We start from the raw sequence: 72,089 nt of genomic DNA on the forward strand, positions 1-72,089 counted from the left end.
CAACATATATCCAAGAAGAATACTCTCAGGAAACTAGAAATAGAAGGAACTTCTGATAAAGCATATCTGCAAGTAAAATCTACAGTAAATCATGGTAAAATGTTGAATATTTTCCATTTCTTATCAGGAATAAGATGAGGGTGTCCACTATCACCAGTTCAATTCCACATTGTACTGGATGAGTCTGTCCAATGTCATAAAATGAATTAAGGAAATGAAGAGTAACATACTTTAAAAGGCAGACTGAAAAGTATTATTACTCACAGATGGCATGATTGTATATGTTGACAATCAAAAAGGACCTAGAGAGAAACTTTTGGAATTAATAAGCATATTTAGCAAGGTTTCTGGAGAGAAAAATCAATACATAAAATTATATCTCTATATACCAGCTCAAACAAAATATAAATTTTCAAAAAAGATACAATTTTCAATAGCATGAAACACCTAATTATTCCTAGTTTGACATAAGTTGCACAAGACTTCTTTGCAGACAATTGTGAAACTTTATTGAGAGAATTTTACTGGTGAAGTTTCCAACATAAAGACTGCATGTATGGTTTCAGCTTGTCTTCATTTAAACCGATGGTTGCCCTTCACCTATAAGATAAACATAATAGTTGAGAGTATTTTTTAGCAGAACTTTTTATGATGACACTACGGGTTGAAAAAAGGCATAGTTTTGGTTTTATGAAATGAACTATAACAAGGTAACCCTCTGGCTTATATCCAGTTAAACCGCTATAGAGACTTTGAAGGTAGGCTTTCAGGTATATTAACAATATTTTAAAATCCCACTCATTTTTCTAGTGTATAAGAAAGAGTTTGAGTTCGAAATGATTTGATCAAATGAACCTATTTAAAGAAAGTTTTAACTAGAAACTAAAAACTGCATGTAATTTTAGAAAAAAAAAATCCAACTAACCAAACATAAGCAAACATAAAACTTAGGAAACAAAAGAAATTTGAAATAATGTTTTGAATATAGGATAGCTCAAACAGTAATGACACATTTGAAAGTGCTTAAGTGGCATAAATAGAAAGGCTAGTATTATATTTGTTTTGTTTCTGTTATGGGAAAATGCTAAAATGTTTTTGATTAGTTTACTCTTTATATGGTTGTTTTAAGTAGGTTAACCATTTGTCTCTGTTTTCACCTGTGGTTCTAGTATAATTATCAATAATGCCTCTTTGCACAGTTAAAAATATTCCAGTTTGTCCAATAAATTATATCGTCACACTGGTTGCAAGCCATTATTATTATAGATGAAGTGTTAAAAAGAAATAGTAATGATTCTCACAATTTGGCAAAACGGGGATCAGAAGGAGAGGGAGAGGAGGAGAGAGAGAAAGAGAAGAGACTGAGGAATCTAGAAAAGCCAAATACAAATAAACAAACAATAGCTTTTTTTTTTGTTTCTAAATGATAAATACTTTTGATGGAAAATTCTGGCAAGTTTTAAAAGTTCATCCATGTTATGATGTTTAAATATTCATTTACTACTGTGGTATAGTAAATGATTTTATGTTTTGCTAGCATATCAAACATTGCATCAAATTTTGAAAATTGTTTAGAGCTCAAGAATGTATCCACTTTTAATTATATTACACATTCAATATCTGTCCTGTCTTGTTCCTATTTTTTATTGTGTATACTTGAGCTTTGCCCATTTTCTTCAACATTATGTAAACTAGGGGATCCTCTATTCATAGATATGTTGAAAATCTCTTTTATTTACTAGTTGAATTATTTCCCTTAAATAAAGACTTATACCTGTCTTTTATTAAGTATATTTTTCCTTCTCCCTTATGTTTATCTTGTGCCTTTTTCTTATTTTTTATATTGAATGCTCATATAATTTTATATTTTTATTTTTTAATAACATGTATTTAAAGCAATGATCTTCCTATGAGTATATGTTGAATAGGTTCCTGAACATAGCCTGAAAAATATTTTTAATCTAAATATTCTAATGGAATGGATCAGGAATGTAGAGCAAAAGCAGTAGACTAATGCAAGATAATTTCTTTCCTAAACACTAAGTGTTTATATTAAATTCAGAAGCTCATATAACTAATGCCTAGAAGTTTGGAAAAAACATGTGTAAAACGTACTTAAGTTGATTACTCAAATTTTAATATATTTGATTTTGACCCATTTTTATAAGAGCAAATATGGGTTTAGAAGATAAGGAATTTGCCCAAAGTCAGTGAAATTTTGTTAGAGCTTGGATTAGAGCCTACTTAATTGCCTCAGCATGTTTCATACAGTGAATATCTGTTACAAATTCATTAGGTATTTATTAAAAGCAGACCTTTATAAAAGTATCTGATATTACTAGCTGTTGGTTTAGGAACTGATACTAAAAAGTAAGAAAATACCTTCACATTTTATAATTGAATGTGGCTTTGACCCAATGTGGTAGGATCTATGATGGTGCTTGTTTATTAGTCAGGCTTTTGGGGACTGAACTATCTTTCAAAGAATCTTTATATATGAACTCTGTTAAATTATATTAGCAGTAGTGGTACCTCTATATTATAAAATATATAGTATTTTTGAAAACAGAAACCCCATAATTTGCATTTTTAATGAATAACTTACCTGCTTCTGGTATTTTAACAGGCTCCAGATTTGGCAGAAATTCTCCCTTGACATTAGGACCATCTCCACGTTCACCCCCAGTCTTTGACCGAGTCAGTTCCCAGAGATAGGCTGCCAGGCCTAGCACTTAAAAATAAAAAACATTACCAATTTAAGTTGTAAAACATAAAATATAAATAAAAGAATGATAATATTCACTCCCTCAATGTTATGAAATAAAAGCCTATAGGCTAGTGTGGTAATACACGCAATGCATAAGAATTTCAAGAACATTATTTCAGGACTCTTACCAGAAAAAGAAAACAAAATTTTCCAAATATTATCACCCTTTTCTTTTCCCACAACTGCCCCAGACAGATTAGTTGAACCCTCTGTAGGTATATGTTATTGTACTTATCATTTCAAATTAGTGATTCATTTGAGTCTGTCTAACTAGATTGTGAGCTCAAGGCTGAAATCATCTCTTTCATTAGTATTTACATCCCTAAAGCCTACATATTGCATGGCATGAGTCACTGTGAATAAGTGTTGAGTGAAAAAAAAGTATTTAAAAATACAGCCTATACTGATGAACGCTCTGCAAAACAACTGGTCCATTCTCTTAAAAAATACCAGTGTCATGAAAGACGAAGAAAGAGTGAAGAACTGGTCCAGATTAAAAAAGATTAAATAGGATTGACAACTATATGTAATGCATGATCCTGGAATCAGAAAAAAAACTATAAGGGAAATTATTAGGACAACTGGGGAAATTTGAATATAAGCTATATATTAAACAACTGCATTTTTCATTGTTGAATTCCCCAAATTTAATAAACATACAGGGGTTATCCAAGAGAATATGGCTATATAATAGAATAGTGGGTATGAAATCAATGTGGCAAAACTCTAAACATTAGTTAATCTAGGTGAAAAGCATATGAGTTGATTATAATAATCTTGCAACTTTTCTGTAAATTTTATATTTTTACAAAACATAAATTAAAAATAAAAAAGAATAAATGACAACTATGTTGGAGTTCAGGAAGACAAGAGTTATTTTTGACAACATTAACAGCAACTAGGATTGGACTTCAGACAAGACTGGGTGCATTCAGGGTGGTATGGCTGTAGATGGATTGGACTTCATGTATTTGTTTTCCTGCATTACAAAAACCTCCATTTTAAATGACATTATAAGGACAAACCACAAAACATGTGCCGTCCTTATATTTTACCATAGTGCTGTAAGGGGAATAAACATCAGCCATCCAGGAAATCAGAACTTTACACCATGGATAAGATTTAAATTACATTTAAAATATAATTTTATGAAGAATTAGCTGAATGGATTTGTAAGCGTATGACATATCTTATAGTCATGACACCCATAACCTATTGGGGTAACAAGAAACTTATTTTGTTAAAATAAAGTTACTTTTAGGTCCAAAGGTCTTATATGTTACTTTCCATAAATGAATTCCATATATAATGAAGTTGTAAAAACAACAGCAAAATTATTTGTGAATACAGCAAAATCGTTGACTTCCAGCAAGAATAATGGGAAGTGGAATGGAAAGAATTTAATGGGTATTATTGTCATCATAATTCTGGGACTCTTTCAATAGTGAATTGCTAAAATAATCTATGGCTTGAGCTATGTAAATATTTTGCTCCAAAATGCCATACCTGGAAGAACTAATTGTTTCATGATAATCGTAGGTACATAACCTTTTGATGTTTCTAGCCATAAGAGGATTTAACCACCTTTTAAAACCACTTAAAAATTATACTGAACCAGCTACCTATATGCCAATATCCTGAATTGTTCAGCTATTAACTAAACTTTCCATACACAAATTTCAATCAAAGTAAACAGTGGCTATCATTCATTGAGTCATTCTCTGGAATCACATTCTGTTCCACTGAATTGGGTCTATTCCAATGCCAGTACTGAGCTATCTCACAGTATAGACATTTTAGTATTAAACAGTTTAAGCAAAATCATTCACTTTTTCTTACAGCAATCTAGATGGTAAGAAGAATACATACTTTGGAATAATATACAAATTATTTCTCCACCAGTGAAGTGCCCTTTGGTAAGACACAATCTCTGAGTCTCAGTTTTCTTACTTATCAAGTGGGATTTATATTTCTATGCAAGCTCATTTAATCCAAGGTGTTACATATGATATATATATATATATATATATATATATATGTAATATATATATCACATACCATATATAGATTTATATCTCGATGCAAGCTAGTTTAATCCAAAGTGTGAATTAGTGTGGATATGAGATATATATACATATATATAATATATATATGTGATCTATAATATATGTATAATGCCTTAGCACTCTACGCATGCTATTAAAAGTTGCTTAAACTTTTAATATAATTACTAAGAAGGACAGACAATATTCTAAGATCAAGTTTAACTAGTGAAATAGTATACAATTTGGAGTAAAATTAAACATAGTTTCCCTGGATTTGCTAATGAAATGCTCTGGCAAGCATAACAAGTAAGTCTTGAAGGTCGAATGCATTATACTAAGGGACTGCCCTTGGCTGTAAACTATGCCTTCTTCACTTTTCCAGCCAATTTTCAGGAAATGTTTGAGATCTCTTTCTATTGCTTTTTTCCTCCTTTTACTTCCATATCATAATACATGATATATACATACACCCCCTCCATTCATAGGCATTCTTCCTCTCCCACGCTTCACCTTGGAAGTCCAGTGCTCCCTCGTCTCTCTCTTGACCAGGTGTATAATCCTGACTTTCAATTGGTGGTTCCTCTTGTTGAAGCTGGTCATTACTGGGCAGCTCCTGGGCCTAGGAATATGAGTGCGTGTGCAAATAAAAAGGTCTGTTATTAATAATGCATGTCAATAATATACATATACTCAATATACAAATATATCTTACCATAAATAAGTCTAAAGACATTTTTTTCCTACACAATTCTACATATACTTATTCTTAATAGTTACTACAAGAGAAAGTTACCCTTAAAAACTTGGGAAGCTATTTGAATCCAGGCTGGAATTGATGTATACAATGTGTTATGAATAAGCAGGAGAAGGAAGCCATAGAGAATATTTCTGGGGAATATAAAAACATAGCCATCCAGGCAACATTAGAATGCAAACATCCAAATCTATGTTTACTTCACGAGATTCAATTATTACCATTTACAAGCATGGAAAACCTTATTAATATATCAATATTAGTTCAACAACATTTTCACAAAAATAAGTTTCTAATAGAAAATATCAAATGTTAAAATACTCACAACCACAGCCCCTACTGGATGATTAGAGTCTTGATCATCTCTTCTTTCTCTAGATCTGGATCTTGTTCTTTGATGTCCACTCATGTTTCACTCTGAAAGTGGCATACTGTGATTCAGAAAATGTACATAAGAGTGTATCATTTGACCTTTTCCATGGCTAAATTGGAAAGCATGCAAGCTCACGATTACCCTGGGACTTAATTTTAAGATGTTTTCAAAAATTTTTAGGTATCATCTAATTTAGCCAAATATGGCTGCTTGCAAAGTCATTAATGTTATGGCTATGGTAGCAGGCAAGGCTCATGGCAAGATAGAGGACTTCTCTGTGAGTTTTGGTTTCACAATTAGACTCTCCATCATGAAGATATCTAGGAAAATATAGGTAGAGAATTGGAACCGGAGTGACTACTGCTTTTGCCCCACTCTCATTTACTCAGCCCATTTACCCCCTAAAATCAAGTTTTATTGGAACGCACAGCCTCTCCCATTCCTGCCCGAGATGTCAGTGGCGGAGGTGTGAAGTTGCAAAGCCGAGTGAAGGGCATGCTCCTCACTCTCTGCCACCGTGGAGCGCTCTACAGACCTCGGGGCAGCGGTTATCAGCCCGCAGTGTTCCTAGTTTCCAGGCCCCTTCCTTACTGCCCACCTCGCCCTGCCACTGCCCGGTTAAGAACTGGGGAATCTGTCCTCCCTCTCAGGGTTCCAGGCCTTTCGGCACTCAGATACCTCCAACAGCACGCCCAGCACTCGCCCCATCTTCACGTGATTCCTCCCCTCTACGGTCCACCTTCCTCCGTCGTCCTGGCCCAGAAACGACGACAAAGGCCCATGGGGCGTCGCGACCTGGGAGGAGCCGGACGTCGACGGCGAGGCCCTTTTCTCTCAGAAGCCACGGACTGTGGTTTCTGTGCCGCAGGACCTGTCCAAAGCCCGCTGGCTCCCCTTCACATTCACTCACAACTAAATTCCCAGGAGGACTGATCTGCGGACCTACCAGCTGAGTCCCAGTCAGTGAGAAAGAATGAAGAGGACAGGAGGACCACCTCTCAGGGCAGAGCTCTGAGCGCAGACAGCAGACAGCAGACAGCAGACAGCAAGGCACATGCGCAATAATGGACATGCCCAGCAACGGACATGCATAGGGATGCAGCTTGTGTTACGTAGGCTGAGGTTTTCTTGCCTCTGTTGACTAGGAGCCACAAGGTTTCTTGAGTATTGAAAGGGGCTTGCACAGCTCTTTTACTTTTCCTTCCTAAACTTTTTGACATCTAAAGTAAGGGTCCCTGAGGCTCGAGGTCAAATTAACTATCATGCCCAATACAACTCTCACACTTCCCTCATAAATAGAGGGAAGAGGGATCATAAATACATGACATTTAACTGCACCCCAGGCCCAGCCCAAGGACAGCCTTACACAGGATGGCAAGTGAACAAGAGGGCACCTGTACCTGTTGATCCTTTTTCCTGAGGTCTAGTTTGTATTAACTAACTCTTGCCTTTTGAAAAACAAACACTGTTATCTGAAGTTTAATGTGAACCTTTAAAGATGCATTGTTTTTAGACAAAAAGGACATATTTGATATGGGCCACTAGGGTTACCACAAAATACATAGTTGTTGATGAAATGTAATTTGCATCTTTAATGTAATGAGCAACGAACAGCATTTTAAAGAAACACAATAAAATAAAATAGAAATCATCAGAACTGCATTTAGGATATACACATAGCCTACACACACACACGTACAAACATACATGTTTACACACATATATTTATGTTCAGTCCACATCTCCTGCCCTCAAGCTGGGATTTACACCATCTGCTTCCCTAGTTCTCAGGCCTTCGGATCTGAATTGAAGTACATCACTGGTTTCTGGTCTCCTGCTAGCTTGTAAATGGCAGACTGTGGGACCCAGTCTTCATAATTGTGTGAATCAATTTTTCACACAATGTTATATATATATATAATACACACACACACACACACACACACACACACAGATAAGGAAAAGGGCCAGGATATCAGCCCTACTCACTTCTCTTCAGCACTGTCCTGGTGAATCTAGTTAGTGCAATGAGACAAGAAATGAAATAAAAGGCATCCAGATTGAAAAGGAAGAAGTAAAACTGTATGACTCATAGATAACATAATCTTTCGTGTAGAAAATCTGATAGAATCTATAAAACAGTTACTAGAAACAAGTGAGTTGCAGAATTAAAAATCGATATACAAAATTTAATTGTATTTTTGTGCATCAGCAATACAAACTTGGATTGGCATTTTTAATAGTATGCATTATAGTATCGAAGAATATTAACTGCTAAGGGATGAATCTGAATAAGGAAATTCAAGACCTATAACATATTGAAAAGTACAAAAGATGGCTGAGTGAAAATTTCAGACCCAAATAAAATTAAGAGATATATCTTGTTCATGAATCAAAAGAGTCAATATGCTTAAGATACAGTTTCCCCAAATTGAGCTATAGATTCAAAGCAATTCCAATCAAAATCCCAGAGGGTGTTCTTTTTGGAGAAATTGATAAACTGATCTTCTAAAGTAAAGAGAAAGTTTTTAGGCAGAATCAGACAAGTGCAGAAACATATATACATGAGTACAACCACTAATCAGACAAGTGCAGCTGCTCTGTCTATGGTGTAGCCATTATTTTATTCCTTTACTTTCTTAGTAAACTTGCTTTCACTTTGCACTGCGGACTCGCCCTGAAATTCTTTCTTGTGTGAGATCCAAGAACCCTCTCTTGGGACATGGGGTCGGGTCCCCTTTCCTGGGACATATTTCTGGCCACCACAGAAGGGACTATAGTGAAGAAACCCTGACCCAATGGCTACCTTTGGGTAAGTGTTGGGGTCCTGTAACATCTCTCTGGTGACCACCGAAGTGATTATACTGCGGAAACCCCCAACCCAAAGGCTAACTTTGGGTAAGTGGTGGGGTCCGGTAACATCTTTCTCGTGAACCACAAAAAGGACAATACTGAAGAAACCTCCCCAATCCAAAGGAAATAGACTGCAGCACTGATTGGATGACTTTGGGTAAGTGGCAGGGGAGCAGGCTAAAGGATGGGATTGGGTTAGAGGCCCAACTTAGGGGAGTTATAGTCTCTCCTAAGACAGAGTGGATTAGAGGCCCCTCTTAATAAAAGGCAAGGACACTTGACTGACCTTGGGTTACAGGCCCAACTTAGGAGGGTTAGAGTCCCTTCTAAGATTTAGGGAGTTAGAGGCCCCTCTTGGTAAAGTCCCTCTCAGCTAAGAACAGGTTCGGCACTATAGGATGTTAACTGCTATTCTCTTTGGATTAATCTGCCTTGCACTCTTTGCTGATGGCTGTAGATGACAGGATTAGGCATGTGCAGGATTAAGGGACATGGGGAGCTTTTTCCTCCTCCAAAAGGGGAAACTTGAGAGCTGATGGGACTGCTTGAAAAAGATCCCTGCCTGACTGACAGTAGCCGCCTGAACTTTTCAATGTCGCTGCAATGGGTGGGTCTTTCTCTGGCCTCCCTGATCATTTTGCCTTCCCCACCCTACCACAGGCAATACTTTCCTTCTCTACTTTTCCTTTCCCTTTCCCTTTCTTATTATTTATTTATTTATTTGACGGAGTCTCACTCTGTCGCTAGGCTGGAGTGCAGTGGCATGATCTTGGCTCATTGCAACCTCTGCCTCCCGGGTTCAAGTGATTCTTCTGCCTCAGCCTCCCTAGTAGCTGGGACTACAGGTGCGTGCCACCATGCCCAGCTAAGTTTTTTTTTTTTTTTTTTAGTAGAGACGGGGCTTTCACCATGTTGGCCAGGATGGTCTCCATCTCTTGACCTTGTGATCTGCCCACCTCGGCCTCCCAAAGTGCTGGGATTACTGGCATGAGCCACTGCACCCGGCCCCCTTTCTTATCTTTTCTATTATTCAGGGTGACCATCTTGCCCAGAGACCACGTGTTGAAACTCCAAGTCAGAGGTTGGATTAAAGATGATGGAGCCCATCTGGGGGCAAATTTAAGCCTTGCCAGTTTGATATTGGGTGCTAAGCAGAGTGGCTAATGTCTATGTTCTATCACATGTAGTTTGCTCCAGCCAGAATGAAAAAAAATAATTTTCCTTTATGATGCAGCTTGGCCCCCAGGGCGATGGTGCCACAAGCCGGATCACTAGGGCCGCTCAGGGAAAGGGAACCCAGAAGCCTGGCATGCCGACAAAAGGGTAAGAATTTCTTACCAGTCAGATTTCTGGCTTCTCTTTCTCTGTGTAAATGGTTGAATGAATTAAAGAAACAAGCTAGTGTTTATCTCCTCTGTAAAGTTTTGATTAATGTGAAAAAGAATTCTAAGACTAGTCTTAAGCTGGTGTGTTTTGTGCTATGAATTCGTTTTTCTGTGTCGAGGGATACTTCAGGATAAAACATGGGCTTAGAACACCTGTAAACCTGTTTTTCAAGATGATCCAGAAAGCTGGTCAGTAACTACCTTGGCTGCGGGTCCCTGAAACAAACAAACAAAAAACCCAGATTAAGTATTCACGTTGTTTTATGTCCTTGGGAGCTTGACCTTTTAACCACGTGGCCATACTTTTGTTTGGTCTCCACATTCAGGGACCAGGAATTTTAGGTTCATGTCATAGTTAGCTCTAAAAACCATATTGAATAGTTAAAAGCCTTTGCAAGCTCAAAATTAACTGCTCTAGACTCCTTCTGGGAAAGAAGCTGAAGACTACTGTGAGCTGTAGCTCACTAGCTAAGGTATGGGACTTTCGCAGTGGTGGTCCGAGTTCGTATTCCTCACCTAGGAAGTAAGTCGTTTCTGGTTTAATGTTGTGTAAGTTTGTCAATTATGTTCTCCTCCATGGACTGTCTTAAATTTTCCTTTCTCTAAGCACCTGGGAGAAATTCAAAAACCAGAAATATTGGCGGTTTGGCATAAGAAATACTAAAAGGACTTTATCAAAACGTGCTAAAAGCAGATGTTCAAGCTCTAACAGCCAAGACTCCTTGGGAAAAACAGGAGGCACCAGAGACCCCTTTCCTGGCCCTGTTCTTCCAAGGGCTACACGCTAAAGCCAGTAATCCAATTAAGAAACTTAAAAACTGGCAAATGAAAAACCTTACAACTACTGTAGTAATCGTCTTCTGTCTTTCTGTGTAGCTATATAAGTGTTGTGTGTAATGTTTATATAAAAGAGCTCTAACTAATTGACTTAAACAAAAATAAGCACTTAAATAAAATATTTTAAAAGCAAAATAGAAAGTGTAATGCCACGGGGAGGAACCAAGATGGCCGAATAGGAACAGCTCCAGTCTACAGCTCCCAGCGTGAGCGACACAGAAGACAGGTGATTTCTGCATTTCCAACTGAGGTACCGGGTTCATCTCACTGGGGAGTGTCGGACAGTGGGTGCAGGACAGTGGGTGCAGTGCACTGAGCGTGAGCTGAAGCAGGGTGAGGCATTGCCTCACCCGGAAAGTACAAGGGGTCAGGTAATTCCCTTTCCTAGTCAAAGAAAGGGGAGACAGACAGCACCTGGAAAATCGGGTCACTTCCACCCTAATACTGCACTTTTCCAATAGTCTTAGCAAATGGCACACCAGGAGATTATATCCCGTGCATGGCTTGGAGGGTCCTACCCCCACGGAGCCTCGCTCATTGCTAGCACAGCAATCTGAGATCAAACTGCAAGGTGGCAGTGAGGCTGGGGGAGGGGCACCAGCCATTGCCAAGGCTTGAGTAGGTAAATAAAGCTGCCGGGAAGCTCGAACTGGGTGGAGCCCACAGGACCTCAAGGAGGTCTGCCTGCCTCTGTAGACTCCACCTCTGGGGCCAGGGCATAGCTAAACAAAAGGCAGCAGAAACCTCTACAGACTTAAATGTCCCTGTCTGACAGCTTTGAAGAGAGTACTGGTTCTCCCAGCATGCAGCTGGAGATCTCAGAATGGACAGACTGCCTCCTCAAGTGGGTCCCTGACCCCCGCGTAGCCTAACTGGGAGGCACCGTAGAGTAGGGGCAGACGGACACCTCACATGGCTGGGTACTCCTCTGAGACTAAACTTCCAGAGGAACGAACAGGCAGCAACATTTGCTGTTCACCAATATCTGCTGTTCTGCAGCCTCCGCTGCTGATACCTAGGCAAACAGGGTCTGGAGTGGACCTCCAGCAAACTCCAACAGACCTGCAGCTGAGGGTCCTGACTGTTTGAAGGAAAACTAACAAACAGAAAGGACATCCACACCAAGACCCCATCTGTATGTCACCATCATCAAAGACCAAAGGTAGATAAAACCACAAAGGTGGGGAAAAAAACAGAGCAGAAAAACCGGAAACTCTAAAAATCAGAGCGCCTCTCCTCCTCCAAAGGAAGGCAGCTCCTCACCAGCAACGGAACAAAGCTGGATGGAGAATGACTTTGATGAGTTGAGAGAAGAAGGCTTCAGAAGATCAAACTACTCTGAGCTAAAGGAGGAAGTTTGAACCCATGGCAAAGAAGTTAAAAACCTTGAAAAAAAATTAGACAAATGGCTAACTAGAATAACCAATGCAGAGAAGTACTTAAAGGACCTGATGGAGCTGAAAACCACGGCACAAGAACTATGTGATGAATGCACAAGCCTCAGTAGCCGAGTCAATCAACTGGAAGAAAGGGTATCAGCGATGGAAGATCAAATGAGTGAAATGAAGTGAGAAGAGAAGTGTAGCATTGATGCAAAAATCCTCAATAAAATACTGGCAAACCGAATCCAGCAGCACATCAAAAAGCTTATCTACCATGATCAAGTGGGCTTCATCCCTGGGATGCAAGGCTGGTTCAACATATGCAAATCAATAAATGTAATCCAGCCTATAAACAGAACCAAGGACAAAAACCATATGATTATCTCAATAGATGCAGAAAAGGCCTTTGACAAAATTCAACAACACTTCATGCTAAAAACTCTCAATGAATTAGGTAGTGATGTGACATATCTCAAAATAATAAGAGCTATCTATGACAAACCTACAGCCAATATCATACTGAAAGGGCAAAAACTGGAAGCATTCCCTTTGAAAACTGGCACAAGACAGGGATGCCCTCTCTCACCACTCCTATTCAACATAGTGTTGGAAATTCTGGCCAGGGCAATCAGGCAGGAGAAGGAAATAAAGGGTATTCAATTAGGAAATCATGTCCCTGTTTGCAGATGACATGATTGTATATCTAGAAAACCCCATCATCTCAGCCCAAAATCTCCTTAAGCTGATAGGCAACTTCAGCAAAGTCTCAGGATACAAAATCAATGTGCAAAAATCAGAAGCACTCCTGTACACCAATAACAGACAAACAGAGAGCCAAATCATGAGTGAACTCCCATTCATCATTGCTTCAAAGAGAATAAAATACCTAGGAATCCAACTTACAAGGGATGTGAAGGACCTCTTCAAGGAGAACTACAAACCACTGCTCAATGAAATAAAAGAGGCTACAAACAAATGGAGGAACATTCCATGCTGACAGGTAGGAAGAATCAATATCATGAAAATGGCCATACTGCCCAAGGTAATTTTTAGATTCAATACCATCCCCATCAAGCTACCAATGACTTTCTTCACAGAATTGGAAAAAACTACTTTAAAGTTCATATGGAACCAAAAAAGAGCCCACATTGCCAAGTCAATCCTAAGCCAAAAGAACAAAGCTGGAGGCATCATGCTACTTGACTTCAAGCTATACTACAAGGCTACAGTAACCAAAACAGCATGGTACTGGTACCAAAACAGAGATATGGACCAATGGAACAGAACAGAGCCCTCAGAAATAATTCTGCATATCTGCAACTATCTGATCTTTGACAAACCTGAGAAAAACAAGCAATGGGGAAAGGATTCCCTATTTAATAAATGGTGCTGGGAAAACTGGCTAGCCATATGTAGAAAGCTGAAACTGGATCCCTTCCTTACACCTTATACAAAAATTAATTCAAGATGGATTAAAGACTTAAATGTTAGACCTAAAACCATAAAAACCCTAGAAGAAAACCTAGGCAATACCATTCAGGACATAGGCATGGGCAAGGACTTCATGACTAAAACACCAAAAGCAATGGCAACAAAAGCCAAAATTGACAAATGGGATCTAATTAAACTCAGGAGCTTCTGCGCAGCAAAAGAAACTACCATCAGAGTGAACAGGCAACCTACAGAATGGGAGAAAATTTTTGCAATCTACTCATCTGACAAAGGGCTAATATCCAGAATCTACAATAAACTCAAACAAATTTATAAGAAAAAAACGACCTCATCAAAAAGTGGGTGAGGGATATGAACAGACACTTCTCAAAAGAAGACATTTATGCAGCCAGAAGACACATGAAAAAATGGCCATCAGAGAAATGCAAATCAAAACCACAATGAGATACCATCTCACACCAGTTAGAATGGCAATCATTAAAAAGTCAGGAAACAACAGGTGCTGGAGAGGATGTGGAGAAATAGGAACACTTTTACACTGTTGGTGGGACTGGAAACTAGTGCAACCATTGTGGAAGTCAGTGTGGTGATTCCTCAGGGATCTAGAACTAGAAATACCATTTGACCGAGCCATCCCATTACTGGGTATATACCCAAAGGATTATAAAACATGCTGCTATAAAGACACATGCACACGTATGTTTATTGCGGTACTATTCACAATAGCAAAGACTTGGAACCAACCCAAATGTCCAACAATGATAGACTGGATTAAGAAAATGTGGCACATATACACCATGGAATACCATGCAGCCATAAAAAGTGATGAGTTCATGTCCTTTGTAGGGACATGGATGAAGCTGGAAATCATCATTCTCAGCAAACTATCGCAAGGACAAAAAACCAAACACCGCATGTTCTCACTCATATGTGGGAATTGAACAATGAGGACACATGGACACAGGGAGGGGAACATCACAGACTGGGGCCTGTTGTGGGGTGGGGGGAAGGGGGAGGGATAGCATTAGGAGATATACCTAATGTTAAATGACGAGTTAATGGGTGCAGCACAGCAGCATGGCACATGTATACATATGTAACTAACCTGCACATTGTGCACATGTACTCTAAAACTTAAAGTATAATAAAAAAAGTGTAATGCCTTTTAGTTTATGTAACTTTAGTAATCTTCGGGAAATAAAAGCAGCTTTAAAAATTATTGGTAAAATAAAAACCTTTAATGTAAATTATGCATGTCAGATATTAAGTTCGTTAAATGCTTTAAGGTCCTAAACTGCTTCTTTAACTTTTAATAATTGTTCAACTTACCTACCTGAAAGCCATTAGATTCTAGATAAGGCCTCGGGGCATGTGGAATTAGCCATGCCCTCTAGCTATACAAAGAAGATTATAAAGAAAGTTATTTTATGTGAGAAAAGATCTTGTATGGTAAATTCTTGTCCTAAAGTAAAATGACTGGTTGTTTAAAAGGAGGGATGTTTGGAGCAAGTCAGAATGTCCGAAAATGTCTCAGATGGTCTATGTAAGTCGTGAAAGGATTTGTGAAAGGGAATTTATGCAGAAATGTAAAATTCAAAGGTTGTTAGGCCTCGTAAATGCTTCAAAAAATGCCACTGTGGCTCCTTTTTTTTTGAGAGGGAGTTTTGCTCTCGTCACCCAGGCTAGAATGCAATGGCATGATCTTGGCTGACTGTGGCCTCCACCTCCCGAGTTCAGGCAATTCTCCTGCCTCAGCCTCCCAAGTAGCTAGGATTAAAGGCTCACTGTGGCCTCCGCCTCCTGGGTTTGGGCGATTCTCCTACCTCAGCCTCCCAAGTAGCTGGGATTACAGGCACTGGCCACCACACCAGGCTAATTTTTGTATTTTTAGTAGAGACGGGGTTTCAGCATGTTGGCCAGGCTGATCTTGAGCTCCTGACCTCAGGTGATCAGCCTGCCTCAGCCTCCCAAAGTGCTGAGATTACAGCTGTGAGCCACTGCACCAGGCAGACTCTTACTCTAGGACTTGCCAGCTTAAGTAGGGTAAGGCCTGGGGACATGTGGATTTAGCCACATCCCCTAGCTATGCTGGAGACCCAGCTTTTATCTGCTCTTCTGCCTGGTGTGTCCTAGGCTAGGCTCCACACCTAGTACATAATTAAAATGTCAAATTGACCAAGGTTTTTACCAAAAATAGAAGTTGCTAAGAGTTAACATTGTAACATATAGTTGAGACTACTGAAGAAACAATTTTACATGCAAGGTGTGTAAAGAAAGTAAAATGTGATTTTGGTGAAAGATTGTAAGAAGTCATGGGAATGTGGAATTTTTTCTGCCTAAAGTGTTAAAGGATTGTTTTAAGTAAGAAAAAAGTCTAAAGATTTAAACAAGTTGTGGAAGGTTTATAAAAATTAATTTTAAGGGATTCTGTGTGTGAATATATTGGCTAAAGTTAAAGGGGTATTATTCAGTTTTTCTGTAAATTAAACATTGCAATAAAAGTACAACAGGTTTTTCTTAGAGTACTGATCTGCTCTTTCACAAAAAAATGTAAAGGGTTATAAAAAGGTTTATAAGAATCTTACCTTATGGTTAAACATTGAAATTGGGAAAATATGTCTATAAGGTTTTATTAAAAATTGAATTTAACGTTACTAGTACATTAACGTAAAGGTGAAATTTGGCTTATTTGGTATATATCAATTTACCCACCTCAAAGCCATTAGATTCTAGATAAGGTCTCGGGACATGTGGAATTAGCCATGCCCTCTAGCTATACAAAGAAGATTATAAAGAAAGTTATTTTATATGAGAAAGGATCTTGTATGGTAAATTCTTGTCCTAAAGTAAAATGACTGGTTGTTTAAAAGGAGGGATGTTTTTATTTTATATTTTATACAAATGTTTTTATTTTATATTCATACATGAAGCATTATCAAATGTGAAATAGTGTTTTGCTTTCTTTGGACTAAATTTGTATAAATGTGTTATTGGTATATGTTCCAAAGTTATGGGAAACCCCTATAATTCTAATATGACTTAGTGTATGTTATTAATAATTACAGTTGTTACATAAAATCACTGTATGCCACAGAGGTAACAAATTCCCTTATCAATTGTGGCTTTACTAGTGGCTGTCCTAAAACTTTTTATTAGCCACAGAAAATTGTTGTCTTGTTTTAATTTTCTTTAGAAGGTGGTTTATAATCCACTATAGAACTCTAGCAGGTGTTCTTAAATGCAGCTTTCTGATAACTTCGGAAATTGTAACATTAAAATACAGGAAACAACTTTCAGAATTCTCATGAAGAGCTAAAATGTTCATGAATATCAAGCAAAACCAAAACAGGAGTTAACTAAATTCACTGAACCAATAAAAAGCTGAAGTAATATTTTAACTTTGCTTAAAATGCTGCTGATCCTTTGTTTTGTTTTTCAGAGTCAAGGAAACTTTTCTTTTGAGCTACTTACAGCTTTTAGAAGTTGAGTAAAATATACTCCTGCGAACAAAATTTGGGGCATATTTGTTTCTCTCTACCTGATTTTGCCAGAATTTGGAAACTAGTTGTGAGTATTCTTAACTTATGGCAGTATAGTTATTTGCATAAGTACAGTAAGAATCTGTTTTCTTTTGTAACAGGACACAGTTGGAGAAATTGATTATTTTATCAAGGCTTTCACTGGAATGGTGTGTTTTCCTTTGGAGAATTAAACTTGACTTATAGAGCCAATAAAAGCCCCATGGGGAACTGGCCTCATACCTTGCCTACAACAGTCCCTGTGCAGGGTTTCTGACTGGTGGTGAGTAAAGAATGTCACTTTCTGACAGGTCCAGAAGCCCAAAGTTATCTTGGGACCTCAGGAGGAAAAAATTACCCAACTCATAGGTATTTAAGGGTAGAAACCCATGGTTGGGCTCGGCTTTAAAAAAGTCTTATCTGAAATTCCTATGGAACAGAGTTCCATCAATGCCAATTTAAAAAGAGCTTATGTGAAAAATAATTATTCTTGTTGCACTTTATACAAATAATCATGCCAAGTATAATAAAGCAAATCTGTCTTACCATGATTTGTCTTTAGTAAAAATGAGAAACTGGAGAGAGAAATATTATGTTTCAAAAGCTATGTTATACTTATTAGATTCTAGTCTCATCAGTTGTTATTAAGTTTATTTCTGCAATTTAGGGTAACCCTACTTATTCCTGTGAACCAACCAGTGATCTCTGACTGTTGCTCAGCAGAAACAAGAGGGATGGGTAATGTAAAAATCTGGATCAGTATTCTAATTCTGGGTACATTGCAATCAGCTAACAACCCCATACCAGCTTAGTTCCAACAGTTGCCCAGTTCATGAAAAGCCTTCTAATTTAGTGTACTTGGAATAACTTTACTTATTTTGCTTTACTCCTGTGGAATATATTGCTGGTATATTCTTTGTGTAGGAATACAGGACAAGCTTACTGAATGTTTTCTTAAACACCTATTAATCTTCCAAATATTACCTTTTGTCAAAACTCAAGAGTTATGAATGGATCTTACCATACTGAAGCTTTCTGACTGAGCTCCTCTCTACCTTGAATGCAAGAAACGCTCATAGTTAGGTAGGAATATCATAGCCCCTATTCATCCTGAAGTTACAGAAGATGAATCTCCATCAGCAGTGTGTGAACCAGAGCAACTGCATTTTAAATAGGAGCTGGGTGAAATGAGGCTGAAACTTACTAGGCTGCATTCCCAGACAGTTAAGGCATTCTAAGTCACAGGATGAGATAGGAAGTCAGCACAAAATACAGGTCATAAATACCTTGCTGATAAAACAGGTTGCAGTTAAGGAGTCAGCCAAAACCCACCAAAACCAAAATGGCAATGAGAGTGACATCTGGTCGTCCTCACTGCTACATTCCCATTGGCACCATGATAGTTTACAAATGCCATGGCAATGTCAGGAAGTTACCCTATATGGTCTAAAAAGGGGAGGCATGAATAATCCACCCCTTGTTTAGCATATCAACAAGAAATAACCATAAAAATGGGCAACAGCAGCCCTTGAGGCTGCGCTGTCTATGGAGTAGCCATTCTTTTATTCCTTTACTTTGTTAATAAACTTGCTTTCACTTTGAAAAAAACAAACAAACACAAGTGCAGAAACATACATGCATGAGTACAACCATTAATTAGAAGAAAATAATCTTACATATTTAACATTATTACCATTTCTGGTGCTCTTAATTCCTTTGTTTAGATCAAAATTTCCACCTGTTTTTATTTTCCTTCTATAAGAAGGATGTCTCTTAACATTTCTTGTAATGTGATGTACTGGGCACTGTTCTTTTTTGTTTTTCTTTTTTATTTTACTTTAAGTTCTGGCATACATGTGCAAAATGTGCAGATTTGTTACATAGGTATACATATGCCATGGTAGTTTGCTGCACCTATCAACCCATCATCTCGGCTTTAGGTTCCGCATGCATTAAGTATTTGTCCTAATGCTCTCCCTCCCCTTGGATGAGGTTTTTGTGCGGGGGTCCTTTTTGTTGGTGTTGATGTTATTGCCTTCTGTTTGTTAGCTTTTCTTCTAACAGTCAGGCCCCTCTTCTGCAGGTCTGCTGCAGTTTTCTGGAGGTCCGCTCAAGACCCTATTTACCTGGGTATCACCAGCAGAGGCTGCAGAACAGCAAAGACTGCTGCCTGCTCCTTCCTCTGGAAGCTTTGTCCCAGAGGGGCAGCGGCCTGATGCCAGCCAGAGCACTCCTGTATGAGATGTCTGTCCACCCCTGCTGGGAGGTCTCTGCCAGTTAGGAGGCAGGGGGTTCAGGGACCCACTTGAGGAGGCAGTCTGTCCCTTAGCAGAGCTCGAGCGCTGCACTGGAAAAACCTTTTCAGGATGCACTGCTCTCTTCAGAGCCAGCAGGCAAGAACATTTAAGTCCGCTGAAGCTGTGCCCACAGCCGCCCCTTCCCCCAGGTGCTCTGTCCCAGGGAGATGAGAGTTTTATCTATAAGACCCTGACTGAGGCTGTTGACTTTCTTTCACAGATGCCCTGCCCAGTGAGGAAGAATCTAGAGAGGCAGTCTGGCCACAGCTGCTTTGCTGCCCTGTGGTGAGTTACACCCAGTCCGAACTTCCCAGCCTCCTTAACACTGTCAGTGGACGCCCCTTGCCCCACCAAGCTCCATCATCCCAGATTGACTTCAGACTGCTGTGCTAGCAGTGACAAATTCAAGCCAGTGTTTCATAGCTTGCTGGGCTCCGTGGGTGTGGGACCCGCTGAGTGACAGTGACACTACTTGGCTCCCTGGCTTCAGACCCCTTTCCAGGGTAGTGAAGGGTTCTGTCACACGGGTTCCAGGTGCCACTGGGGTATGAAATTAAAATAAATAAATAAATAAATAAAACTCCTGCAGCTAGCTCAGTGTCTGCCCAAACAGCCACTCAGTTTTGTGCTTGAAACCCAGGGCCCTGCTGGTGTTGGCACATGAGGGAATCTCCTGGTCTGTGGATTGCAAAAACTGTGGGAGAAGCATAGTATCTGGACCATATAGCACAGTCCCTCATGGCTTCCCTTGGCTGGGGGAGGAAGAACCCCAGCTCCTTGCACTTTCTGGGTGAGGCGATGCCCCACCCTGCTTCTGCTCACCCTCCAAGGGCTGCACCCACTGCCTAACCGGTCTCAATGAGATGAACTGGGTACCTCAGATGGAAATGCAGAAGTCCCCTGCCTTCTGCGTTAGTCTCACTGGGAGCTGCAGACTGCAGCTGTTCTTATTTGGCCATCTTGCCAGATCCCCGCCAACCATCCCATATAAATTTGAAAATAGTTTTTTTTCTAAATCTGTGAAGAATGTCATTGGTGGTTTAATAGGAATATCATTGAATCTATAAATTGCTTTGGTCAGTTTGGCCATTTTGACAATATTGCTTTTCCTATCATGAACATGGAATGTTTTTCCATTTGTTTGTGTCATCTCTAATTTATTCGAGCAGTGTTTTTGTAGTTCTCATAGAAGAGATTTTTCTCCTCCCTAGCTAGCTGTATTCCTAGGTATTTTATTCTTTTTTTGGCAATTGTGAATGGGATTGTGTTTCTGATTTGGCTTTGAGCTTGGAAGGTTGTTGGTGTATAGAAATGCTCCTGGTTTTTGTACATTAATTTTGTATCCTGAAACTTTCTTGAAGTTGTTTATCAGATCAAGGAGCTTTCGGGCAGAGAGTCTGGGATTGTCTAGGTATAGAACCATATTGTTTGCAAACAGAGATTGTTTGACTTCTATGAAAAATGTAGTGGAGTGAAAGCAAACACCTGTCAGCAATGGAATAGAACAATAAAAATGCCCAAGAATAAATTTAATTTGAATGTGAAGAACTAATATGAAGTAAATAACAATCATTGAGAGGGATACATAAAAAGACTTGAGGAATTGAGTAGTGGCTTTTTCTTGGATAGAGAGATTCTAAAATAGAAAGATGGTTATTGTCCCTAAGATGTAATTTAAAAATAATAACTAGTATCGCAACAGGAATATTTTAGCACCTGATCAAATGATTCTGAAGTTCATCTGAAAGACAAACGTGTCAGAATAGACAGAAAAAGAGAAAGGAATGAGGGAGGGCAAGCATTATTTCACATTTCAAATGGAATCAAGCTACAGCAATTAAAAAAGTGCGGTAGTGGTATGGTTATAAACAACTCAATAGAAGAAAATTAAAAGTAGAGAGTTACATACAAAATTGAGTGGGGATGTAGGTGATGATAAAAGAGCCATTTCAAAACACTGAGTGAAACAGGGATTCAACAACTAATGTTGAGTCCCTATCACTTTAATTTTGTCCAGATGGATCAATGATTTTGAATGTACAATAATGCAACTAAAAACTATGAATGTCTTATTGTATTGGAGTGGGTAAGTTCATTGCAAGCACGACAGCAAACTCGTGAAGGAGGCAAGAAAATGATACATGAAAGCAGATATAAAACAGGTATTAAAATATTTAATATTTATTTCTATGATGGTGAGTTTTTCTGAAACACATTCTTCCCTTAGAGTAACCTGGGGCTCATATTCTCCAAAGCCATTGGAAGTGAAAGAAAGGGTGGGCGGGGGAAAAAGTAAAGTGTTTTGTAAGTTCATTTTTGGTGTCAGGAGAGCTTGTGGTCTAGGTTCTCCACAGAGGCAGGAAAACTTCAGTCACGTGGTGAATGCCCCACTCAGTGCGCATGCTGCACAGATCTGTTACTGCAGATTTCTGTTGCTACGCATGTCTGTTACGCATGCGCCTTGTTGCCTACCTTCTGTCCATGCAGAGCTTTGTGAGAAGAGGTAGTATCTTCATTCTTTCCACCATCTTGATTCTTTCTCTCTGACTGAGGCTCAGCCGGTAGGTCCGCAGAGCGGTCTTCCTGGGAATTTAGTTGTGAGTGAATGTGAGGAGGAGCCAGCGGGCTTTGGACAGGTCCTGCGGCACAGTCTTTGGCTTCTGAGGGAAAGGGGCCTCGCAGTCGTCGTCCGGCTCCTCCCAGGTCGCAATGCTGCTATGGGCCTTGACGTAGTGGCTAGGCTGGAACTAGGGAGGAAAGTGGGCCGCAGAGGGGAGGGATCACGTGAAGATGGGGCGAGTGCTGGAGGTGCTGTTAGAGGTATCTGAGTCCCGAAAACTGGAACCCTCTGAGAGAGGACAGTTTCCAGACTCCTCAGTAGGGACGCGGGAAGGGATGGTGAGGTCGGCAAGGAAGGGGCCTGGGAACTAGGAACGCTGTGGGCTGGTGACTGCGGCCCTGAGGTCTGTAGAGTGCCTGGCAGAGGTGTCCCGTGAGGAACATAAACTTCCCTCTGTGTCGCAACTTCTCACCTCCGCCATGGACGTCATGGGAAGGAATGGGCGAGGCTGTGCGTTCCAGCAAAACTTGATTTTGGTGGGAGGGGTGTAGGGGGGAAATGGGCCTAGTAAATTAAAGTGGGACGAAAGCAGTAGTTATTTCAATTCTCTGCCCGTTTTTTCCTAAATGCCTTCATGACGGAGAGTCTAATTGTAAAACCAAAACTCAAAAAAGTCCTCTTGGCCGGGCGCGGTGGCTCACGCCTGTAATCCCAGCACTTTGGGAGGCCGAGGCGGGCGGATCACGAGGTCAGGAGATCGAGACCATCCTGGCTAACAAGGTGAAACCCCGTCTCTACTAAAAATACAAAAAATTAGCCGGGCGTGGTAGCGGGCGCCTGTAGTCCCAGCTACTCGGGAGGCTGAGGCAGGAGAATGGCGTGAACCCGGGAGGCGGAGCTTGCAGTGAGCCGAGATCGCGCCACTGCACTCCAGCCTGGGCGACAGAGCGAGACTCCGTCTCAAAAAAAAAAAAAAAAAAAAAAAAAGTCCTCTTGTCTTTTGCTGTGGCGTTAAGGTGATTTCTATGCCTCTTCGACCGTGATACAAACAAATCTGTCCTTAGTTTGATTGGAAAGCATGCGTACTTATCATTGCTCTGTGAATTATTTTGAAAATATTTTCAAAATTAAAAAAGTACAAATCACCATTTTGCCATGGAATGTTCATATATATAGCTAAGTTCTTACACACTTTTTCCAAATAACAATATTCTGTTTTCAGTGGGAAATATGAGTGAGCATGTAAGAACAAGATCCCAATCCTCAGAAAGAGGAAATGACTAAGAGTCTTCCCAGCCAGTTGTATCTGTGATTGTGAGTCCTTTAACATTTGATGTTTTCTATTAGCACAATTTATTTTAAAAAATATTTTTGGGCTAGTGTACATGCACTGATACAGGTGTTCCATGCTGTTAAAAAATGATGATGGCATCTCATGAAGGAAACTTTGGTTCAGGAATATTATATTCTGGTGTTACCCTGTATGGATATGGATATTTCTCTCTCTCTCTCTCTCTCTCTCTCTCTCTCTCTCTCTATATATATATATATATATATATATATATATATATATATATACACACATACATGTGTGTGTGTGTGTATATATATCTGTTGGAAAAATGTCTTTAGATTTATGATTCGATGCACATATGCATTTGTGTATTTATATTATTGACTTTTTATTCGCACACACACTTAACACCCTTAGGTCCAGCAGCCCACTGAGGAAAAACGTCAAGAAGAGGAGCCACCAACTGAAAATCAGGGTATTGCACCTACTGGGGAGATCGAAAATGAAGCGGCACCTGCCCTTCAAGGTGAAGGAAGAGTGGAGAATAATGCTTATGGGTGGTGGAGGTATATTTATGCATTATATTTTATGACATACCAGTAACAGGAGGACAGAAAACATTAGGAAGGAATCTTAAACATTTCTTACTGCTGCTGTGCGGAGAGGTGGGACAAGGACACATAAAAAGCCACAAAACTTTCCTGCCGTTTTGACAGAGGCTTTTTATTGATTGGGTATTTGCATGGTTGCCGTAAACCTTTGAGTGTTTTCCAGAGTTCCTGTATGGTTTGTTCAGTCATTTTCTGTTTTTGTTTTGTTTTGTTTTGTTTTATGTTTCTGTGGAAGAATGGCAGCTTGCAGCTTCCGAGTCTGCCATCTACGGACATCTCATGTATTTTTAAGAAACTTTTTAACACACATTTATTAATGCTTCCTCATGCTGTGTAATATACTAAGTGCTGGAGATGTCAGTGCCAAATTTTTGCCTAAAGCTCATAGTCTAGTCAGACTGACTCAAACAAATCACTGATTTAATGTGATAAGAATAAGAACAAATGAGTACAAAAGGAACAAGTAAGTTGTCTAGGGCCAGCCTTGGGAAAGGAAAGCGCAATGTTTGAACATCTCTGCTTTCCTGTTTTCCTGGCAAGAGACTCCTGAAATAATTAGCCTATAGGTTTTTATTTCATAATGATGAGGGAATAAATATTATCATTTCCTCGTTCGTAGTTCAGTTTTTAATTTGTAAATTGATGACCTTTTTATCTTTTAAGGACCTGATGTGGAAGCTTTTCAACAGGAACTGGCTCTGCTTAAGATAGAGGATGCACCTGGAGATGGTCCTGATGTCAGGGAGGGGACTCTGCCCACTTTCGATCCCACTAAAGTGCTGGAAGCAGGTATGTTACTCAATAAGATGGAAACTATAGGGTTTCTATTTTCACAATATTATATTTTATGTGACACAGAGGTAAAATTACTGCTACTTCAATATCATACTTCACATCTAAAGATTCTTTGAAGGTAGTTCAGACCCCAAATGGCTGCCTTACACACTATCAGAGATAGAGGGCCAGGTGTGGTGGCTCATGCTGTTAATTCCAGCACTTTGGGAGGCCGAGGCAGAAGGATCACTTGAGGCCAGGACTTCTAGAGATGGAGAAAAATTGGGTCAAAGCTAATTGGATTATGATATGAAAGATATGAAACATGATAAGGGAGTAGATTTTGAGTGTCTTCACAGCTATGTGAAGTAATGCATATGTTAATTAGGTTGATGTAGCCATTTCACAATGTGTATATATATTTTAAAGCATCATGTTATACATCATAAATATATATTATTTTATGTGTGATTTTTAAAAGAAAGATATGAAAACATGTTCTGACTTTTGAAAGTAAGTCATTTAACCAACAGCCAATAACTTTCAGATAGTTTTATAGAGGCCTGTTTTTAACAAATACATAACATGTTGATAATAAGCATCAGTTTATATTGCAATGTTAACTGTGATGGTAATGGCTTAAAGCTAGCGTGGGTATTCAGTTTGCTGTACAAACTGAACTGCTTTTAGGCATGTAAAGAGACAGGAGTACCCGTGAAAATAGTGCAAATGTTCGCCCTACTTAAAGCAACTACATAATGGCTAAACTAGTCCAAAGTAACGTTTTTACACTTTTTCACAAGAGACACAAAACAAATGTAATACTGACTTTTCTATTTCCTTCACTAAGGCTGTTCTAAGCATATTCTATATTCAGAGTGTTATTTCATATCAAAATATTTAAATGATACTTTAAAATATCTTTTCCCTTAGGATTTTGTTTCTTTGAATTTTCATTGAAAGTATATGCATTTTTTTTGCTTTCCACTTATACATACAAAATAGATTCACTTGATTTAATTCATTCTGAAATTGAACAGTCTCTTTGTTTCCTTATCCTACTAGAAAAAGTGGCATGAATTAAAAATATTGTTAATATGCCTGGAAGTCTACCTTCAGAGTTTATTCAGAGGCTAACTGGACGTAAACTAAAGGGTCACCCTCAGGGTTCTGATATTAGTTCATCAACACGGTAGTTGTATACCTCTAGTGTCACATGAATAAAAATCTGCTGAGTAACGGGCCATAATTATATATTTATTTTATAGGTGATGTGAAAACGTAGGTTTAAACCAAGACAAATGAGGACTGAAACCAAGAATCTTATTCTTAATCTGGAAATTTGACTGATAACATTCTCCTAACAAAGTTTTACAGTTTTCTGCAAAGAATCCTTGCACACTTTTGTTAAATTTATCTCTGGATCTTTAATACTCTTGAGAATTGTATCTTTTTTGAAAGTTTAAATCCTGTGTTTGAGATGGTACATAGAGATGAAATGTTGGTACATTGATTTTCTATCATAGATAGGAAGCTGGAAGCTTTCATAGGGGGATGCCAACAGCTGCACAGATGGAAAAGGCCACCTGGGGCCAGGCATGTCCACCATGGGCTTTCCACCTCCTCGTTTTTAGCACATGCACAGTAAGAATGAAATGAGCAACATGGAGTAGCTCAGGCTGAGAACCCGCCTGCATAATAAAAGATTAGTGTGGGGGCTGCCAGAGATTCACGCCCTATGTAGATGGTACACCTGGTCCTAACCAGTTGTTTGTACCCTATGTAGGTGATCAGATACTGCCTCCCCACTAGTTCATCTATAAAAACCCCTGCATTTCACTGCAGGATGGCAACCATTTCTTCTGGGACCCCTCTCTGTAGCAGAAAGCTGTTCTCTTTGTTTCTCCTACTAACTTTCTGCTGTAAACCTCACTCTTGGTGTGCCCATGTCCTTGATTTCCTTGGCTGTGAGACCAAGAACTATGGGTGTTACCCCAGACAATGAGGCCACTTCAATAGTAGCTGTGGGTCTGTGGTATATGGCTTTTATTACATTGGAGTATGTTCCTTCTTTCCCCGGTGTTTGAGGGTTTGTATCATGATGACATATTGAGTTTTATTAAATGCTTTTCAGCATCAATTGAAATGATTATATGGATTATATCCTTCATTCCATTCATATGATTTATCACATAAATTAATTTGCATATGTTGAACCATCGTTCCATCCCAGGGATAAATCTCACTTGGTCATGATGATTGTTCTTTCTAATGTATTGTTGAATTTGATTTGCTAGTATTCTGTTGAGGATTTCTGCATCAATATTCATCAGCAGTTTTGCCCTGTAGTTTTCTTTTTTTGATGTGTCTTTGTCTGGTTTTGGTATCAGGATAATACTGGCCTCATAGAATGAGTTTGGAAGTATTCCTTCCTCCTCTATTTTTCGAAATAGTTTGAGTAGGACTGGTATTAGTCCTTCTTTAAATGTTGGGTAGAATTCAGTAGTGAAGCCATCAGTTCCGGGTGTTTCTTTACTGGAAGACTTTTATTATGGCCTTGATCTTGTTGCTTGTTACTGGTCTGTTCAGGTTATGAATTTCTTCATGGTTCATTCTTGGGAGGCTGTATGTATCTAGGAATTAGTCCATTTTTTTTCTAGATTTTCCAATTTATAGGCATGGAGTTTCTCATAGGAGCCAGTTATGATCCTTTGAAGTTTTGCAGCATCAATTTTATAATGTCTCCTTTTTCATTTCTTTCTTTTTCATTTATTTATTTATTTTTTCTGGAGACAGTCTCCTTTTGTCACCAGGCTGGAGCGCAGTGGCACAGTCTCAGCTCACTAGAACCTCCACCTCCAGGGTTCAAGCAATTCTCTTGCTTCAGCCACCGTAGTAGCTGGGATTACAGGCACCTACCACCATGCCTCGTTAATTTTTGTATTTTTAGTAGAGATGGAGTTTTGCCATGCTGGCCAGGTTGGTCTTGAAGTCCTGGCCTCAGGTGATCCACCTGCCTCAGCCTCCCAAATCGTTTTTCATTTCTGATTTATTTATTTGGTTTCCCTCTTTTTTTATTACTTTGGCTAATGGTTTGTCAATTTTGGTTAACTTATTAAAAAAACTTTTTGTGTTATTGCTCTTTTATAGGGTTTTTTCATTTCAATTTCATTTATTTCTGCTGGGATCTTTATTATTTCTTTTCTTCTAATTTTTGGTTTGGTTTGCTCTTTCTTTGCAGCTCTTTAAGATGCATCATTAGATTGTTTATTTGAAGTTTTTACCTTTTTTGTTTTAGGCACTTATAGCTATAAACCTCTTTCTGAGTACTGTTTTTGCTGTATCCCATCGGTTTTGATGTGTTGTGTCTCCATTATCATTTGTTTCAATAACTTTTTAAATTTCCTTCTTAGCTTCTTCATTGACCCATTATTCATTCAGGAGCAGATTATTCAGTTTTCATGTATTTATATAGTTTCCAAAATTCCTCGTTATTAATTTCTAGTTTTATGGCATTGTGGTCTGACAAGATCCATGATATTATTTCAGGTTTTTTTTTTAATGTTTTGAGATCTAACATATATGGTCTTGTCCTTGAGAATGATCCATGTGCTGAGGAAAAGAATGTGTATTCTGTAGCTGTTGGATGAAATGTTCTGTAAATATCTATTAGATCCATGTGTCTGCAGTGCAGATTAACTCTGTTTTTGTTTTTGTTGTTGTTGTTGAGTTTCTGTCTGGCAGATCTGTCCAATACTGAATGTGGGGTGCTGAAGTCGCCATCTATTATTTTATTGGGGCCTATCTCTCTCTTTAGCTCTAATAGCATTTGTTTTATACATCTGGGTGCTAAAATGTTGAATGCGTATTTATTTAAAATTGTTAATATCCTTTGGATGAATTGACCCCTTTATTATTATATAGTGACCTTTTAGTCTCTTCTCAAAGTTTTTGTTTTGAAATCTATTTTTTTCTTATTCTTTTGGTATCTTTTAAGTTCAGGCATACATGAGGTGCAGGTTTGTTATACAGGTGAACTTATGTCATGGGGGTTTGTTGTACGATTATTTTGTCACCCAGGTATTAAGCCTGGTACTTATGAGCTATTTTTTCCTGATCCTCTCCCTCCTCCCATCCTCCACTCTTTGGTGGGCCCCAGTGTCTGTTGTTCTCCTCTGTGTGTTTATTTTTTCCCATTTATAGCTTCCACTTATAAGTGAGAACATGCAGTATTTAGTTTTCTGTTCATGCATTACTTTGCTAAGTATAATGACCTCCAGCTCCGTCCATGTTCTGGCCACGGAGATAATGTCATTCGTTTTTATGGCTGCATCCTATTCCATGGTATATATGTACTCCATTTTCTTTATCCAGTCTACCGTTGATGGGCTTTTTGGTTGATTCCATGTATTTGATATTGTGAATAGTGCTGCAGTGAACATATGTGTGCATGTGTCTTTATGATAGAACAGTTTATATCCCTTTGGCTGTATACCCAGTAATGGGATTGCTGTATCGAATGGTAGTTCTGTTTTTAGGTCTCTGGGGGATCAGCACACTGTTTCCCACAATGGTTGAACTAATTTCCACTTCCACCAACAGTGAATAAGTGTTTCCTTTTCTCCACAAAGTCACCAGCATCATTTTATTTTACCAGTTATTTTATTTTATTTTACTTTTTAATAATAGCCATTCTGACTGGTGTGAGATGATATCTCATTGTGGTTTGAATTGCACTTCTCCAATGATCAGTGGCTTTGAGCTTTATTTCATATGCTTGTTGGCCACATACATGTCTCCTTTTGATAGTGTTTGTTCATGTTCTTGGGCCACTTTTTAATGGTATTATTTTTTGTTTTGTTTTGTTTTCTGAGACGATGTCTCAGTCTGTTGCCCAGGCTGGAGTGCAGTAGCACAGTCTCCACTCACTGCAACCTCTGCCTCCCAGTTTGAAGTGATTCTCCTGCCTCAGCCACCCTAGTACCTGGGATTACAGGCATGCACCACCATACCAAGCTAATTTTGTATTTTGTTGGTTTAAAGCCCGTTTTATCAAAGATGAGGATTGCAACCCCTACTTTTTTTTTCTTTCCATTTGCTTGCTCAGTATTCCTCCATTCCTTTATTTTGAGCCTCCATGTCCTTTGTATGTGAGATGAGTCTTCTGTATCTATCACACCGATGGGTCTTGACTTTTTATCCAATGTGCCAGTCTCTGTGTTTTCGTTTGGTTGAATTTTTACTGAAAGTATATGCATTTTTTTTTGGTTTCCTCTTTTTTTTTTTTTTTGAGACGGAGTCTCGCTCTGTCGCCCAGGCTGGAGTGCAGTGGCATGATCTTGGCTCATTGCACCCTCCGCCTCCTGGGTTCACACCATTCTCCTGCTTCAGCCTCCCTAGTAGTTGGGACTACAGGTGCCTGCCACCACGCCCAGATAATTTTTTATATTTTTAGTAGAGACGGGGTTTCACCGTGTTAGCCAGGATGGTCTCGATCTCCTGACCTTGTGATCCGCCTGCCTCGGCCTCCCAGAGTGCTGGGATTACAGGCGTGAGCCGCCGAGCCTGGCCTGCTTTCCTCTTATACATATAAAATAGATTCACTTGGTTTAATTCATTCTGAACTTGAACAGTCTTTTTGTTCCCTTTTTGTGCTAGAAAATGTGGTATGAGTTAAAAATGTTGTTAACTACCTTCAGAGTTTATTCAGAGGCTAACTGGATGTAAGCTAAAGGGTCACCCTTAGGGTTCTGATTTTACGGTTATTTGTATACCTCTGGTGTCATCTAAATAAAAATTTGCTGAGTAACATGTTCTAATTTTATATTTATATTATAGGTAATGGGCAACCATAGGTTTAAACCAAGACAAATGAAGACTGAAACCAAGAATGTTGTTCTTATGCTGGAAATTTGACTGCTAACATTCTCTTAATAAAGTTTTACAGTTTTCTGCAAATAATTCTTTCATATTTTTGTTAAATTTATTTCTGAATTTTTAATACTCCCGAGAACTGTATCTTTTATGAAAGTTTAAATCCTGTGTTTGAGATGGTATATAAAGATAAAATGTTGATACATTGATTTTCTATCATAGATAGATAGGAAGCTGGAAGCTTTCATAGGGGGATGCCAGCAGCTGCACAGATAGAAAAGGCCACATGGGGCCAGGTATGTCCACCATGGGGGTTGCATCTCCCTTTTTTTAGCACATGCACAGTAAGAAAGTAATGAGCAACATGGAGTAGCTCAGGCTGAGGACCTGCCTGTGTAATAAAAGTTTAGGGTAGGGGCTGCCAGAGATTCATGCCCTATGCAGATGGTACACCTGGTCATATCTGGTTGTTTGTACCCTATGTAGATCAGATACTGCCTCCCCACTAGCTCATCTATAAAAACCCCTGCATTTCACTGCAGGATGGCAACCCTTTTTTCGGGACCCCTCTCTGTAGCAGAGAGTTGTTTTCTTTCTTTCTCCTATTAAATTTCTGCTCTAAACCTCATTCTTGGTGTGTCTGTGTCGTTGATTTCCTTGGCTGTGAGACCAAGAACTCTTGGAGTTACCCCAGACCACAAGGCCATTTCAATGCTAGCTGTGGATGTGTTGTATATGGCTTTTATTACAGTTAAGTATGTTCTTTCTATTCCCAGTGTTTTGAGGGTTTGTATCATGATGACAATGTTGAGTTTTATTAAATGCTTTTTTAGCATCAATTGAAATGATTATATGTTTTTTATCCTTCATTCCGTTGATATGATTTATCACATAAATTAATTTGTGTATGTTGACCCATCCTTGTATCCCAGGGATAAATCTCACTTGGTCATGATGAATATTCTTTCTAATATATTGTTGAATTTGATTTGCTGGTATTTTGTTGAGGATTTCTGCATCAATATTCATCAGCGGTTTTGCCCTGTAGTTTTCTTTTTTTGATGTGTCTTTGTCTGGTTTTGGTATGAGGGCAATACTGGCCTCATAGAATTAGTTTGAAAATATTCCATCCTCCTCTATTTTTCAAAATAGTTCGAGTAGGATTGGTATTGGTTTTTCTTTTAATGTTGGGTAGAATTCAGCAGTGAAGCCAGTGAACTCAGCAGTGAAGAAAAGTCCCAGGCTTTTCTTTACTAGAAGACTTTTATTATGGCTTTGATCTTGTTACTTGTTATTGGTCTGTTCAGGTTATGGTTTTCTTCTTGGTTCAATCTTGAGAGGTTGTAGGTATCTAAGAATTGGTCCATTTGGTCTAGATTTTCCAATTTATAGGCATATATTTGCTCATAGGAGCCAGTAATGATCCTTTGACTTTCCGCAGCCTCAGTTGTAGTGTCTCCTTTTTCATTTCTTTTCTTTCTTTCTTTCTTTCTTTTTTTTTTTTGGCAGAATCGCGCCCTGTCAGCCAGGCTGGAGTGCAGTGGTGCAGTCTTAGCTCACTAGAACTTCCATTTCCTGGGATCAAGCAATTTTCTTGCCTCAGCCACCCTAGTAGCTGGGCTTACAGGCACCTGCCACCACGCCTGGCTAATTTTTGTATTTTTGGTAGAGATGGGGTTTTGCCATGTTGGCCATGCTGGTCTTGAGCTCCTGGCCTCAAATGATCTGCCTGCCTCAGCCTCCCAAATAGTTTTTTTTTATTTCTGATTTGATTTAGTTGGATTTTCTCTTTTTTTCTTAGTCTGGCTAATGGTTTGTCAATTTTGGTTGACTTATTAAAAAACAACTTTTGTTTTATTGCTCTTTTCTAGTTTTTTTTTCATTTCAGTTTCTTTTATTTCTGCTCTGATCTTTATTCTTTTCTTCTAATTTTTGGTTTGGTTTTTCTCTTTCTTTGCAGCTCTTTAAGATGCATAATTAGATTATTTGAAGTTTTTACCTTTTTTGATGTGAGCACTTATAGCTATAAACCTCTTTCTGAGTACTGCTTTTGCTGTATATCCCATAGGTTTTGGTATGTTGTGTTTCCATTATCATTTGTTTCAAGAAATTTTTAAATTTCCTTCTTAGCTTCTTCATTGACCCATTAATCATTCAGGAGTGGATTGTTGAGTTTTCATGTATTTGTATAGTTTCCAAAATTCCTCTTGTTATTCATTTCTAGGTTTATTCCATTGTGGTCTGACAAGAAGCTTGATATTATTTCAATTTTTTTAATGTATTGTGACCTAACATATGGTCTATCCCTGAGAATGATCCATGTGCTGAGGGAAAGAATGTGTATTCTGTAGCTGTTGGATGAAGTTCTGTAAATATCTATTAGATCCATGCGGTCTATAGTGCAGATTAAGTCTGGTTTTTTGTTGTCGTTGTTGAGTTTCTGTCTGGAAGATCTGTCCAGTGCTGAATGTGGGGTGCTGAAGTCTCTATCTATTATTGTATTGCAGCCTATCTCTCTCTTTAGCTCTAATAGTATTTGTTTTATATAAGTGGGTGCTCCAGTGTTGGGTGCATATATATTTAAAATCGTTACATGCTTTTGATGAGTTGACCCCTTTATTATTATATATAGTGACCTTTTTGCCTCCTTTCAATGTTTTCGTTTTGAAATCTATTTTTTTCTTTATTCTTTTTTTATTTTTTTTTATTTATTTTTTTTTTTTTTTGAGACAGAGTCTCGCTCTGTCGCCCAGGCTGGAGTGCAGTGGCGGGATCTCGGCTCACTGCAAGCTCCGCCTCCCGGGTTCACGCCATTCTCCTGCCTCAGCCTCCCAAGTAGCTGGGACTACAGGCGCCCGCCACTACGCCCGGCTAATTTTTTTGTATTTTTAGTAGAGACGGGGTTTCACCGTTTTAGCCGGGATGGTCTCGATCTCCTGACCTCGTGATCCGCCCGCCTCGGCCTCCCAAAGTGCTGGGATTACAGGCGTGAGCCACCGCGCCCGGCCTCTTTATTCTTTTTTATCTTTTATATTAAGTTCGGGCATACATGTGGTGCAGGTTTGTTATACAGGTGAACTTGTGTCATGGGTGTTTGTTGTACAGATTATTTTGTCACCTAGGTATTAAGCCTGGTACTCATGAGCTATTTTTCCTGATCCTCTCCCTCCTCCCATCCTCCACTCTTTGGTAGGCCCCAGTGCCTGTTGTTCTCCTCTATGTGTCCGTTTTTTCTCATTTTTAGCTCCCACTTATAAGTGAGAACATGCAATATTTAGTCTTCTGTTCCTGCATTACTTTGCTAAGTATAATGACCTCTAGCTCCATCCATGTTCCATCAATGGATATAATGTCATTCATTTTTATGGCTGCATACTGTTCAATGGTATATGTGTGCTACATTTCTTTTTATCCAGTCTACCATTGATAAGCTTTTAGGTTGATTCCATGTTTTTGGTATTGTTAATAGTGCTGCAGTGAACACGTGTGTGCATGTGTCTTTATGATAGAACAATTTATATTCATTTGGCTATATACCCAGTAATGGGATTGCTGGATGGAATGGTAGTTCTGTTTTTAGGTCTTTGGGGAATCACCACACTGTTTCCCACCATGGTTGAACTAATTTCCACTTCCACCAACAGTGAGTAAGTGTTTCTTTTTCTCCATAACATCACCAGCATCTGTTATTATTTTTTTTTTATTTTTTAATGATAGCCTTTCTGACTCGTGTGAGATGATATCTCATTGTGGTTTGAATTGCATTTCTCTAATGATCAGTGATGTTGAGTTTTATTTCATATGCTTGTTGGCTGCATGCATGTCTTCTTTTGAAAGTGTTCATATCCTTGGCCCAGTTTTTAAAGGTATTTTTTTTTTGTTTTGTTTGTTTTTTGAGACAGAATCTCAGACTCTTGCCCAGGTTGGAGTGCAGTGGTGCGATCTCCACTCACTGCAACCTCTGCCTTCCATGTTCAAGCGATCCTACTGCCTCAGCCCTCCCCTAGTAGCTGGGATTACAGGTGTGCACCACCACGCCCATCTGATTTTTGTATTTTTGGTAGAGATGGGGTTCTGCCACGTTGGCCAGGCTGGTCTCGAACTCCTGGCCTCAAGTAATCTGCCTGCCTTGGCCTTCCAAAGTGCTGGGATTACAGGCGTGAACCACTGAGCCTGGCCTGTCGTTTTTGTTTGTTTGTTTGTTTATTTGTAAATTTGTTTAAGTTCCTTATAGAGGCTGGATACTAGACTTTAAACAGATGCACAGTTTGCCATAATTTTCTTCCATTCTGTGTGTTGTGTTCACTCTCTGGATGGTTTCTTTGCTGTGCAGAAGCTCTTTAGTTTTATTAGATCCCATTTGTCAATTTTTGCTTTTATTGCAATTGATTTTGGCATCTTCGGTATGAAATCTTTGTCCTTTCCTATGTCCAGAATGATATTGCCTAGGTCGTCTTCCAGGATTTTTATAGTTTTGGGTTTTACGTTTAAGTTCTTAATCCATCTTTAATTAATTTTTGTGTAAAAAGTGGTCCAGTTTCAATCTTTTGCATATAGCTAGCCAGTTATCCCAGCACCATTTGTTGAATAGGGAGTCCTTTCTACATTGCTTGTTTTTGTCAACTTTGTTGAAGATCAGATGATAATAGGTGTGAAGTGTGCAGCATTATTTCTGGACTGTGTATTCTATTTCATTGGTCTATGTGTCTGTTTTGGCATCAGTAGCACGTGGTTTTGCTTATTGTAGCCTCATAGTGTAATTTAAGATGAGGTAATATGATGCCTCTGGCTTCGTTCATTTTACTTAGGATTGCCTTGGCTATTCAGGCTCTTTTTTGATTCCATATGATTTTTTTTAGATTTTTTTTTCTTTTTTTAAATTTTACTTTAAGTTCTGGGATAAATGTGCAGAACGTGCAGGTTTGTTATATAAGAATACGTGTGCCATGGTGATTTGCTGCACGTATCAACCTGTCATCTAGGTTTTAAGCCCCACATGCATTAGGTATTTGTCCTAATGCTCTCCCTCCCCTTGCCCCCCACCTCCTGACAGGCATGGGTGTATGATGTTCCCCTCCCTGTCTCCATGTTTTCTCCTTGTTCAGCTCCCACTTATGAGAGAGAACATGTGGTGTTTGTTTTTCTGTTCCTGTGTTAGTTTGCTGAGAATGATGGTTTCCAGCTTCATCCATGTTCCTGCAAAGGACATGAACTCATTCTTTTTTATGGCTGCATAGTATTCCATGGTGCATATGTGCCACATTTTCTTTATCCAGTCTATCATTGATGGGCATTTGGGTTGGTTCCAAGTCTTTGTTATTGTAAATAGTGCTGCATTAAACATATGTGTGCATGTGTCTTTATAGTAGATGATTTATACTCCTTTAGGTATATACCCAGTAATGGGATTGCTGGATCAAATGGTATTTCTGGTTCTACTTCCTTGAGGAATTGCCACACTGTCTTCCACAATGGTTGAACTAATTTACACTCCCACCAACAGTGTAAAAGTGTTCCTATTTCTCCACATCCTCTCCCGCATTTGTTGTTTCCTGACTTTTTAATGATTGCTGTTTTAACTGGCAAGAAATGGTATCTCATTGTGGTTTTGATTTACATTTCTCTAATGACCAGTGATGATGAGCTTTTTTTCATATGTTTGTTGGCCACATAAATGTCTTCTTTTGAGAAGTGTGTGTTCATATCCTTCACCCACTTTTTGCTGGGGTTGTTTGTTTTTTCTTGTAAATTTGTTTATGTTCGTTTTAGATTCTGAATATTAGACCTTTGTTAGATGGATACATTGCAAAAATTTTCTCCCATTCTGTAATTTGTGTGTTCACTCTGATGATAGTTTCTTTTGCTGTGCAGAAGCTCTTTAGTTAGATCCCATTTGTCAATTTTGGCTTTTGTTGCCATTGCTTTTGTTATTTTAGTCATGAAGTCTTTGCCCATGCCTATGTCCTGAATGGTATTGCTTAGGTTTTCTTCTAGGGTTTTTATGATTTTTGGTTTTACGTCTAAGTCTTTAATCCATCTTGAGTTAATTTTTGAATAAGGTGTAAGGGAGGGGTCCAGTTTGTTTTCTGCATATGGCTAGACAGTTTTCTCAACACCATTTATTAAATAGGGAATCCTTTCCTCATTGCTTGTTTTTGTCAGGTTTGTCAAAGATCAGATGATTGTAGATGTGTGGTGTTATTTCTGAGGCCTCTGTTCTGTTCCATTGGTCTATATATCTGTTTTGGTGCTAGGGCCATGCTGTTTTCGTTTCTGCAGCTTTGTAGTATAGTTTCAAGTCAGGTAGTGTGATGCCTCCAGCTTTGTTCTTTTTGCCTTGGATTGTCTTGGCTCTACGAGCTCTTTTTTGGTTCTATATGAAATTTAAAATAGTTTTTTATTCTGGTTCTGTGAGGAAAGCCAATGGTAGCTTGATGGGAACAGCACTGAATCTATAAATTACGTTGGGCAGTGTGGCCATTTTCATATTAATTCTTTCTATCCATTAGCATTGAGTGTTTTTCCATTTGGTTGTGTCCTCTCTTATTTCCTTGAGCAGTGGTTTGTAGTTCTCCTTTAAGAGGTCCTTCATGCCCTTGTAAGTTGTATTCCTAGGTATTTTATTCTCTTTGTAGCAATTGTGAATGGGAGTTCACTCATGATTTGGCTCTCTGCTTGTCTTTTATTGGTGGATAGCACTGCTTGTGATTTATACACATGGATGTTGTATCCTGAGACTTTGCTGAAGTTGCTTATCAGCTTAAGGAGTTTTGGGGCTGAGATGATGGGGTTTTCTAAATATACAGTCATGTCATCTGCAGCAAGAGACAATTTGATTTCCTCCCTTCCTATTTGAATACTCATTTTCTTGCCTGATTGCCCTAGCCAGAACTCCCAATACTAAGTTGAATAGGAGTGGTGAGAGAGGGCATCCTTAGGCTGGTTTTCAAAGGGAATGCTTCCAGCTTTTGCCATTCACTATGATATTGGCTATGGGTTTGAAATAAATAGCTCTTATTATTTTGAGATATGTTCCATCAATACCTAGTTTATTGAGAGTTTTTAGCATGAAGGGATGTTGAATTTTATTGTAGGCCTTTTATGCATCTATTGAGATAATCATGTGGTTGTTGTCATTGGTTCTATTTATGTGATGGATTATGTTTATTGATTTGTGTATGTTGAACCAGCCTTGCATCCCGGGGATGAAGGGGACTTGATCGTGTTGGATAAGCTTCTTGATGTGCTGGTGGATTCGGTTTGCCAGTATTTTATTGAGGATTTTTGCATTGATGTTCATCAGGGATATTGGCCTGAAATTTTCTTTTTTTGCTATGTCTCTGCTAGGTTTTGGTATCAGGATAATGTTGGACTCATAAAATGAGTTAGGGAGTAGTCCCTCTTTTTCTATTGTTTGTAATAGTTTCGGAATGGTACCAGCTCCTCTTTGTAGAATTCGGCGGTGAATCCGTCTGGTCCTGGGCTTTTTTGGTTGGTAGGCTATTAATTACTGCCTCAATTTCAGAACTTGTTATTGGTCTATTCAGGGATTCAACTTCTTCCTGGTTTAGTCTTGGGAGGATGTATGTGTCCAAAAATTTATCCATTTCTTCTAGATTTTGTAGTTTATTTTCATAGAGGTGTTTATAATATTCTCTGATGCTAGTTTGTATTTTTGTGGGATCGGTGGTGATATCTCTTATCATTTTTTATTGTGTCTATTTGATTATTCTCTCTTTTCTTCTTTATTAGTCTTGCTAGCGGTCTATCTATTTTGTTAATCATTTCAAAAAAACCAGCTCCTGGATTCACTGACTTTTTGAAGGGTTTTTCGTGTCTCTGTCTCCTTCAGTTCTGCTCTGATCTTAGTTATTTCTTGTCTTCTGCTAGCTTTTGAATTTGTCTGCTCTTGCTTCCCGAGTTCTTTTAATTACAATGTTAGGGTGTCAATTTTAGATCTTTCCTGCTGTCCCTTGTGGGCATTTAGTGCTATAAATTTCTCTCTTAACACTGCTTTAGCTGTGTCCCAGGGATTCTGATATGTTTTCCCTTTGTTCTCATTGGTTTGAAAGAACTTCGTTATTTCCGCTTTGATTTCATTATTTACACAGTAGTAATTCAGGAGCAGGTTTTTCACTTTCCATGTCGTTGTGCAGTTTTGAGGGAGTTTCTTAATCCTGAGTTGTAATTTGATTGCGCTGTGGTCTGACAAACTGTTTGTTACGATTTCCGTTATTTTGCATTTGCTGAGGCATGTTTTACTTCCAGTTATATGGTCGATTTTAGAATAAGTGCTATGTGGTGCTGAGAAGAATGTATATTCTATCGATTTAGGTGGACATTTCAGTAGATGTCTATTAGGTCAGCTTGATCCAGAGCTGAGTTCAAGTCCTGAATATTGTTGTTAATTTTCTTTCTCATTGATCTGTCTAATATTGACAGTGGGGTGTTAAAGTCTCCAACTATTATTGTTTGGGAGTCTAAGTCTCCTTGTAGGTCTATAAGAACTTGTTTTATGAATCTGGGTGCTCCTGTATTCGGTGCATATATATTTAGGATAGTTAGCTCTTGTTGCATTGATCCCTTTACCATTATGTAATGCCCTCCTTTGTCTTTTTTTGATCTTTGTTGGTTTAAAGTCTCTTTTATCAGAGACTAGCATTGCAACCCCTGCTTTTTTTTTTTGCTTTCCATTTGTTTGATGGATATTCCTCCATTCCTTTATTTTGAGGCCATGTGTGTCTTTGCACATGAGATGAGTCTCCTGAGTACAGCACAGAGATAAGTCTTGACTCTTTATCCAATTTGCCAGGCTGTGCCTTTTAATTGGGACATTTAGCCCATTTACATTTAAGGTTAATATTGTTGTGTGTGAATTTGATCCTGTCATCATGATGCTAGCTGGTTATTTTGCACATTAGTCGATGCAGTTTCTTTCTTTTTGGTTTTCTTTTTTTATTATTATTATACTTTAAGTTCTAGGGTACATGTGCACAACATGCAGGTTTGTTACATAGGTATACATGTGCCATGTTGGTGTGCTGCACCAATTAACTTGTCATGTACATTAGGTATGTCTCCTAATGCTATCCCTCTCCCCTTCCCTCAACCCACAACAAGCCCCGGTGTGTGATGTTCTCCTTCCTGTGTCCAAATGTTCTCATTGTTCAATTCCCAACTGTGAGTGAGAACATGCAGTGTTTGGTTGTTTGTCCTTGCAATAGTTTGCTGAGAATGATGGTTTCCAGCTTCATCCATGTCCCTAAAAATGACATGAACTCATCCTTTTTTATGGCTGCATAGTATTCCATGGTGTATATGTGCCATATTTTCTTAATCCAGTCTATCATTGATGGACATTTGGGTTGGTTCCAAGTCTTTGCTGTTGAGAATAGTGCTGCTATAAACATACATGTGCATGTGTCTTTATAGCAGCATGATTTATAATCCTTTGGGTATATACCCAGTAATGGGATGGCTGGGTCAAATAGTATTTCTAATTCTAGATCCCTGAGGAATCGCCACACTGTCTTCCACAGTGGTTGAACTAGTTTCCAGTCCCACCAACAGTGTAAAAGTGTTCCTATTTCTCCACGTCCTCTCCAGCACCTGTTGTTTCCTGACTTTTTAATGATTGCCATTCTAACTGGTGTGAGATGGTATCTCATTGTGGTTTTGATTTGCATTTCTCTGATGGCCAGTGATGATGAGCATTTTTTCATGTCTGTTGGCTGCATAAATGTCTTCTTTTGAGAGGTGTCTGTTAATATCCTTCGCCCACTTGTTGATGGGGTTGTTTGTTTGTTTCTTGTAAATTTGTTTCAGTTCTTTGTAGATTCTGGATATTAGCCCTTTGTCAGATAAGTAGATTGCAAAAATTTTCTCCCATTCTGTAGGTTGCTTGTTCACTCTGATGGTAGTTTCTTTTGCTGTGCAGAAGCTCTTTAGTTTAATTAGATCCCATTTGTCAATTTTGGCTTTTGTTGCCATTGCTTTTGGTGTTTTAGTCATGAAGTCCTTGCCTATGCCTATGGCCTGAATGGTATTGCCTAGGTTTGTTTCTAGGGTTTTTATGGTTTTAGGTCTACAATTTAAGTGTTTAATCCAGCTTGAATTAATTTTTGTATAAGGTGTAAGGAAGGGATCCAGTTTCAGCTTTCTACATATGGCTAGCCAGTTTTCCCAGCACCATTTATTAAATAGGGAATCCTTTCCCCATTTCTTGTTTTTGTCAGGTTTGTCAAAGATCAGATGGTTGTAGATGTGTGGTATTATTTCTGAGGGCTCTGTTCTGTTCCATTGATCTATATCTCTGTTTTGGTACCAGTACCGTGCTGTTTTGGTTACTGTAGCCTTGTAGTATAGTTTCAAGTCAGGTAGCATGATGCCTCCATCTTTGTTCTTTTGGCTTAGGATTGAATTGGCAATGCGGGCTCTTTTTTGGTTCCATACTTTGAGGTAATTTTCTTCAATTCTGTGAAGAAAGTCACTGGTAGCTTGATGGGGATGGCATTGAATCGATAAATTACCTTGGGCAGTACAGCCATTTTCATGATATTCATTCTTCCTATCCATGAGCATGGAATGTTCTTCCATTTGTTTGTGTCCTCTTTTATTTCATTGAGCAGTGGTTTGTACTTCTCCTTGAAGAGGTCCTTCACATCCCTTGTAAGTTGGATTCCTAGGTATTTTATTCTCCTTGAAGCAATTGTGAATGGGAGTTCACTCATGATTTGGCTCTCTGTTTGTCTGTTATTGGTGTATAAGAATGCTTGTGATTTTTGCACATTGATTTTTGTATCCTGAGACTTTGCTGAAGTTGCTTATCAGCTTAAGAAGATTCTGAGCTGAGACAATGGGGTTTTCTAAATATACAATCATGTCATCTGCAAACAGGGACAATTTGACTTCCTCTTTTCCTAATTGAATACCCTTTATTTCTTTCTCCTGCCTGATTACCCTGGCCAGAACTTCCAACACTATGTTGAATAGGAGTGGTGAGAGAGGGCATCCCTGTCTTGTGCCAGTTTTCAAAGGGAATGCTTCCAGTTTTTGCCCTTTCAGTATGATATTGGCTGTGGGTTTGTCATGATAGCTCTTACTATTTTGAGATACGTCCCATCAATACCTAATTCATTGAGAGTTTTTAGCATGAAGGGCTGTTGAATTTTGTCAAAGGCCTTTTCTGCATCTGTTGAGATAATCATGTGGTTTTTGACTTTGGTTCTGTTTATATGCGGGATTACATTTATTGATTTGCATATGTTGAACCAGCCTTGCATCCCAGGGATGAAGCCCACTTGATCATGGTGGATAAGCTTTTTGATGTGCTGCTGGATTCGGTTTGTCAGTATTTTATTGAGGATTTTTGCATTGATGTTCATCAGGGATATTGGTCTAAAATTCTCTTTTTTGGTTGTGTCTCTGCCAGGCTTTGGTATCAGGATGATGCTGGCCTCATAAATTGAGTTAGGGAGGATTCCCTCTTTTTCTATTGATTGGAATACTTTCAGAAGGAATGGTACCAGCTCGTCCTGGTACCTCTGGTAGAATTTGGCTGTGAATCCGTCTGGCCTTGGACTTTTTCTGGTTGGTAACGTATTAATTATTGCCTCAATTTCAGAGCCTGTTATTGGTCTATTCAGAGATTCAGCTTCTTCCTGGTTTAGTCTTGGGAGGGTGTATATGTCGAGGAATTTATCCATTTCTTCTAGATTTTCTAGTTTATTCGCATAGAGGTGTTTATAGTATTCTCTGATGGTAGTTTGTATTTCTGTGGGATCGGTGGTGATATTCCCTTTATCATTTTTTATTACGTCTATTTGATTCTTCTCTCTTTTTTTCTGTATTGGTCTTGCTAGCGGTCTATCAATTTTGTTGATCTTTTCAAAAAAGCAGCTCCTGGATTCATTGATTTTTTGAAGGGTGTTTTGTGTCTCTGTCTCCTTCAGTTCTGCTCTGATCTTAGTAATTTCTTGCCTTCTGCTGGTTTTTGAATGTGTTTGCTCTTACTTCTCTAGTTCTTTTAATTGTGATGTTAGGGTGTCAAGTTTGGATCTTTCCTGCTGTCCCTTGTGGGCATTTAGTGCTATAAATTTCCCTCTACACACTGCTTTGAATGTGTCCCAGAGATTCTGGCATGTTGTGCCTTTTTTCTTTTTGGTTTCAAAGAACATCTTTATTTCTGCCTTCATTCAGTTATGTACCGAGTAGTCATTCAGGAGCAGGTTGTTCAGTTTCCATGTAGTTGAGCGGTTTTGAGTGAGATTCTTAATCCTGAGTTCTAGTTTGATTGCACTGTGGTCTGAGAGATAGTTTGTTATAATTTCTGTTCTTTTACATTTGCTGAGGAGTTCTTTACTTCCAATTATGTGGTCAATTTTGGAATAAGTGCGACGTGGTGCTGAGAAGAATGTATATTCTGTTGATTTGGGGTGGAGAGTTCTGTAGATGTCTGTTAGGTCCACTTGGTGCAGAGCTGAATTCAATTCCTGGATATCCTTGTTAACTTTCTGTCTCATTGATCTGTCTAATGTTGACAGTGTGGTGTTAAAGTCTCCCATTATTATTGTGTGGGAGTCTAAGTCTCTTTGTAAGTCACTAAGGACTTGCTTTATGAATCTGGGTGCTCCTGTATTGGGTGCATATATATTTAGGATAGTTAGTTCTTCTTGTTGAATTGATCCCTTTACCATTATGTAATGGCCTTCTTTGTCTCTTTTGATCTTTGTTGGTTTAAAGTCTGCTGTATCACAGACTAGGATTGCAATCCCTGCCTTTTTTTTGTTTTCCATTTGCTTGGTAGATCTTCCTCCATCCCTTTATTTTGAGCCTATGTGTGTCTCCGCCTGTCAGATGGGTCTCCTGAATATAGCACACTGATGGGTCTTGACTCTTTATCCAATTTGCCAGTCTGTGTCTTTTAATTGGAGCATTTAGCCCATTTACATTTAAGGTTCATATTGTTATATGTGAGTTTGATCCTGTCATTATGATGTTAGCTGGTTATTTTGCTTGTTAGTTGCTGCAATTTCTTCCTAGCATCGATGGTCTTTACAATTTGGCATGTTTTTGCAGTGGCTGGTATCAGTTTTTCCTTTCCATATTTAGTGCTTCCTTCAGGAGCTCTTGTAGGGCAGGCCTGGTGGTGACAAAATCTCTCAGCATTTGCTTGTCTGCAAAGGATTTTATTTCTCTTTCACTTATGAAGCTTAGTTTGGCTGGATATGAAATTCCGGGTTGAAAATTCTTTTCTTTAAGAATGTTGAATATTGGCCCCCACTCTCTTCTGGCTTGTAGAGTTTCTGCTGAGAGATCCACTGTTAATCTGATGGGTTTCCCTTTGTAAGTAACCCGACCTTTCTCTCTGGCTACCTTTTTTCCTTCATTTCAACTTTGGTGAATCTGACAATTATGTGTCTTGGAGTTGCTCTTCTCAAGGAGTATCTTTGTGGCGTTGTCTGTATTTCCTGAAATTGAATGTTGGCCTGCCTTGGTAGGTTGGGGAAGTTCTCCTGGATAATATCCTGCAGAGTGTTTTCCAACTTGGTTCCATTGTTGCCGTCACTTTCAGGTACACCAATCAGACGTAGATTTGGTCTTTTCACATAGTCCTATATTTCTTGGAGGCTTTGTTTGTTTCTTTTTATTCTTTTTTCTCTAAACTTCTTTTCTCGCTTCATTTCATTCATTTTGTCTTCCATCAGTGATACCCTTTCTTCCAGTTGATCGAATCGGCTACTGAAGCTTGTGCATTCATCATGTAGTTCTCGTGCCATGGTTTTCAGCTTCATCAGGTCCTTTAAGGACTTCTCTGCATTGGTTATTCCAGTTAGCCATTCATGTAATCTTTTTTCAAGGTTATTAGCTTCTTTGCGATGGGTTCAAACTTCCTCCTGTAGCTCGGAGAAGTTTAATCGTCTGAAGCCTTCTTCTCTCAACTTGTCAAAGTCATTCTCCGTCCAGCTTTCTTCTGTTGCTGGTGATGAGCTGCGTTCCTTAGGAGGAGAGGCTCTCTGATTTTTAGAGTTTCCGGTTTTTCTGCTCTGTTTTTTCCACATCTTTGTGGTTTTATCTACCTTTGGTCTTTGATGATGGTGACATACAGATGGGGTTTTGGTGTGGATGTCCTTTCTGTTTGTTGGTTTTCCTTCTAACAGACAGGACCCTCAGCTGCAGGTCTGTTGGAGTTTGCTGGAGGTCCACTCCAGACCCTGTTTGCCTGGGTATCAGCAGTGGAGGCTGCAGAACAGCAGATATTGGTGAACAGCAAATGTTGCTGCCTGATCGTTCCTCTGGAAGTTTCATCTCAGAGGGGTACCCGGCCGTGTGAGGTGTCAGTCTGCCCCTACTGGGGGGTGCCTTCCAGTTAGGCTACTCCGGGGTCAGGGACCCACTTGAGGAAGCAGTCTGTCCGTTCTCAGATCTCAAACTCCGTGCTGGGAGAACCACCAGTCTCTTCAAAGCTGTCAGACAGGGACTTTTAAGTCTGCAGAGGTTTCTGCTGCCTTTTGTTTGGCTATGCCCTGCCCCCAGAGGTGGAGTCTACAGAGGCAGGCAGGCCTCCTTGAGCTGTGGTGGGCTCCACCCAGTTCAAGCTTCCTGGCCGCTTTGTTTGCCTACTCAAGCCTCAGCAATGGTGGGCGCCCCTCCCCCAGCCTTGCTGCCACCGTGCAGTTCAATCTCTGACTGCTGTGCTAGCAATGAGTGAGGCTCCGTGGGCATGGGACCCTCCAAGCCAGGCACGGGATATAATCTCCTGGTATGCCGTTTGCTAAGACCATTGGAAAAGCACAGTATTACGGTGGGAGTGACCCGATTTTCCAGGTGCCGTCTGTCACAGCTTTGCTTGGCTAGGAAAGGGAATTCCCTGACCCCTTGCACTTCCCGGGTGAGGTGATGCCTTGCCCTGCTTCGGCTCATACTTGGTGCGCTGCACCTACTGTCCTACACCCACTGTCCAACAAGCCCCAGTTAGATGAACCCAATACCTCGGTTGGGAATGCAGAAATCACCTGTCTTCTGAGTCACTGATGCTGGGAGATGTAGACTGGAGTTGTTACTATTTGGCCATCTTGGAACCGCCCAATGCAGTTTCTTCATGGTGTCTTTGGTGTTTATATTTTGGTTTGTTTTTGCAGTGGCTGGTACCAGTTTTTCCTTTCCATAAGCCAGCCTGGTGGTAACAATATCCCTCAGCATTTGCCTGTCTGGAATGGATTTTATTTCTCTTTTGCTTATGAAGCTTAATTTGGCTGGATATGAAATTCTGGGTTGAAAATTTTCTTCTTTAAGAATGTTTAATATTGGCCCCACACTCTCTTCTAGCTTGTAGGGTTTCTGCAGAATGATTCACTGTTAGTCTGATGGGCTTCCATTTGTAGGTAACCTGACCTTTCTTTCCAGCTGCCCTTAACATTTTTGCCTTCATTTCAACCTTGGAGAATCTGACAATTATGTGTCTTGGGGTTGGTCTTCTCGAGGAGTATCTTTGTGGTGTATTTCCTGAATTTGAATGTTGGCCTGTCTTGCTAGTTTGGGGAAGTTCTCCTAAATAATATCTCAAACTTGCTTCCATTCTCCTTGTCACTTGCTTCCATTCTCCTTGTCACTTGCTTCCATTCTCCTTGTCACTTTCAGGTACATCAACCAATCATAGGTTTGGTCTTTTCACATAGTCCCATATTTCTTGGGAGCTTTGTTCATTCCTTTTCATTCTTTTTTCTCAAATCTTGTCTTCATGCCTTATTTCAGTAAGTTCATCTTCAATCTCTGATATTCTTTCTTCCACTTGATTGATTTGGCTATTCATACTTGTATATGCTTCACAACATTTTCATTCTGTGTTTTTCAGCTGCGTCAGGTCTTTTATATTCCTCTCTAAACTGATTATTCTAGTTACCAGTTCCTGTAACCTTTTATCAAGTTCTTAGCTTCCTTGCATTGGGTTAGAACATGCTCCTTCAGCTCAGAGGTGTTTTTTATTACCCACCTTCTTAAGCCTACTTCTGTCGATTCATCAGTCTCATTCTGTCTAGTTTTGTGTCTTTGTTGGAGAGGAGTTGCGATCATTTGGAGGAGAAGAGGCACTTTGGTTTTAGGACTTTTCAGCATTTTTGCATCATCTTTGTGGATTTACCTACCTTAGTCTTTGAGCCTCATGACCTTTGGATTGGGTTTTTGTGTGGGGGTCCTTTTTGTTGATGTTGGTATTGTTGCTTTCTGTTTTTTAGTTTTTCTTTTAACAGTCATGTCCCTCTTCTGCATGTCTGCTGGAGTTCGCTGGAGGTCCACTCCAGACCCTGTTCACCTTGTTATCACCTGTGAAGCCTGCAGAACAGCAAAAATTGCTGCCTGTTCCTTCCTCTAGAAGCTTCGTCTCAGAGGGGCACTGGCCTGATGTAAGCTGGAGCTCTCCTGTATGAGGTGCCTGTTGACCCCTGTTGGGAGGTCTCTCCTAGTCAGGAGGCATGGGGGTCAGGGACCCACTTGAAGAGGTAGTCTTTCCCTTAGCAGAGCTGGTGCACTGTGCTGGGAGAATTCTTCATGTCAGGATCAGCTTCTCTCTTCAGAGCCAGCAAGCAGAAAAGATTAAATCCACTGAAGCTGCCCCCACAGCCGCCCCTTCCCCCAAGTGCTCTGTCCCAGTGGTATGGTAGTTTTATCTGTAAGCCCTTGACTGAAGCTGCTGCATTTCCTTCAGAGGTGCCCTGCCCAGTGAGGAGGAATCTAGAGAAGCAGTCTGGCCATAGCCACTTTGCTGTGCTCTGGTGAATTCCGCCCAGTCCAAACCTCCCAGCCTCCTTAGCACTGTCAGGGGAAAACCACCTACTAAAGCCTCAGTAATGGCATATACCCCTCCCCTAACCAAGCTTGATTGTCCCAGGTCGACTTCATACTGCTGTGCTGGCAGTTGAGAGTTTCAAGCCAGTGGTTCTTAGCTTGCTGCGCTCCATGGGAGTGGTACCCGCTGAGCGAGACCACTTGGCTCCCTGGCTTCAGCCCCCTTTCCAGGGGAGTGAATGGTTCCGTCTCTCTGGGGTTCCAGATGCCACTGGGGTAAGCAAAAAACTCCTGCAGCTAGCTCAGTGTCTGCCCAAACAGCTGCCCAGTTTTGTGCTTGAAACCCAGGTCCCTGGTGGTTTGGGCACATGAGGGAATCTCCTTATCTGTGGATTGCAAAAACCATGGGAAAAACATAGTATCCAGTAGCTCAGTCCCTCATGGCTTCCCTTGGCTGGGAGAGGGAGGTCCCCTGGCTCCTTGCACTTCCCAGGTGAGGCAATGCCCCACCCTGCTTCTTCTAGCCCTTCTCGAGCTGCACCCACTGCCTAACCAGGCCCAGTGAGATCAACTGGGTACCTCAGTTGGAAATGCAGAAATCCCTGCCTTCTGCGTTGGTCTCACTGGGACCTGCAGACTGGAGCTGTTTCTGGCTGCTCCGTCAGTTTTATATTTAGTACTCTCTTAAGGGTCTCTTGTCAGGGTTGTCTAGTAGTAATGAATTCCCTTTGCACTTGCTTGTCTGGAAATGATTTTTTTCTCTCCTTTCCTTATGAAGCTTAGTTTGGTGGCATATGAAATTCTTGGTTGGATTTTCTTTTCTTTAAGAATGCTGAAAATAAGGCCCCAGTCTCTCCTGGCTTGTAAAGTTTCTGCTGAGAAACCCACTGTTAACCTGATGGGGTTTCCTTTGTATGTGATCTGACTTTTTTCTCTAGCTGCCTTTAGGACTTTTTTTTTAGCATTGACTTTTGACAGTCTGGCAACTACATCCCTTGATGATGTCCATGTTGTATAGTATCTTGCAGGTGCTCTCTGGATTTCTTGTATCTGGATGTCTATCTCTAGCAAGAATAAGAAAGTTTTCTTGAATATATTCCCTCAAGTATGCTTTCCAAATTGTTTTCTTTTTCTCAGTCTCTCTCAGGAACGCCAATAATTCATCAATAATTCATAGGTTTCATTACTTCACACAATTCCATATTTCTTGAAGACTTTGCTCATTTTTTAAAATTATTTTTTCTTTATTTTCATCTGACTGGGTTAGTTAGAAAGACCAGTCTTCAGGCTCTGAATTCTTTCTCTGCTTTGTCCAGTCTATTGGGAAATCTTTCAATTGTATTTTTTAAATCCTTAGGTGAGTTTTTCAATTGCTTTATGAGTTTCTTTGTGTTGATTTTCCACCTTGTCTTGGATCTCATTGAACTTCCTTGCAATCCATGCTTCGAATTCTTTATGTGTCATTTCTGAGTTTTCATTTGGGTTAGGGACTATTTCTGGAGAGCTAGAGCAATCTTTTGGTGGTATCACTACATTCAGATTTTTTATGGTGCCAGAATTCTTACACTGGTACCCTCTCATGTGGAGATGCTGACACTTCAGATTTTTGTAATTATTTTTGTGCAGGTAGAATTTTTCCTTTTTCTTTCTTGCTCTATAATATTTTTAATTATTTTTCTTTCTCTTTCCCCCTTTCCTAGGTTGTGTGACTGTAGAGAATGTTCGGTAGGGTCTTTTGGCTTTGCTTCTATATCTCTGCAATTCTTTCAGCAGATTTTATATTGGGATGTGCAGTTCAATCTGAGAGACTATAGATGGCACATATAGGTGAGAGCCAACTGTGGGCAACATGGCTGAGTATATACTTTGTTTATGGAGAGGAGCCCTCGGTTGCTTCAGGCAATGGGTTAATTCATGGAATGCCAATTGGTCTGAGCTTCCTGCTCAGCCTCAGGAGAGTGGGGGCCATGAAGGGGAGAACCAGACCAGGCAGGCCCACCTACAGGTCCCCCAGTGGCAAGTACAAGCACCAGTGGCTAGGGAAAATCCAGCGGAAGGCCACCAAGCACCCAAAAGCTTGCCTAGGCATGGAGCTTGGAAACCTTCTTGGCCCCAAGTTCTCTGCATGGGGACTGGGAGTGGCCTAAGCTCTAAGTCCAGGAGAGTGGGTGTTCCAGATGCCTGGAGATGTACCTGGGCATGTAGTGGAGAGCCACCCACCCCGCCACTGTACCAAGATTTCTGGATAGGAGGGGTGGGATGACTGAGGCTGCTGCTTCAGGTGAGCAGATGCTCTCTGAATGCCTGGAGATCTGCCTGAGCGTGGAGCAGAGAGCACCTTCTGCACCACCATCTATATTCAGGAAGGGTGGGGTGGCTCAGGCTGCTGAACCAGATGAATGCCTCCTATTTTCTATTGCTTCTTTCATTGATTTATCTGTAAAATTTATAGGAATACCCCCTGCAAACCCACCGACTCTACCACAATATCTGCCCCAACCCACATTTGCAGTTTCATCATTCTCTAATCCCTGCACCAGAATTTCTCCAAATGTGGTTCTGAGACCACTTGTATTTGACTGCCTTCAGGAGAGCTTGTTAAAATGCACCCTCCTGGGGTCACACTTCTGATCTATTGGGCCACAGCTTCTTGGGTGGGGAGCAGGAAATCTACATTTTGACAATTTTGGAATGGCTCAAGACCTGACCTTGTGCACGTCTTGGATGCCAGTTCTATTCCCCTCACAGGCCATATGAATCCTGTCCTTTCTGCCTCAAAATGCCCATCCAGAGCCTCTACATTGATTAGCTTTTCCCTCCCTTCCAGAAAAGTTCAAAGGCTACCTCCTCCTTGAAGCCTTCACAAATACCTTAATCTAACTGTTTATAACCCTCTGCCATCTTAGCACTGTGGAAAATACATAAACTTGGGGTTAGAACATCATCAGTTTTAATGTAAGCACCATCCTTTCTAGCTGTACAGCCCTCCTGAGCCTTAGTTCTTACATCTTGAAGATGGAACCAGCTCAACAAGCATAGGGATGTAGCAAGAATCAAGACACTGTAGATGCAGCACCTGGCCGGTGGTAAGAGCTTGGTTATCACAAGTTATCTTCACCCTCTACCTTGTGTGGCACTATTTCTTCTATGACCTTGACTGCTCTCTGCTCTGATCTGGAAGTTCGCTGGGAAAAGGTGTCCCCTTTTTTATTACCTACCGGGAGAACCATGAGTGATGCTCTACTTGTAGTATATATACCCTGAGATGATTATTCTTAAAGACTAGTTCTCATGACTTGAGAGTTTGCTCTGTGTTAGGTACCATTCTAACACTGGATGTTGACTATGTATGTTATTTAATACTTCCATCAACCCCATAATGTAGGGAGAATCATTATGCCCATTTTAAAGATGAGAAATTGAGGCACAAAGCAGCTAAGGGAAATTGTCCAAAATCTCACTGCTAGGTGGTATTTCAAGTATGTGAATCCAGGCAGCTTGATGCTACAGCTAACTTATTCTTAGCCAGTGCGTTATATTCCTTTCCAAGATAGAGTGGACTGGCCTACTGGCATTATGCAGAGGTCAATAGCTGGGCAGAGATAGGAGAACAGCTCTCTCTGCAGATCCAGAGTCTGCACTTTTTCCATGGTCCCACGCTGGATCTGCTCAGTCTCTCTCTTGATCATGCTCAATTTTGTTGTGCCAGTTTTTTAGTTAAACAATGTTTTATTTAGCTTCTTCCATTGCCACTCAGGAGCCGACAGGCCTAGTGGTACAGTTTCTCTCCTTAAGTTTCTTTCTGAGGAAAAGTAAATAAGCAGCATAAATCAAACAACTGGAGCCTGCAATTGCCACCAGCTCTGTCTAGGGCTGGTAATAGGAGGAGCAGAGTGAAATACACCTGAGCTATTGTGGCAATCAAGGCTGTTGACTGTCAACATCAATTTGCCTCTGATGATACCATCAGCCAATAGCGGAGGGTTTCCCAATCAACATGAGATGGAAATCAATGATCATGACAGAGGCGGTGGGATCTCTTGGAAAGGAGAAAGCACCAAAGTCAAAAAGCCTAGCTTCCTGAGTCAGCCCTGCCAACAACCCAGGCCTCCATCTCCTTATCTATAAAATAGAAACATTGAAACCGTCTAATCCACTGGGAGCCTCAAATAAAATCCAAGAGTAAACCTGAGATAAGAAGGAAACCAGGCCTAGGGTCAGTGCCTTTGGGGTCTTCTCCTGGTCTTGTGGCCCCAACTTGCTTTGAGAACTTGAGCAAGCTGTTCCCATGTCCCCGAGATCACTTCCAATTCTAATCCTCCTGGACTCCAGGATCCTTTGCAATGTCCTTTCAACTTTCATTTCAATTAAAACAAAAACCCTACATCCACTTCATTCTGGCTTTCTTCACCCTAAGTCTTTCTAAGAGTGCAGATCACAATCCCAGCCTGGTGTGCCTCACACAGTCCTTGGTTTGTGACAAAGACAGCCAAAGAAAGAATGACACTAACTATGAGAATATTAATAGCTAGAATTTTCTGAGTATTGACTAGGTACGAATCAACATGCAGTGCCCCAGTTAATCCTCATAACAATCTAAGATACTCTCATTATTCACATTTTATACCTGGAGAGACTGATGCCCAGGAAAGTCAGAATCTTACAAAGAATGAGTAAGTTGGATTTAAAACCAAAACAAAACAAAATCATCTAATCCCATTCCTAGAGCCTGTTCTTTGCTGTCTTCTTACACAAGCTGGGCTATGAAGAGCTGCCATGGCAGGCTTCCCTGTAGGGAGTTCAAAGGAGCTTCAGTGACTTGTGCACATCTTTGCATGTTCTCTCTCTCTCTCTTTCTTTCTCTCTCTCTCTGTCTTTCCCCACCGCTTTCCGCTTATCTCTGCCTTTGTTTTTGTGTTGGCCTCATTATCTGTACAGAACTTTTTCATAAGCAGGAAACAAGGCATTGCTCAACTCTTATTGTAGAAATTTCTGCAAAAAGCAGAGACTCTTTTCCTCCCCGTGTCTAAATCTCAGTGCCCAAAAAGGGTTCTGAGTGGCTCTATCAGGACTACCTGCCTGGTAAATCAATCCCTTACACCTAACAGTGGGGTCCTATGATAGCTTAGGCTTCAGCATGTGCCAATGCTGGAGGCCAGAAGAATATGCCTATGAGCTGAATGAGGCATTTAGGAGGCAAGAAAGCCACTGTGCAGAGCCTTGGCCATTTAATTCACAGTCTAAATGATGCATCAATTCCAAGGGTTCAATAGAACAGAAAATCAAGATGCAGTAAATAGGAGGCAGTCTGGAGAGTACTGACAAAAGTTCCCGCCCAATCCAGAGGGACACATACCCAATAGTCTCAAGTGAGGGCAGAATGGAAGTCATGACCCCCAGTATGGGCAGTCCAACTCACTTAATTCACCTGCAGCATATGAAGGGACTGGGTGTTCTTGAGCTCCATCTATCTATCTGCCCTCTTCCACCAGCATTGCATACAATAAAACTCAAGATGGTAAATGAAATTTTCATCTATTGATTATAGTGTGTAGGACCATCTCCAGTCCTTTGAAAGATCCTTTCCATGACACTAATTGCTGGGGGTTGGCATGTTTTAACGTGGGACTTGGAGCACAGGGGCCCTTCCTGGTAAAATGCCACCAGGGTCAGAGGATGGCTTGACAAATGGTGACAAACTGCATTGTCAACAACTGCACTGAATTAAATAGTAATGACAGAGGGGATCACTGAAGACAGCATATGCAATTAGGAACATTTCAGAATGTGGACAAAAGTGCCACTCAAACTTGGAGAAAATAACTTCATTTAATTCTGCTTCAGTCAGCTGAAACATCCCATCAAAATCTGAGTTACTTTGCCAAACAAGTGAAATGTCCCTTCATTTTCCGGGAGACAAGCTTTTCCCTTCATGAGTCCAGCCAGAGCTGGCTTAGAGCCAGAACTAGTTTTATTAACCCCACATATCATTCAACTTTGAGCTCTACAGGGAACAGAAAAACAAAGTTTACATCACTCCTGGGGCTAGCAAAACAGTTAATGAAACAAAAATACCTTCACAAATAGAAATGATTTTCTGCCCGTCATCTCAGCATCCAGTAGCCTGCCCTTGCAAGGGGCCAGAAGAGGTCACCAGAAGGGATAGAGGCTGAGGTCTGCTCCAAGCTCCTAAGGGTAACTAACCTGTGGAAAAGGACTACCCCTTGGAGCAGGAGCTAGTTCCCTCTATTCTGGGGACCATAGCTGCCCTAAAGAAGAGGTAAGTGGCATTCTCTGAACCATGACAGTCAGTCTCATCACATCCAGGCTCCTTTCTGAATCTAGACCTGGTAGAGAGGCCTGATGAACAACAGATTAGAGGCCCTGACAGCTACAGAGTTTCAGGAATGGTCTGTGTGGCTGGAGGATTCTCACACCTAGCTTCTAGGTCCAGGTCTGCCTCTCACAGCTTCCCTTCTCTAGCCTTCAGCTTTCTCACCTATTCAGCAAAAAGGACAGGCTAAATTATGTCCAGAAACAACATTCTAAGATTTTAATCCTACATCCAACAATGTTAATAGCTTAGATTCCAAAAAATTCAGGGGCCAAGGCCCAAAAAGAAATGAGATGGAGAAAGAATATAGCACACAGTTTCTCCATAATATGCCATGGAGGGGTGAAGGTAACAGGATAAGCCTGGATGGTTTCCACTCTCTCCACCAAGCATTCCCTGCAAGTAGCGCTGTGGGCTGGAGCTGGAGTTCAAGGCCTGCCTGTCTCTTTCTTACTCTATGATCTCAAGCTGATCTGGTTTTTGCATTTGGGCAATAGGCACAATAGACTTAGCTCCAGAGTTTTTGTGAGGATAAATGTGAGGGTCTAGCCTGGATCGGAGTTCAATGTGTATTAGTCAGGGTTTCCCAGAGGAAAAAAACCTGAGGTTTGTTTATAAAAGCATATACCCTCTCAAGAAAGAGTAAGTGAGCATCTTTTTTCGTATGAATAAATGAGCAACGGAATGAAATGTGATACACTAATGCACACATGTTTGTCACAAATATATTATCTCACACATGCTGACAAAATGGATACGCTCACCCACGCCTTTGGAGAGACACATTCACACACTCATGAAGCAGTCATGCGTGTGGAGGATTTATTAATGGAAATGTATCTCTCCCCTTTACTTGATTTCTTTAGTTAAAGTACACATGAGATAATAATTATGGAGTTTTATAAGGGCTTCACTTATGTGGTGTCTAAACTTCACTTTTTCCCAAACCATAACATTTTGATGAGTAATGGAAATGGCTCTGCTTCAGGATTTGTGATCTTCCATATGTACCAAGATGGGAGATGCCCTAGGGCTAAGCTCTCTGCATGATACTGAGTCATGTCCAAACCAAGAATCCAGCCTGGCAGTATCACAGTCACTGGGGCCTTTTAGGATAGTGTCTGGACAGAGGAAAAGAGGGTGCTCATCCAGGGTGAGGGTCAGGATGAAGCTGAGGGTCCTCATAAGGCTAGGAGATAGAAGAATACTGAGGACTCAGTTACAAATACCTTATCCAAGGTAGAAAAGCCCTGGAGAACTAGGGAGTCAGCAAGGCTTGGCCTTGGAGCTCTGCCCCTGTAACTAGGGCCAGACTCTCCTTTAGCTCTTCCCTTCTACAACTGTAGGCTTTCAATTTGCCTCTTCGTCTACCTTACCACCCATCAATGCTTCCCCTCACCTCCTTTGCAGGGATGTTATGGGAATCAAAGAAATTCATAAGAAACACAGGACAGTGCCATCATGTGGCTGCAACATGATAAATGGCCGTAACTTTTACCATTTAAACTAGGTTTTTGGTGCCCATTCATACATGCCACAAATTTTGGTAGTTACAGCTTGCAACCGCCTGTCCTCAAACGGTCTTACCTGCTGTATCCCTTACTGATCCATTTCCTGTCACCAAATTAGGCAACTTCCTGTTGCGTGGACAGGACCCCAACATCCCAGTTGAAGCCCTTATTCAGGTACTGTTCCCCATATCTGAGACCCCATATCTGAGACCCCCTCCCTGCAACCTTATTCCATGGCACCCTGTCTCTGTGTGTTGACATCCTACTTGTGGTGGACAGACTCCAGGGTGACTCCTAAGATCTTGGCCTCTTGATGTTTACAACCTTGTATAATCCTCTCCCCTTGGGTGTGGGCAGGACATATGACTTGCTTGTTTAAAAACTATTTTAATTATTTGTTTTTTGAGATAATTGAAGATTCACATGCAGAGAGATCCCTACACCCTTCACCCATTTTCCCTCAATGGTAATATCTTGCAAAACTGTAATACATTATTGCAGTCATGGTATTAATATTGATATATTCAAAATGCAAAATGTTTTATTTTTTATTTACTTTATTTGTATTTTGTTATTTGGGGAACAGGTGGTGTCTGGTTACAAGGGTAAGTTCTTTAGTGGTGATTTCTGAGATTTTGGTGCACCCATCACTTGAGCAGTGTATACAGTACCCAGTGTGTAGTCTTTTATCCCTTAACCCCCCTTCCACCCTTTTCCTTGAGTCCCCAAAGTCCATTGTGTCATTCTTATGCCTTTACATCCTTAGCTCCCACTTATGAGTGAGAACACACAATGTTTGTTTTTCCATTTCTGAGTTACCTCACTTAGAATAATGGTCTCCAATCCATCCAGGTTACTGCAAATGCCATTATTTCATTCCTTTTGGTGGCTGAGTAGAATTCCATGGTGTATTTATACATTTTCTTTATCCACTCGTTGATTGATGGGCATTTGGGCTGGTTCCATATTTTTGCAATTGTGAACTGTGCTGCTATAAACATGCATGTGCAAGTATCTTTTTCATATAATGAGTTTTTTTCCTCTAGGTAGATACCCTGTAGTGGGATTGCTGGATCAAATAGTAGATCACTTTTAGTTCTTTAAGGAATCTCCGCACTGTTTTCCATAGTGGTTATACCAGTTTACATTCCCACCAGCAGAGTAAGAGTGTTCTCTTTTCACTACATCGGCGCCAACATCTATTATCTTTTGGTTTTTTGATTATGGCCATTCTTGCAGGAGTAAGGTTGTGTCTCATTGTGGTTTTGATTTGCATTTCCCTGATAATTAGTGATGTTGAGCATTTTTTCATATATTTGTTGGCCATTTGTGTATCTTCATTTGAGAATTGTCTATTCATGTCCTTAGCCCAATTTTTGATGGGATTGTTTTTTTTTTCTTGCTGATTTGTTTGAGTTCCTTATAGATTCTAGATGTTAGTCCTTTGTCAGAGGTATAGATTGCAAAGATTTTCTTCCACTCCGTGGGTTGCCTGTTTACTCTACTGACTAGTTCTTTTGCTGTGCGGAAGGTTTTTAGTTTAATTAAGTCCCATCTATTTATCTTTGTTTTTGTTGCATTTACTTTTGGGTTCTTGGTCACGAAGTCTTTGCCTAAGCCAAATGCCTAGAAGGATTTTTCTGATGTTATCTACTAGAATTATTATGGTTTCAGGTTTTAGGTTTAAGTCTTTGATTCATCTTGAATCAATTTTTGTATAAGGTGAGAGATGAGGATCCAGTTTTATTCTTCTACATGTGACTTGCCAATTATCCCAGCACCATTTGTTGAAGTGGGTGTCCTTTCCCCACTTTGTGTTCTTGTTTGCTTTGCTAAAGATCAGTTGGCTGTAAGTATTTGGCTTTATTTCTGGGTTCTCAATTCTGTTCCATTGGTCTGTGTGCCTATTTTTATACCAGTACCATGCTGTTTTGGTGACTGTGACCTTATGGTATAGTTTGAAGTCGGGTAATGTGTTGCTTCTAGATTTATTCTTTCTGCTTAGTCTTGCTTTGGCTATGTGAGCTCTTTTTTGGTTTTGTATGAATGTTAGAATTGTTTTTTCTAGTTCTGGGAAAAATGATGATGGTATTTTGATGGGAATTGCATTCAATTTGTAGATCGTTTTGGCAGTATTGTCATTTTCACAATATTGATTCTACCCATCTATGATCATGGGATGTGTTTTCATTTGTTTGTGTCATGTATGATGTCTTTCATCAGGGTTTTGCAGTTTTTCTTGTAGAGGTGTTTCACCTCCTTGGTTAGGTATATTCCTAAGTATTTTTTTTTTTTGTAGCTATTCTAAGAAGGGTTGAGTCCCTGATTTGATTCTCAGCTTGGTTGCCGTTGGTGTATAGCAGAGCTACTGATTTGTGTACATTAATTTTGTATCCTGAAACTGCTGAATTCATTTATCAAATCTAGGAGCTTTTCATATAAGTCTTTAGGGTTTTTAGGTATATGATCATGTCATTAGCAAACAGTGACAGTTTGACTTCCTCTTCACCGATTTGGATGCCCTTTATTTCTTTCTCTTGTCTGATTGTTCTGGCTAAGACTTCCAATAGTATGTTGAATAGAAGTGGTGAAAGTGGGCATCCTTGTCCTGTTTCAGTTCTCAGGGAGAACGCTTTCAACATTTCCCCGTTCAGTATAATGTTGGCTGTGGGTTTGTCATAGATAGCTTTTATTACCTCAAGGTATGTCCCTTCTATGCCCATTTTGTTGAGCGTTTTAACCATAAAGGGATGTTGGATTTTGTCAAATGCTTTTTCTGCATCTATTGAGATGATCATGTGATTTTTGTTTTTAATTATATTTAATTATGTTTTGTTTTTAATTCTGTTTATTGACTTGCAGATGTTAAAGCATCCCTGTATCCTTGGTATGAAGCCCACTTGATCATGGTGGATTATCTTTTTTGATATGCTTTTGGATTCAGTTTGCAGTATTTTATTGAGGATTTTTGCACCTGTGTTCATCAGGGATATTGGTCTGTAGTTTTCTTTTTTTGTTATGTCTTCCTGGTTTTGGTACTAGGGTGATACTGGCTTCATAGAATGACTTCAGGAGGAATTTCTGTTTATCTTTTGGAATAGTGTCAATAGGATTAGTACCAATTCTTTTTTTGAGTATCTGATAGAATTCAGCTGTGAATCCATCTGGTCCTGGACTTTTTTGTTGGCAATTTTTGAATTACCTTTTCAGTCTCGCTGCTTGTTATTAGTCTGTTCAGAATTTCTATTTCTTCCTTGTTCAATCTAGGAAGGTTGTATATTTCCAGGAATTTATCCATCTCCTCTAGGTTTTCTAGTTTGTGCATATAAAGGTGTTCATAGTAGCCTTGAATGATCTTTTGTATTTCTGTGGTATTGGTTGTAATATCTCCTGTTTTGTTTCTAATTGAGCTTATTTGGATCTTCTGTTTTCTTTTCTTGTTTAATCTTGCTAATGGTTTGCCAGTTTTATTTATTCAAGATGTGAAACATTTGCATCACCACAAGGATCTATTATGCTTTCCTTTTATAGGCACACCCACTTCCCTTCCACACTCACTCCTTCCTTAAATGCTGGAAACCACTAATCCGTTCTCCATTTCTACAATTTTGTCATTTCACAAGTGTTATATAAATGGAATTATACAACATGAAATAATCATTTTCACTCAGCATTATCCTCTGGAGATTCATCCCAGTTGTTGTGTATATCAATAACATTTTCCCTTTTTATCGCTGAGTTGTATTACCTAGCATGGATGTGTCAGTTTTTTTTTTAACCAGTCACCCATTGAAGCACATCTGGGCTGTTTCCAGTTTGGGGCTATTATGAATAAAACTGCTGTAAATATTTGTGTGTGAGTTTTTGTGAGAACATAAGTCTTTATTTCTCTGGGACAAATGCCTAGGAGTGTAATTTCTGGGTTGCATGGTAGTTGCATGTTTAGTTTTCTAAGGAATTACTAAACTATTTTAAAGACTGACAGTGCCATTTTACATTCTCATTAGCAATGTTTGAGTGATCCAGTTTCTCTGCATCTCACCATCATTTGTTGTTGTCAATTTTGTTTTTTTCTTAGCTAATCTGATAGGTACAGCGATCTCTCATTGTTGTTTTAATGTGCATTTCCTTATGGCTAAAGATGTTAAATATATTTTTGCATGCTTATTTGCCATCATGAAGTATATCCTCTTCAGTGAGATGCTTCCTTATGGCCTTTGCCTGTATTCCAATTGGATTGTTTGCTTTTTATGGTTGAGTTTTGACAGTTTTTTCTATAATTTAAATACCAGTAATTTGTCAGATATGCTCTTTGCAATTTTTTCTCCCAATCAATAGCTTGACTTTTTATCCTCTTAACAGAACTTTTCACAGAGTAGTTTCTATTTTGAAGAAGTCTAATTGATCAATTTTTTATTTTACAGATCATGCTTTTTGTTACTATGCTAAAATCGTTTCCTGGTCCTAGATCATAAATATTTCCTCTTATTTTTTTCCTAAAAGTTTTCTTTTTTTTTTATACTTTAAGTTCTAGGGTACATGTGCACAACATGCAGGTTCGTTACATATGTATACATGTGCCATGTTGGTGTGCTGCACCCATTAACTCGTCATTTACATTAGGTATATCTCCTAATGCTATCCCTCCCCTCTTCCCCCACCCCACAACAGGCCCTGGTGTGTGATGTTCCCCACCCTCTGTCCAAGTGTTCTCAATGTTTAATTCCCACCTATGAGTGAGAACATGTGGTGTTTGGTTTTCTGTCCTTGCGATAGTTTGCTGAGAATGATGGTTTCCAGCTTCATCCCTGTCACCACAAAGGACATGAACTCATCCTTTTTTATGGCTGCATAGTATTCCATGGTGTATATGTGCCACATTTTCTTAATCCAGTCTGTCATTGATGGACATTTGGGTTGGTTCCAAGTCTTTGTTATTGTGAATAGTGCTGCAATAAACATATGTGTGCATGTGTCTTTATAGCAGCATGATTTATAATCCTTTGGGTATATACCCAGTAATGGGATTGCTGAGTCAAATGGTATTTCTAGTTCTAGATCCTTGAGGAATCGCCACACTGTCTTCCACAATGGTTGAACTAGTTTCCAGTCCCACCAACAGTGTAAAAGTGTTCCTATTTCTCCACATCCTCTCCAGCACCTGTTATTTCCTGACTTTTTAATGATTGCCATTCTAACTGGTGTGAGATGATATCTCATTGTGGTTTTGATTTGCATTTCTCTGATGGCCAGTGATGATGAGTATTTTCTCATGCGTCTGTTGGCTGCATAAATGTCTTCTGAGAAGTGTCTGTTCATATCGTTTGCCCACTTTTTGATGCGGTTGTTTGATTTTTTTCTTGTCAATTTGTTTGAGTTCTTTGTAGATTCTGGATACTAGCCCTTTGTCAGATGGATAGATAGTAAAAATTTTCTCCCATTCTGTAGGTTGCCTGTTCACTCTGATGGTAGTTTCTTTTGCTGTGCAGAAGCTCTTGAGTTTAGTTAGATCCCATTTGTCAATTTTGGCTTTTGTTGCCATTGCTTTTGGTGTTTTAGTCATGAAGTCCTTGCCCATGCCTATGTCCTGAATGATATTGCCTAGGTTTTCTTCTAGGGTTTTTATGGTTTTAGGTCTACAATTTAAGTGTTTAATCCAGCTTGAATTAGTTTTTGTATAAGGTATAAGGAAGGGTTCCAGTTTCAGCTTTCTACATATGGCTAGCCAGTTTTCCCAGCACCGTTTATTAAATAGGGAATCCTTTCCCCATTTCTTGTTTTTGTCAGGTTTGTCAAAGATCAGATGGTTGTAGATGTGTGGTATTATTTCTGAGGACTCTGTTCTGTTCCATTGATCTATATCTCTGTTTTGGTACCACTACCATGCTGTTTTGGTTACTGTAGCCTGTAGTATAGTTTGAAGTCAGGTAGTGTGATGCCTCCATCTTTGTTCTTTTGGCTTAGGATTGAATTGGCAATGCGGGCTCTTTTTTGTTTCCATATGAACTTTAAAGTAGTTTTTTCCAATTCTGTGAAGAAAGTCATTGGTAGCTTGATGGGGATGGCATTGAATCTATAAATTACCTTGGGCAGTATGGCCATTTTCACAATATTGATTCTTCCTATCCATGAGCATGGAATGTTCTTCCATTTGTTTGTGTCCTCTTGTATTTTGTTGAGCAGTGGTTTGTACTTCTCCTTGAAGAGGTTGTTCACATCCCTTATAAGGTGGATTCCTAGTTATTTTATTCTCTTTGAAGCAATTGTGAATGGGAGTTCACCCATGATTTGACTCTCTGTTTGTCTGTTATTGGTGTATAAGAATGCTTGTGATTTTTGCACATTGATTTTGTATCCTGAGACTTTGTTGAAGTTGCTTATCAGCTTAAGAAGATTTTGAGCTGAGACGATGGGGTTTTCTAGATATACAGTCATGTCATCTGCAAACAGGGACAATTTGACTTCCTCTTTTCCTAATTGAATACCCTTTATTTCCTTCTCCTGCCTGATTACCCTGGCCAGAACTTCCAACACTATGTTGAATAGGAGTGGTGAGAGAGGGCATCCCTGTCTTGTGCCAGTTTTCAAAGGGAATGCTTCCAGTTTTTGCCCTTTCAGTATGATATTGGCTGTGGGTTTGTCAGAAATAGCTCTTATTATTTTGAGATACATCCCATCAATACCTAATTCATTGAGAGTTTTTAGCATGAAGCATTGTTGAATTTTGTCAAAGGCCTTTTCTCCATCTATTGAGATAATCGTGTGTTTTTTGTCATTGATTCTGTTTATATGCTGGTTACGTTTATTGATTTGCATATGTTGAACCAGCCTTGCATCCCAGGATGAAGTCCACTTGATCATGGTGGATAAGCTTTTTGATGTACTGCTGGATTCAGTGTGCCAGTATTTTATTGAGGATTTTTGCATCGATGTTCATCAGGGATATTGGTCTAAAATTCTCTTTTTTGGTTGTGTCTCTGCCAGGCTTTGGTATCAGGATGATGCTGGCCTCATAAAGTGAGTTAGGGAGAATTCCCTCTTTTTCTATTGATTGGAGTAGTTTCAGAAGGAATGATACCACTCCTCTTTGTACCTCTGGTAGAATCTGGCTGTGAGTCCATCTGGTCCTGGACTTTTTTTGGTTGGTAAGCTATTAATTATTGCCTCAATTTCAGAGCCCGTTATTGGTTGATTCAGAAATTCAACTTCTTCCTGGTTTAGTCTTGGGAGGGTATATGTGTCGAGGAATTTATCCATTTCTTCTAGATTTTCTAGTTTATTTGTGTAGAGGTGTTTATAGTATTCTCTGATGGTAGTTTGTATTTCTGTGGGATCGGTGGTGATATCCCCTTTATCATTTTTTATTGCATCTATTTGATTCTTCTCTCTTTTCTTCTTTATTAATCTTGCTAGCAGTCTATCAATTTTGTTGATCTTTTCAAAAAACAAGATCCTGGATTCATTGATTTTTTGAAGGGTTTTTTGTGTCTCTATTTCCTTCAGTTCTGCTCTGATCTTAGTTATTTCTTGCCTTCTGCTAGCTTTTGACTGTGTTTGCTCCTGTTTCTCTAGTTCTTTTAATTTTGATGTTAGAGTGTCAATTTTAGATCTTTCCTGCTTCCTCTTGCCGACATTTAGTGCTATAAATTTCCTCTACACAGTGCTTTACATGTGTCCCAGAGATTCTGGTATGTTGTGCTTTGTTCTCATTGGTTTCAAAGAACATCTTTATTTCTGCCTTCATTTCATTATGTATCCAGTAGTCATTCAGGAGCAGGTTGTTCAGTTTCCATGTAGTTGAGTGGTTTTGAGTGAGTTTCTTAATCCTGAGTTCTAGTTTGATTGCACTGTGGTCTGAGAGACAGTTTGTTATAATTTCTGTTCTTTTACATTTGCTGAGGAGTGCTTTACTTCCAATTATGTGGTCAATTTTGGAATAATGTGATGTGGTGCTGAGCAGAATGTATATTCTGTTGATTTGGGGTGGAGAATTCTGTAGATGTCTATTAGGTCCGCTTGGTGCAGAGCTGAGTTCAACTCCTGGATATCCTTGTTAACTTTCTGTCTCGTTGATCTGTGTAATGTTGACAGTGGGGTGTTAAAGTCTCCCATTATTATTGTGTGGGAGTCTAAGTCTCTCTGTAGGTCTCTAAGGACTTGCTTTATGAATCTGGGTGCTCCTGTATTGGGTGCATATATATTTAGGATAGTTAGTTCTTCTTGTTGAATTGATCCCTTTACCATTATGTAATGGCCTTCTTTGTCTCTTTTGATCTTTGTTGGTTTAAAGTCTGCTGTATCACAGACTAGGATTGCAACCCCTGCCTTTTTTTGTCTTCCATTTGCTTGGTAGATCTTCCTCCATCCCTTTATTTTGAGCCTATGTGTGTCTCTGCATGTGAGATGGGTTTCCTGAATACAGCACACTGATGGGTCTTGACTCTTTATCCAATTTGCCAGTCTGTGTCTTTTAATTAGAGCATTTAGCCCATTTACATTTAAGGTTAATATTGTTATGTGTGAATTTGATCCTGTCGTTATGATGTTACCTGGTTATTTTTCTTGTTAGTTGATGCAGTTTCTTCCTAGTATTGATTGTCTTTACAATTTGGTTTGTTTTTGCACTGGCTCGTATCAGTTGTTCCTTTCCATGTTTAGTGCTTCCTTCAGGATCTCTTGTAAGGCAGGCCTGGTGGTGACAAAATCTCTCAGCATTTGTTTGTCTGTAAAGAATTTTATTTGTCCTTCACTTACGAAGCTTAGTTTGGCTGGATATTAATTTCTGGGTCTGGGGGTAGGGCATAGCTGAAAAAAAGGCAGCAGAAAGTTCTGCAGACTTAAACATCCCTGTCTAACAGCTTTGAACAGAGTAGTGGTTCTCCTAAAAGTTTTATAATTTTGCATTTTATGTTCAAATATGTAATCCATTGTTTTTTTTTTTGAGATGGAGTCTCACTCTGTCACCCAAGTTGTAGTGCAGAGGTGTGATCTTGGCTCACTGCATCCTCCTCTTTTTTTCAAAACTGTTTAACCTATTTTAGATCTTTTGCTTTCTCATATATAATTTAGAATAATCTTATCTATATCTGAAAAAAATCTTGTTGATAATTTGACAGGCATTGCATTAAAACTGTGTTTATATTTAGGATAATTGACATCTTCACTATGTTAAGATTTCCAATCCATGGACATGGTATGCCTCTCCATTACTTAAATATTCTTTTGATTTTTAACAGAGTTCTATATATGTTTTGTTAAATTTACCCCTAAGCATTTGATTGTTTGAAGGGATTGTAAATGGTATTGTATTTTTAATTTACGTGTCCACGAGTTCATTGCTAGCATACATAAATACAATTGATATTTGGATATTGGTCTTGTATCCTGTCACCTTTTCCGAACTCACTTATTTGTTGTAGGGGATTTTTTATGGATTCCTTGGGATATTCTAGATAGCTAATTTTGACATCTGCAAATAGGGACAATTTTATTTCTTCCTTTCTGTTCTGTATCACTTTCATTTTGTATTCTCACATTATCACACTAACTAGAACTTTCAGGACTATGTTGGATAAGAGTGATAAAGGTGGGTATCCTTGCTTTGTTTTCTATATTAGGGGGAAATTTCAGTCTTTTGCTCTTAAGAAGCTGGGTTTTCTGGAGCCTGAAGCTGTGAGGATTGGCCTGGAGCCTGGCTCCACAGGGACTGATTCAGCAGTGAGGTCTTGGGATGGGCTTACACCCTGGGTCTGCTGGAAGGCCAGCAGAGTCTAGCTTGGATAGTGGAGCTGTGGAGACCAGCCTGACACTGGGCAAGCCCTGAGTACAGGGCCACTGGGTCTGGGTTGGTCCTGGGGAAGGCGTGGAACCTGAGTCTGTGGGAACTGACCTGGTGCTGGGGCAATCCTGAAACCCCAGTTCACTGGAGCTGATCTGATGCTGGGGAACGTCTGGAGCCTGGGCCCACTGCGGTCAGTTGAGTGCTATGGCAGGCCCAGAGATCAAGTCTGTGGGGCAGGTCTGGAGGCTGGGGCTGTGGGATCACACCTGGCTTGGAGTCCCTGCCTGTGGGTACTGGTTTGGCATTTGTGGCCAGAGGGCTGGCCTGGTGCTGGTTGGGCCTGGAGTCTGTGTCTGCAGGGGCCAGCCTGATGGCTGGGGCTGTGGCAGTTGGCCTGGCAGAGGGGTGGGCCTGCAGCCTGGCACCACTGGGGCCATCATGTGCTGGTTATGGGGGTGAACTGGGGCCTGCAGCTGCTGGTGCCAGCCCAGGGCCTGGGGCTTCTGGGGTTGACCTGGAAGTGGGGTGGCTTGGTGATGGAGTCCACCCCACCAGGCAGTCATGGAGCCTGGGTATGCAGAATTTAGTCTATCATCAGGGTGGGCCTGGAGGATCAGTCCACATGTACCAGTCTAGGGTCTGGAGTGTCAGGGCCTGTCTGCCACTGGGTTTTAGTGGGACAGACCTAGTAGTGGGGTCCGAGGCAAAGTACAGTGCTCGCTTCCCTCTTCCTTCAAGCAAAGGGTACCTCTCTCCATGCTGTGCTGCCTGTGGTTGGGGGAGGGTTGACATGGATAATGTAGAACTGTCCTTGCTACCCTCTTCAATGTGTCTTTTCTTATTTCTGTGCTATACTCAGGTGCTATAATCTCTCACCTGGTTTCCTCAGCCTTTGTGAAGACATTTTCATGTGTGGATAGTTGTTCAAATTGATGTTCATGCAGACGAATGAGCACTGAAAAGTCTTATTTCACCATCTTGCTGATGTTACCCTTCCTCTGTAGTTTTCTTTTGTGGGAGTTTTTTATTAATCACAAAGTAATTTTCTTACGGGGCTATTCAAATTTTGCATTTCATACTGAGTGAGTTGTGGCAGTATGTGTTTTGCAAGGAACTGGCCCATTTCATCGAAGTTGTCAAATTTATCTGGGTAGAGTTAATCGTATACACATTATTATCCTTCAGATGTCTTCATGGTCTATATTAATATCCCTGTTTTATTCCTGGTATTCATGTATTTTCTCTTTCTTTGTCAGTCTTGCTAGAATTTTGTCAATTTATTGATCTCTTCAAGGAATCAGCACTTTCATTGATTTTTTTCTATTTTAAAAATTTTTAATTTAATCAATTTCTGCTCTTATTCTTATTTTTTTCTTCCTCCTACTTGCTTGGGATTTATTTTACTGTTCTAGGTTCTTGCGATAAAAGCTTAGATTATTGATTTGAGACCTTTTTTCTAATGTATGCATTTAGTGCTATAAATCTATTAGCACTGCTTTAGCTGGGTCCCACATGTTTTGATATACTATATTTTTACTTTCATTCAGTTTAATGTATTTTATATTTTCTCTTAATATTTTCTGTTTGACTCATGTATTATTTGGAACTGTGTTGTCTAGCTTCCCTATGTTTTGAAACTTTCCTTTTATTTTTCTGTTATTGATTTCTAATTTGATTCCAATATGATGATCATAGAATATTCTCTGTATGATTTCAATGCTGTTAAATTTGTTGAGGCATGTTTTATGGCTAAGTGTATTGTTTATCTTGGCATATGATTTTTGAACACTTGAAGAAAATGTGTATTGTAGTGTTGTTGAGTGGAGTACTCTATTAATGTTCATTGGATCCTGCTGTCTGATGGTGTTACTGAGTTGTCTATTCTTGCTGATTTTCTGTCTAGTTGTTCTATTATCATTGAAAGAAAAGTATTGAAGTCTACAACTCTAATTGTAGATATGTCTGTTTCTCATTTTAGTTCTATTAGTTTTGGCTTCATATGTTTTCCAGCTCTATTGCTTGGTGTATACCCATTTTGGATTGCTATGTCTTTTTGGCAGATTGACCTTTTAGGAACATAAAACATGTATTTCTCTAATACATCTGGCAATTTTCTTTGTTCTGAAGTCTACATTTTCAGATAATATAGTTATGTCTGCTTTCCTTTGCTTAATGTTTTCATTATATATCCTTTTCCATCCTTTATTTTCAACCTGCCTATATAATTTTATTGGAAGTGACTTTCCTGTAAACAGTATATAGTTGGGTCATGTTTTTTAAATCTACTCTGCCAATTTCTGTCTTTTAATTGTTATGTATAGACCATTCACAATTAATGTAATTGTTAACTTGGTAAGGCTTAAAGTGAACTACCATTTTATTTTTTGTTTTCTTTTTTCTTCTGTTGTACGTTTCTCTTTTATTTTCTCTTCCTTTCTCTGTGTTTCTTGAATATTTTTCAGATTTCATTTTAATTTATCTATAGTGTTTTTAGTGTATATCTCTGTATGGCTTTTATTGTAGTTACTATAAGAATTACATTGTATACAGTAACTAATCCAAGTCTACTGGTGTCATCATTTTACTAGTTCAAGTAAAATGTAGAAAACTTATTTCTCTTTGTGTCTCTACACTTTTGTATTTGTAGTATAATTGTTTTTAAATATTTTCCCTATATGCATTTAGAAAAATATTAGACAATATTATATTTGCTTCAACCATCAAACATTATTTAGGAAAATCAAAAGGATTTAAAAAGCCTACTGTGTTTACCCACTTTTTGTTTACTGTGCTTTTTCTTACTTAATTTTCAAGATTCTTTGTCTGATAATATCTTGACGTTTCCTTCATTCCTGAAGGATATTTTCACTGGGCATAGGATTCTGGGTGGACAAATCTTTTCTTTCAGCATTAAAAAAATATTGTGCCACCTCTTTTAGTCCTCCGTGGCATTGTTTTTCTCTGGTTGCTTTCAAGATTTTATCTTATATTTAGTATTCAAAAGTTTAATCAGGATGGGCTTTGGTAAGGATTTCTTTAAGTTTATTCTGTTTGGGGTTCACTCACCTTCTTGGATTTGTACGTTTATGTCCCTTGCCAAATTTGGAAAGTTTTTAGCCATTATTTCTTTGCATAGTTTTTCAGCTCCTTCTCCTTTTTCCTCTCCTGAGACTCCAATGACATTGAAGTTTTATCTTTTATTATAGTACCACAGGTCCCTGAAGCTCTGTTCATTTATTTTTTGAAGTATTTTCTCTTTGTTGTTCATATTGGGTAATTTCTCATTGTATTCCATCTCTCAGTTCATTGGGAATTTTTTGCCCTCTGTTCCCCCATTCTGCTGTTGAGCCTGTCAACTGAGCTTCTTATTTTGGTAATTGGATTTTGTAGTTCCAACAACTTCCATTTGATTCTTCTTCATATCTTCTGGGTTTTTTGTTGTTGTTGTTGAAGCTTTATTTTTTTTCTGAAGCCTTCCATTTTTATCATTTGTTTAAAAAATGTTAATAAATGCTCATTTAAACATTTTTATCATGGATGCTTTAAAAATAATTGTCGGATAATCCTAACATCTCTGTCATTTTGATGTTGGAATCTATTAATTGTCTTTTAGAATTCAGTTTGAGATCTTTCTGGCTCTTAGTATGACAAGTTACATTTTGTTGAAACATGCACGTTTTCATATTCTGTTATAAAACCCTAGATCTTATTACAACCTTCTATTTTAAATGACTTCCTCTGACTACACTCTAGCAGGTAAAAAAGAGGGTACAGTGTTGTAATTGTCAGGTAGAAGTGGAAGTCCATTTTCTCTACTTGGCTTTCACTGACATCCAATGGCGGGTTCATTATTATTGCTGGGAAGTTTCCACCAGTACCACATTATAGCTGAGTGGCTTTTAATAGCATTACAATAGGGATGACTTCATTACTTCTTGGCAGTGGTGAAAGTCCTGACTCTCTATTAGGCTTCCTCTGACACCACCCTAGAGGGGAGAAAGGTGCTTTTTTACTGCCAGATGGGAGTGGAAGTCCAAGCTTGCCACCTGGTCTCCACTGATAACGCTAAGGAAGGAAAACGCTAATTACTCGCTGATGGGAATGAAAGGCCTAGTTTCCTACTCAACTTTCCTCACTACCACTCTGATAGGGCTGCTACATTTCTCATTATATCCTCTCAAGGAAGTAAGTTTAGGCTTCCTGCTCAGACTTTGCTAGCATGGGTGCGGTGGAGCAGTTTTATGAGTTTGTGTGTGCGTTTATTTGGTTGGAGTGAAGCAGTTACTGTCTAAAAGTTTTCTGCCGTGCTAGGCTGCCCTTCCCCTGGTTCTTTGGCTAGAAAGAGCAGACTTTTGTTCAGACTTTTTTTTGTCTGTGCCCTGTTGGTGTTTCTAGGTCACTGTCTTCATCAACTTCAAGTCCAGGATATATAAAAGAAAAAGAAAACTCAGGGTATACACCACCGGTTTTTTCCCAGGGTTTGGAGGTCCATAATTGGTTTACTCTCTTCTCTCTGCCTTTCAGAGTCTTGCGTTTGTTTTATTTAATGCCTAAGGCTTTTAGTTGTACAGTGGAAGAAATAGGAGAAAGTATGCCTATTTCCTCCTCCCAGAAGCATAAATCCACTTGCTTTACACTGTTAGACTACAGCACAAGTTATTAGTGTCACTTAGATGATTTCATTATGTTATATACGACTCCATCTTGCCAGAAAACGTGTTCTAGAGACTCTCGTTGAGGTGGCCATGTTGGGGAAGTCTGCATGGCAAGGAACTGCCAGACTCTAGTAACTTCAGCCATCAATGACTACCAGCAAGAATCCAGAGCCATCAGTCCTGTAAGGAAATGAATTTTACCACTAACCTGAGACTGGAAGTGAGTTCTTTTCCAGCCTTGCCTCCAGATAAGAACACAGTCATGACTGATGCCTTCATTACAGCCTTATGAGACCCTGAGCTGGGGAACCATCTAAATAATATTCAGACTTTTGGCCATCAGAAACGGTCAGATAATGAATGTATTTTTTTAACCTGTTAAATTTGTGGTAATTTGTTATGTAGCAATAGATAAACAATATACTACCCATACTCCAAGTCCCTAAATGACATTTCCTCCTGGTAGCCTCCAACTGTATCAGGTAATTTCCTTTCCTTGCAATGAATCCCAGTTTTTCACTTCTAATTCACTGCTATCATTTAGTTACAGTCTTTCTAGCTTCAGCCAGGCTTGCTCTGACTCAGACTTTCTGAGTAGACCCCATAGTTCACTGAGAACAGGGATTAAGGCTTACCCATTACAACTTACTCTGCAGGAACAAGCATATTTCAGGGACTTTAGGCATTTGGCATGTGGATAATGGGTGCACAGGCCCCCATCCTGAGGGAAAAAGTCAATTCAGTCCCCATTCATGTTCAGACTTGGAAGTCAGCCATGTCCAAGCACAAAGAGATGACTGTAATACCTGCTGGAAAAAGCATATATTTAGGCAACTACTCCTGATATGACTGTGATTAGTGATAAAGGCAAGGAGCAGGCCAGGCAAAGAGGAAATCCAATTCTTATGTTGGACCATTGGGGAGTGATATTTGGCATGGACACTAAAAGACAAGAAGATAAAAGGAGGTCACAGCAGGCAGGGGCCAGCATGAACAAAGGTGGAGAAGCATGGCTGGGGAAAAGCTATTATTCTGGTGCAGTTGGAGTAGAAACATGAAGGGAAAGACGGTGCCAGATGGAGAGAGGAAAGAGAAATTGATTGAGAAAGGTCTGAGTTCATCCTCTTTCCTCTTGGCTCTCTGTAGTGTATTTTTTATTCACTTGAGTGGCACTGCCAGATAGCCTGCCCCAAACTAGACACCATGCATCTGCATAGCCTTCTCCCTTTGTCTCCTTCCTGATATCCAGTTGATGATGGCAGGCCATTGGTTCCACCTTCTAAGTGTCTGAATCTTGCTCCTCTTTTCTACCCCATGATGATAGGCCAAGTTGGAGCTTTTCTACTGAAAAAAATAAGGGCCATCTTCCATTGCCACCATTCTCATCTATTCATTGACCCCTACAATAGACTTCTAATGGTCTCACAGCCTCCAGTTCATTTGTATCCAACTCACCATTCATTCCTTCACCTCATTGCATACAGAAGGCTCCTCAAAAGGCAAACTAATCATGTCACTGCCTCCTACTTAAAACTTTCCATGAGTAACCAAATCCTTCAGAATAAAATCTATGCTCTTGACTTGACATATGTATCTCTTTATGACCTGGTCTCTGGTAGCTTCTCCACCCTCATGGCTACCTCTTCCTCACCCCCATTGTCCACACTAGAGCAATTGCAGTTCCCTAAGATCAAAGAACTTTCCTCTCCTCCAGACTGAACTTTTGTCAGACTTCCCCCTCCCCACCTGCATTTGCTAACTAAGTCTTCCTTAGCATCTGGATCTCAACCTTTTCTGTCAACCCCTCACTAGGTTGGCCAGGTGAGGCACCCTGCTCTGTGCTCCTATGTAGAGCACTTATCATCCTGCATTAGAACTTTCTGATTACCTACTTGTCTCCTTCATGATGCCCAGAGCTTCAGGGGGGCAGAGTCTTGCAGAAGGGTCTAAGGGGTGGGTTGTATGTGTGTGTGTGGTGGGTTATGTGTTTGGGTATTTGAATAAGAGAGTGAATAAATGGACTTGCTTACTAAGAAATTTGAACTTGACAATAAGGAGGGTAACTGGATTATCTAAATTACTTCCACAAGTAATAGTGAACTTTAAGAGAGGAGAGCATCCTTGGAGAGGCTAGGCAAGTATGGAAGGAGCAATCGTGGGATATGTATCTATGAAGCTCTTTCATTGTGCCTAGTTCTGGGTTAGGTTCAGGGGATAATATAGTGGAAATGGATGGAACTCTTGCCCCAA

The 72,089-nt window shown here is 39.7% G+C and overlaps 1 protein-coding gene and 1 pseudogene across 5 annotated transcripts; one reads left to right on the forward strand and one right to left on the reverse strand.

Annotated features, from left to right (window-relative positions):
* On the reverse strand, positions 487–6,988 carry PAGE3 (PAGE family member 3). 4 transcript variants are annotated; one of them, NM_001303613.2, is made up of 5 exons: positions 6,886–6,988; positions 5,892–5,983; positions 5,323–5,431; positions 2,606–2,731; positions 487–600 (listed from the first exon to the last, which is right to left on the reverse strand). In NM_001303613.2, exons 2-5 carry the CDS (start codon positions 5,973–5,975, stop codon positions 578–580), a joined length of 342 nt encoding a protein of 113 aa, NP_001290542.2. In that variant the 5' UTR covers positions 5,976–5,983; positions 6,886–6,988; the 3' UTR covers positions 487–577. The 4 variants fall into 4 exon arrangements, with proteins under 4 accessions (NP_001290542.2, XP_016884771.1, NP_001017931.3 ...); XM_017029282.3 differs by having other exon boundaries at positions 5,892–5,997; NM_001017931.3 differs by having other exon boundaries at positions 6,618–6,988.
* LOC100421746 (PAGE family member 5 pseudogene) lies at positions 22,160–30,858 on the forward strand (annotated as a pseudogene). The gene is made up of 5 exons (NR_130179.1): positions 22,160–22,224; positions 23,446–23,537; positions 23,935–24,043; positions 24,792–24,917; positions 30,741–30,858. The product of NR_130179.1 is annotated as a PAGE family member 5 pseudogene (transcript).
* The last annotated feature ends 41,231 nt before the right edge of the window (positions 30,859–72,089 follow it).

This window comes from Homo sapiens, chromosome X, assembly GCF_000001405.40.
Source record: "Homo sapiens chromosome X, GRCh38.p14 Primary Assembly".
NCBI lineage: Eukaryota > Metazoa > Chordata > Mammalia > Primates > Hominidae > Homo > Homo sapiens.

Excerpts from the sequence above, each read along its gene's own strand:
- PAGE3 (NM_001303613.2), bottom strand. The coding sequence starts at position 5,975 with ATGAGTGGACATCAAAGAACAAGATCCAGATCTAGAGAAAGAAGAGAT. Across the intron at positions 5,432-5,891 it reads ATCCAGTAGGGGCTGTGGTT|GCCCAGGAGCTGCCCAGTAA; the intron begins GTGAGTATTTTA and ends TCATATTCCTAG. Across the intron at positions 601-2,605 it reads TGTTAAAATACCAGAAGCAG|GTGAAGGGCAACCATCGGTT; the intron begins GTAAGTTATTCA and ends TTTATCTTATAG.